General features: G+C 42.0%; 2 protein-coding genes across 2 annotated transcripts; one reads left to right on the top strand and one right to left on the bottom strand.

Annotated features, from left to right (window-relative positions):
- Positions 1–22,805: 22,805 nt before the first annotated feature.
- st6gal2b (ST6 beta-galactosamide alpha-2,6-sialyltranferase 2b) lies at positions 22,806–37,046 on the top strand (the record flags this gene model as incomplete). The annotated part of the gene is made up of 6 exons (XM_080527314.1): positions 22,806–22,894; positions 25,129–26,078; positions 28,626–28,723; positions 29,146–29,247; positions 30,375–30,549; positions 36,799–37,046. 6 exons carry the CDS (start codon positions 22,806–22,808, stop codon positions 37,044–37,046), a joined length of 1,662 nt encoding a protein of 553 aa, XP_080383440.1.
- A 2,286-nt stretch (positions 37,047–39,332) lies between these two features.
- tmtops2a (teleost multiple tissue opsin 2a) lies at positions 39,333–53,928 on the bottom strand (the record flags this gene model as incomplete). The annotated part of the gene is made up of 3 exons (XM_080527315.1): positions 39,333–39,653; positions 40,604–40,929; positions 53,559–53,928. 3 exons carry the CDS (start codon positions 53,926–53,928, stop codon positions 39,333–39,335), a joined length of 1,017 nt encoding a protein of 338 aa, XP_080383441.1.
- Positions 53,929–69,723: the final 15,795 nt, after the last annotated feature.

Below are 69,723 nucleotides of genomic sequence, written 5' to 3' on the forward strand. Positions count from 1 at the left end.
GTATTTCAAGATCTTGGTTGAAAAGGCTTCCTCTAGGCTATGGTCAAAGCACACACACACACACACACACACACACACACACACACACACACACACACACACACACACACACACACACACAACCCTGCTGTCCACCCCTCTATGGAACCTCTGACAATAGTAATATTACGTGTCATGGAGCAGATTCCCGTATCCACCTCCCCCTCTGTTCCCACAGCCTTCTCCTGAGCCTAACCAGTCCCTTTGTGATCTACATGGACGGTTCCCCATGAACTTCCACAGTGATTATCCAGAACACTGTTTACAAAGCACTAGCTTATGTGTTTTTGCCGCTGGTAATACTTGCACTGTAGCATCAGATGTTGTTGTAGAGTAATGGATAATAAGACATTTGAAAATATAAGTTGTATCATCATTATCAAAGATATAGATCCTGATGATACTGTACACATTTCACTCAGCTCTGCACATTTCAGTCAGCTCCGCATATTTCAGCTAGGCACAAGTTTTTTCTGTTACGGATCACTGAAATGCAAATACTGTAGATTTCATCTATTTGCATTTCAGTGTTTCGGCCTAACTATCCCACGGCTATCGATTCACCACCTAAAATGTGCTGAGATCTCTCTCTCTTTCCTGTCACACACCCCTGTTTTCCTCTGCTCTAGCTGCAGCTGCAGCCTCTCATCCTCTGGATCTCTCCTTATTAACATATTAACAGATCTTTAACTGACTGTGGAGGAGAGACTACTACAGAACATGAAGAGGACATCAATGTAAAATCTATACTGATTCTATACTCACATTCGGCATATTATGTCATGGCAAACATGCATATGTATAGCTCATCTCAAACTCAAGCTGTTAGCTCAATGGACCAGAAAGATGGTGATCTATGAATTCCTGTGAAACTAATTTCCTGTTTCTTTCTATGTCTCTCTGCATCTCCCCCTCTCCTTCTTCCTCTTTCTCCCCATCTCCCTCTACCCCCCACCCCCCCAAACACACACACACACACACACACACACACACACACACACACACACACACACACACACACACACACACACACCCATCTCTCTTAAAGCCACAGAAACTCACAGACAGAGTCCCTGCTTCAGACTGTACATCAATGGATGGAGGCCATTTATAACTTCACTGATGGTGAAGTTATAAATGGCAGAGCCTGCTAGAGCCCTGTGGGGCAGCTTCACCACTTACACTCAGTGGCCCCTAAACCTAAACTATAGAAGTATCTACATATGTGAAAACAACAATTTTCTTTTTCTCTAGAAAGAGTCCTAAGGAAATTACTATGATGAATACCCAATGATGGTATTCAGATGTAATTTCAAAACTACAGCCACAAACACACTTGCACTTGCTGGAAACATTTTCTGAAAATACCTCTCCATCGTCAACATCATCAATATTGAAAAAAGTGTCTATAATGTATGCATTCTGGAAATAATCATTTAAATATCTATATCATTGATATTTGTGTGCTCATGCTAACAGTAGGCTATATGCTTGCTTAAGCCTGTATATAACCACTCATTTGAGTCCTACCATAATCAACACCATTTGTAATGCAGAACAGCTCTGTGGTAGAGTACATGCAGAGTTACATAAATGCTCTCCACAGCCTACCCCACCCTCACCCCCTCCCTCTGAGGAGCTTCTGGGAATCTCTCTTCCTACTTCCTGGACAGGAGGTCCCTACGCAGCGGTCCAATCTGATAACTTCACTCATGTTGACCTTGACATAGTGAGGTTTTACAGGAAATACAAGCGTTGGCAACCCAGATCAACTAGGATGCAATCTGTGGGATGGGGAAATGGAGCATCACCGTGGGAAAATGTTAGAGATGTTCATAATTAGACAGTCATACGACAACAATAATTATACAACTTTGCTAATAATAACAATGTGATGGTTGACAGCTGTGATATATTTGCCATATACCCATGGTAAATGCCTCTTTACCGTTCCAAGTTATCACTGCACTCATTGACAATAATCATCACCCTTTCCATTCCCTATATCCATATGGGCAATACTAGACAAGATTCACTTTCCCTTTTCCCCTTTTTGATACATCACATGTGGTGGATAAGCAGTTCATTGGACCCCAACATTTCCAATTCTAGAGCAATACTGTACTCAAACGTTATGAACAACATTAACTTAAAGTTAAAAACCCACCTCTTCGTCAATGATGTTCCCTAAGTCTACTCCCTATTTGTTGTAAATTGTATCCCTTGAGATGTTCGTTTAAGTCGTCTATGTCTGTTTGCTTTCTGTGTTCCTTGTCCTTGTCCTTGTCTTTATCTGTTTCTTTACCCGGGCTGCGCCCCGGGCCGATGTAAAAGTTGGATGGGGGGCGCATTATAAATAAAATTAACATTAACATTAACATTAACATTAACTACTGTAGTTTATTTTTGACAAGTGGTGCATTTGCGTAATTGATCTATTATTTGTTGAGATCTGAGAGATGTCTGCAGTGGTGCCTTGAGTATAAGGATGAAATGACAAGTGAATGACGTCACTAGTCAGGTGGTCAAGACATTTTGCTGACCCTAGTTATGTGATCCCACATTGGCTGAAAATTGAGACCATTACGGTCTAAGGTTTAAAACATGGCAGAAGGTATCGTTAGTAATATCTTGGTGCTTAGGGATGGCCATTACCACTTAAAAATAAATTGTCCAGCTCCTACAATACCCATTATTGTGAGGAGCCCATTGCAGATCCACTCTTGCAGTCTTTCAAAGAGAGTGTTTTCAACAGTAAGTATCCAGTCAGCCAGTACGTGTAGCTGTAGCCTAGGCTGATTGAATGTCTCAGGTTTGCTGGCTCCTGTAATTTTAATGACGCTCATCCTGTGTGTTCCAGATGTTCAGTCACTCTGGCTGAGTCAGTTTGTTATGGTACCTCCACTGTCACTGTGGAGCTGTTGTGTTGTGGGACCAGCTGTCACTGTCGGCTTTGGTCTCTGAACAAGGGACTGACTACCTGCAATCTGTTACCCATTATAGAGCCTAACAGAATTTCTACTGGGCTATCAAACTCCTTAGCAAATTCTGTAATTTCTTTGGTTTTCTTTGTTTTGAAACTACTGTGTAACTGTGCCCTTTGAAGAAAGAGGTGTGTGTGAGTGTGTGAGTGTGTGCATGTGTATGTGTGTGCATGTGTGAATGAATGTTTGTGTGTTTATTCATAAAGACCATTCCAAATGAGCAGACTGAAGGAGACCTGTATACAGAAGTTACATGTATGCTGTGTGTCAGTGTGGACAGAATGTGAAAAATATATCCTCCTTCGGCCAGGAGATGACGCAGTTCGTCTACTAAAACCCTGGCTTCTTCTCTTGAGCTGAGGCTATGTATACAGTTGTCCACGTAGAATGACCTCTTTATGGCCACTCGGACATCCTCCTCTGGCTGGCTATGATCAATCACATGCTTCTGCAATGCGAACGTCGCACAGCAGGGACTGCAGGCTGTTCCAAAGGGGAGGACTTGCCACTCATACACGCTTGCCGGGCTGTCTCTGAAGCGCAGCAGCACAGCCAGAAGTGAGGGGCCTAAGGCAGGGGCTGGAAGTAGGAGCTCGTTGAGGTTGTGGCCTTGGTATGGAAAGGAGCAATTATACACGACCCGGTTCTTTCCATTGTGTTGGACTATATGGTGTGGTATATACCATGCCTCTTCTGTCTTCTCCACCTGATGTGGCTCCAATTTCACAGCGTAGCCTGCTTCTTCTAGTTTGTGAATCTCTGCCGGGTAGGTAGCGGCTGGTTCCGGATCCTTAGCCAACCATTTCTCAATTCCCCTCAGCTGCGGCAGCACAACTTCCGGTGAGGCATGTAGCTGTGGCATGGGTTTGACTCGAAGTAGGGGTGTGGCGTGGCGCTCAATGCCATTGACGTTCACTCTCACCGTCTGCTCTTGAAGGAGGTGCACGGCCTCCTGGTCTTGCCGCAATCTCACAGCCAACTTCTCACTACGATATGGCAGCACATCCATCTGCCGCAACTTCTCCACGGGAGCGGACGGGTCTGTCGGGGATGATGTGGATGTGAAGAGACACTGCCACAGTCACGATCAAGCTTGATGTCTTGAGCTGGGCCTTGCAGAGTCCATCCCAGCCGTGTTTTCACAGCAGCTGGTCCACCAGGCGGGCCCAATCTAACAGGCTCTATGGGGGTGATGAGGTGTGTGTAGTCAGAGCCGATCAGCAACACTGGATGAACTCTATTCAGTGGCTGGAGAGGCAACCAGGCTAGATGTTTGTACTTCTGCTGTAGTGCACCGACAGGATGGGTGTGCTCTGCCAGACCCAGCTGCTCGGCGGAGAATGCACTCTGGATCTTGTACCTCTTCTTTGGCTCAGCAACGTGGGATATGGTGAAAGATACGGCCGCCCCGTGAAGCACCTGCAGCTCCTGTCTGACTGTGCGGAGGACCAAATCTTCTGGCTTGCCTTTCAGGCCTAACTTCTTTGCTGCGGCATGGAGAAGGATGGTCCTTTCTGATCCGTCGTCTAAGATAGCATATGCTTCCAATGACCTGTTTCCATTTCTTATGATGACCTTACTGATCTTCAGGAGCACTTAACAGTTGGATACTGGGCGGTCGACATACAGGACTTGGCTAGGTGTGTTCACGAGACAGATATCCATTGCTGGCACTTCATCCTCTGCTCTCTCGTTCACTTCATGCAGTACAATCAGGTGTCTTCTGTTACAAATCTTGCATGGGGCCTTCAGTGTGCACTTAGCTGCGTGATGACCGCGGCCACAGCGCCAGCATCGGTTGTTACCTTTGATCCATGCCACCTTCTGCTCTTTGTTCAGCTGCTTGAAGTTAGTACAATTGTTCAGAAAGTGGCTGGTGTTGTCACAGTATGGACAATAGGCTTTCCCTTTCTCCACTTTGCTTTGGTGGCTGGCTGAAGGCTCCGATGCAGGAGCTGTGGGGGGACTTGTCGCTGCAGTCTCATTGGTACCCAGGAGAATGGTGGTGGTCTTGCTGTATTGCTTTGAGTCCCTCTGGTTCTCCCTCCTCCGGTTGGATGACTCGTCCCTCTCGTAGCTGACACACTGAACGATTTCTTCCTGCACTTCGAGTTCATACTCTAGCCACTCAGCAAAGTCAATGAGCGTGGGGATGGTTACTCTCAGGGGGTGGATGAACCTCTTGAAGCTGGCAGTGAGGTCATGAGGTAGCTTACCCAGCAATCTGTGGACGTGGGAACCACAATGCAGCTCTACAAGGCCTCTCTCCCCCAGCTGTTCTAACATGCCCACCAGTGAGCGTACACGGAGGGCAAACAGGCGAAAGGCTTTCGCATCTCCACTGCGGACATCTGGACCATCCATCACCTCTGCGATGCGTTGCACAGCCAGCTTGTGAGGCTGCCCATACATCTTGGTGAGGGCTAACATGGTGTCTGTGTAAGGCTGTCTGGAGTAACTATAAGAATCTGCCACGAGCAAGGCCTCCTCACATCTCAGGTGGTCTGTGAGGATCTGGAACTTGTACCGCTCCGTGGCATCATCCGGGAGGATATTCTCCAATGCAATCCTCATCCTTGAGAACTCTCTTGGATCTGGCGACGTCAGTTGTGGAATCGATGGCTTGGGTCCTCTATATGTACGCTCTCTGGGGGGGGGTGGTTCTGCATAGTAAGGATGATGCAGGGTGTACCCTCTCTCTGTTCCATCTGGATACCCACCCCATGGGTCACGTGGTGTGTAGCCTGACCGTGACTGTGTCCTCTGGCCATACTGGTCTGCACAGGGGTAGCTTGTGTGAGGAGAGGCAGAATAGTATGGTGTGTGAGAGGGGTCTTCTTCCACCTGGTGTGAAACTCTAAGGTGGGAGAGATCCTCTGCTAGCTCTTCAACATGGTTAGGAGGGGGGAGGTACTCCTCTCCATGGCCAGCAGGATACCCAGTTGGTTGCATCCGGGCTGGTGTTGGGTGCCACCTCTCTTGCCGATCATATGGGCTTGGTGGCAGGCGGGAACGTGGAGGTATCTGTGGGGTTGCAGACCTGGATGGGGCTCTCATATTTGACACCAGGCTCTGGCACTGTTGATGGAGCTCTTTGTTCTGTTGCTTCATTTCTTTCAGTGCAGTAACAAGTCCCAATACCTGTCTAGTCTGGTCCCACTCCTTTGTCAGCTGGTCCCACTGCTTTGACATTTCTCTCTGGTCTGGTGCACCGCCATGGCTGATCGGCGATGCGGCCCTGGAGTGGAGGGGCCCTGCCTCTGTAGTATGGAGCCGCCTCTGGGACCCTGGTCCGCTTAGGTCGTAGTCCGACAGGTGGGAGGGAACTATTCCCCGTCTTCTGGGTCGGGTGACCATCTCATCTGGCTTGGGGTGTTTTATCTTTCACAGCAATTTGCCTATCCGGCTCGAAGGACCATTGAAAAATATAGATAGACTTGACTGGTGGATAGTTCAAATCACTGTGGGTAGTCCGGTTAGAACTATGATGTTCTTATATGCATGGAGATAATAACCAGGCCAGGTTACTTTTAAAGGCTTTAATGAAAACCGTGAACTTGTGGTTTTTATCATGGACGCACAACTCACAATTCGTAACAATCTTAACTGAATAACATTAACTGAACTCTAATGTGTTAACTGTCTGCCCTCCAGGAAAACATTGGTCAGCCTGTAGATAGAAAGATTTGAAGACATAGAAGATAAGGATTGCAGATAAGTAAGCCACTGCTCTGACAGAATACATCAAGAGGATGGGCCAGGAAATATATAGAAACAGTTTGCAGACAAATTTTCTGTAACAAGCTGTACAGCAATGTTTCATTGTGTTTGTAATAGCAAGCCATTACATGTTTACAGTGAAATCAGGCCAGCTTTTCTAAAGACCATAAATTATCCAACACAGGTCTGCAATAGAAAATAAAGTGCAGCTCCGACTCACAGAGACAGCAGGCAGAGAATGATTTATATATTTGACTGAATTACAATTCAAGTTGGGGAGAGGTGTGTTTGTGTGTGTGTGTGTGTGTGTGTGTGTGTGTGTGTGTGTGTGTGTGTGTGTGTGTGTGTGTGTGTGGGTGTGTTACTAAAATTCACTCTTTACACAATGTTGTCAACCGAATTTAATCATTGGACCAATTTATAGCCATCCCAATCCTTAAGCTTTCATATGACAGGTGAAAAGGGAAAACCAGTGTACCTTTTTATTCTCTGGAGCTCTTTCCCGAAATTGCTTGCTGACAGAAAACAATATGTCACTGACAAGGGCTCGCTCAGAGAGATGCCGACAATTCTAAGAGCAGAGGGGCATTAACATAATAGTGGGTCTTAAAATAAATCTCGGAAGTAGCACAGAAGTAGCACACGGCTCCCACCCACCAACCACTCTAATGGGGCTAGAGAGCTTTCAGAGACAGATAGCAGGATAGCGCTGAGTACCACATGAAGCCCAGTTCCGACCCATTTGAAAGAACGGCCACCTAAGGGGATGGATAAAGACAGGGCACAGGTAATCGGGCAGAGTGGCCAGTAATTTGCTGCCTCCTCTCAGCAACAAAAGGATGCTTACATTAGAGAATTCTCCTCACATTTGTGGCTAATGTTACAGACGGGCAAGGGAAAGAGAAAGAAAAGAGGAGAGAGGGGAAAAAGAAAGGAGACAGAATATTCTGTTAGGGATACTGATATGGATTGGTTCAGGAGGCAGAGGGATAATGAGCTCATTACAAAAAAAAACTCCCAAGTTCTTGATTGAGGCCACAGGTAAAACAGCAGGCTGAATTTTGTAGGGGCGTTTGTTCTGGACACAGATTAAGCCTAGTCCAGGATGAAATCACACTTTCAATAGATAATCTTGAATGAAAGATTTATCCTATAACATTGAAATACTATACATTATACTGTGATTTAGTGTAATAATCATTGAATTGTCACATCATAGAATAATTCATGTCAGGTGTGTGATGGAGTCAATGCACTGGTCATGCAAATATGAGAGAATTGAGATCCGTCCTTGTAAAATCTCTCATTCGACATTTTCAACATTTTGAGATACGAGATCAGGATTTGAACGAGACCTTAGGTTTGAACAGCGCTACTACGGTTTGTGATGGGTTGATGAGATGAACATCTAGTATACAGGCAAGGAAGGGTGACACAGACACAAATGTTTGGGCTCACTGCAGGTTGCTTTATATGAAAATCTGGTCCAGAGGGTGTCAAATACAATTCACTACTTTCTTTGATCATTTTAGACTTTTAACCTTCAAATGGCAAATAGTGTAGTCCGATCAATTAAATGATTACTCCTCTGCAATGAGAATTTGAATGGGCTCCATTTGATGTCCAATCTTTTTCAACCAATGACTCAGAGATTCATATCCGTTGCAGTCTGACACAACATACCTTGTGTGGATACATGTCACTAAGTCACCATCCCTTCATGCCAGGTCATTGTATCAACCTGTGCTTTGCTCAGCTGTCTGGATGAAAAACAAATAAAAAATCTGGGTTGCCAAATAGATTCTTATTTTCTTTCAAAGTGACATTGAACAGTGAACCAGCTGACACTGAGCCTAAGCCATCTTATTATCTCTCTCTTGGGTGGATTTTGATTGGATGTGGTGAAATTCTTGGCATACACATTTGCACAGTGGAAAATCAGTCACGTTCCCCTCTCTTTCTTTACAAAGCTCCCTGATCCTTTGTAATGAGGTATTTTTTGCATGCAGCTGAGTCATATTAGGATACAAAGAGGAAGAGAAGAATAGCATCTGCATAGTTTTTCCCTGCAACACATCTTTTTATCTCTTTACCACTGCCATCCTTGTCAGGTGAACATTATGGATTGCATTTGACCTTTTTAACACAATGTTAAAGTGCTTTACATAGTATGGGGATAGCTTACCTCACCAATCACACATGTACAGTAGCACTCACTGGAAGATACTAAATGCTGAATATACTTCACTGTGTATGCCATTCAGCAGAAGTTTTGTCCAAAGCAACTTACAGTAGCCTTAAATAATGGTATACATTTCTGTGAATATGGTCCCAGTGGCAACTGAACCTCCCTACTGTTGTAAGCACCACACTCTTACTACAGATCTTGGTTGTATTTGAACACCTTTACGTGAAAGATTGAAATCACACTTCCAACTTCCAACATAAGAAAGATTCAATCAATATCATTGTAGAGCACTCCTCAACCCCCATTTCATCATGAAAGTCCATTCCACACTGAGTAGATCATTTGCTGCTGTTATTCTCCTCAAGCTTCATTCAATATGAATGCATCCACATCTCCTTCTGTCTCTTGCCCTCACATATTTATGAGACACAATATAACAATTTAATGAGTCTTGTGCTAAAGGGAGGAGAGTAAAGAACATGTGCATTCCAACTAACTAACTAAAAGCTTTATATGCAATATCATTTATGACACCATTTATGAAAAGGTAAAAACGTTTTCCGTTTTTTTGCCTACTACAAATGTTTGTGTTGAAGTGCCCACTCGATATAACAAACACCGTTTTAGGAGCAGATTGTGTATCTGTGTACTGTATCGCCGTAGGCTACTTGGTAAGTGATAGCTTGTCCCGACTCCGCCTCCTGATCCTCGGCCGTAAATTAGCGACACCACCTGCAGGCAATTACGACCAAGAACGGCTCCTTCTTAAAGCCCTGGACCTACTACCAGTCAACGCCAGATCGTAGCCATTCATGGTTGGTTCTAGTGCTCATTCCCTCGCATCAGCTTGTTACCTGGCTGTTACCTGTTACCCGTTGAAGGTTTCCCTGCCTGCCGACCTCCCCCCTGCCTGACTACCTACCTACCTGCCTGCCTGCCTGCCTGACCCCCTGACCCCCTGACCCCCTGCCTGTCAGCCGACTCCTCCTCCTGTCTGATCCTCTGCCTGCCTGCCAACCAATCCTCCTGCCTGACCCCCTGCCTGTCTGCTGATTACTCTACCTGCCTGACCCCTGTCTGCCTGACGATCCGCCTGCCCATCCCCATGAGCCTTGTAACCAAAATAAACCCTTTATTATTGAACTCTTACCTGCGTTTGGGTCCCACCTCCGGTCGTGACAGCTTGTAAACAAACGTACATTCAAAAGCAAGAACTGTGTGATCATCTAATCATGTGTAGTTATGTGTTTTTAGCATGTTGATGTTCTATCAGCATTCTGACAACAGTGTGTTGAATCAATGTGGAAAATGAATTGGGCATAGTCATCAACATAGGCACCATTTCTTTAACAATCGAAAAGACAGTGAAAGGCTAGCATTTAGTTAATTTCACATTAGATTCACGTTGCATGGTGCTTTCTTTCCTTGAAGTTGTCTCAACTTGTTCACTAATTAGGGGATGTTAAGTCCTTTTTGGCATGTTTTGCTCAAGGGTGAATGGTGCCCTTGAGTGAGAGTGAGCAGGACATTTAAATACTTTGAAACAATGTATTCCTCTGAAAGACGATGGACACGCACACACACGCAGGAAAGTGAGGAGAAGAAGTCTTATGCAACAATGTAACTTACTCCAAATGAATCTTGGATCAAAGTTTCACATTGTGAATAGAGAGGGAAAGATAAAACCAGGTGTTCTAATCAGTATTCCATCAGGACACTCGTTGAAAACAAAAGAGGCTTTTTCAGTGAATGAAAAGAACTGGATATTTCAGTAGAGAGCACATAGCCTTTAAGCGTTAGTGTTGCTAATTACAGTTTTTCTCATTTGTTTAAACACACTGACATCCACTCTGACGTCATATGTTGAAACAGGCTGGTTTCACAGGCTGAAACAGAAGCTGACTGGCCAAAATGACAAATCCTTTTTGCAAAATGCTCTAACCCTCATAAAACATAAAAAAATGCAACAAAAGCAAAACAATTCCATCAAACAATACAACTTGTGGTCAAATTAAGATATTCTTTCAAACAATCATTACACAATGGACAACAAAATACAAAATACATCAGTATGAACCGGTTCAACCTTAATTTGCGCTATGCCTATGCCATTTGTTGATATAGTATGTGCCATATCCAAAGATGATTTTACTAAAGATAACAAACCCTGCTGCACTCTGCATCGGTACTTTACTTTATTTAGAGATATTTTCTAAGAAAGGTTTCTTCATTCATTTTAGGCTTGTGTGCAGGTCTTTCCATGCATCATCAACATCCCATTGGATGTTTTCCCTTGCAATACACTGAGGGAAAAACCTCCTTGCATGGCGTATCCATCCCTGGCAGTCCTCTGCACCCATTGCCATGCAACCAGCATTCATTGTCTCTAGGAGGGACATCTGGTCATATGGCCGGTAATCATATACCTTCCATCTCCAAGCAGAGAATAAGAATTCCTCAATGGGGTTCAGAAAAGGAGAGTATGCAGGGTGGAATTGCATCATCTTACAAGGCTGTGCTGCAAACCTATAATTCACAAGGCGAGAGCGTTGGAAGGAAACATTATCCCAAATGATGACATGCAGAGTCAAGCCAGGCCTCAACAACCCTCTCTCTTCAGGTGGAACCAGTCTTTCATTGAGTGCATCAAGAAATGTGATGAGGCGTTCTGTATTGTATGGGCCAATAGTTCATCATTGGAGATGGCAGCACACATGGTGATATTGGCCCCCCTGACCTGGCACTGTAACAGTGGACCTCTGCCCAATGATGTGCCTCCTGTCTCCTAACATTAGAGAGGCTGAGCCGGCTTCATCCACATTAATAAATATGTGATGTGCCCCTTCAGCTTCAAGCTCTATTATTCTCTAAGAAAAAAGCTAATTCATAAAGCTAATTATTCCAGTTGCATGTAACTGTATGATATGACAAGGCATTACAATAACATGCTTCATGATCCTTCATGATGTCAGATTCTCTGTAATGGAACTCTGTACAGCTGTTTCATTCCGACATGATTTCGTGTAAGGACTCGATCAATAGTAGCCAAACTCACACTGATATGTACGTATATGTTTAGTATTTTGAAATTCTCCCTGATCTGCAATTACTGCTGCCTGGATTTCACGCAGTCTGATCGCATTGTTTGCCACAGCCCTCTACAATGGCAGCCTCCTGTTCAGCACGAAGGTGTTTCCTCTGCCAGCAGTGTGTGCTAGTCTGTGGATAAAGAAAATATTACAAAGTTACATTATGACAGTCACATAAATGGCATTGATGAAACAAATGCCTTACTGTAGACACAGTTTGTTCTGCCAACAGGGCAAAACAGTAACGCTGAAATACACAGTGGTATACAGTAACATTGTGACTTACCTATTCTCATTCCGAAAACGTCTGACAATAGATGCCATAGTGCTCCAGCCTCTCTATAGGACAAGCTGATTGATGACATGATCAATAATTGTTGCTGAATTTCATTTGAAACTTGAGCTCTATTTTCTTCTCTTGCTGCGGCTCCTCCACCACGCATGCAAACTCCTCTTCCTCGGGCCCCTCTGCCTTGGCCTTACTCTCCTTATGTGCCTTTGGCCTCTTTGATCCATGCTTGCAAATAGCAACACAGAGATGGCATCTATAGATGGGTAAGTACTGACTGCTGATTGAAGAGTTGTGAAAAGGAGTTTCACACAAGTGCATTAGAGATTCATTGCCATTATGGAATTAATTTCTAATAGATGTTTTCCTTTTGTTTAACATAGTTAGTACTTCAAAACTGTTAACACATTTGCAAAAGAAGACTTCTGCCATGTTAAGAAGGTGATGAGGAAGATCAAGTGGATCCCAGTTTCATTAAGCGTGTCTTAAGCAATCGAGAAAAACTGTAAGGCTAGGTTCATTCAGATTCCAGGCAAGGAAACTATCACATTGGGCCAGTGTAATACAAACACACTCATTCACGCATACACATGAGGACGCACACACACACACACACACACACACACACACACACACACACACACACTTCCATCATTACCAAAGTTGTCATGGAAACAACCTAGTTCCGGCTGGCACCAGGCTTGTGTGCTGGCATTTTCAGGGTTTGAACTAAACAAAGCATTGGGGCTCTGCCCAGGGACTGTAGAGCATGAAATGCCCCATACTGTAGCTTCCCTGAGGAGCAGTAACAGCTACATTAGTTTGAAGGCTGGGTATCAACAACATACCCTGTCAAGAAGTCTGACAGGTGCATAAATAGCCATTTAAGTGTGGTGAGCCACTAGAAAGTGGAGTAGAGCAGACTTAGTACTGTATGTTCTATCCATAATGAAATGCATATTAGACTATGCATTGTAGGGATAGTAGTAATATCATGCCACTGCAGATGCTTGTACTGAACCATACAGGTAAACACCAGGGTAAACAGAAGGCTGTACTACAGTACACTTTTAAAAAGAAGTTCGACATGGAACCAAAAAGGGGTTTTCAGCTCACCCTGTGGGAGAATCCTTTGAAGAACCCTTTTTGAATACACGTGTATATTGACTACTATTCTATTTTGAGAATATCATCCCCCGAAGGCCCATTCCATCTTCATACAGTACTCAGCTTCTGATAACAATATTATCTGCAGGGCCAAGCAGAGAACAAGGGATTTGAAGAGAGAATGACAGGCAGTTCACCGGTTTGAACTGGTTCTACAGTACCTGCACACGTTGCCAAACCGTAACAGAGGACTGTTTTGGGAGTATTGCAAGCGCCTTTGATCTCAAGAGATTACCAGCAGGTGGATGTGTTTTGGCAATAAGGTGAATAGATCCTACCCCAAACATTTACATTATATTCAGACTAAGGGCATTATTAATCCTGTAGCATTTGTCTTTCTTGTTCATGCACCTTGATCACTGCTGTGATAGGGTGGGTGGCACAGGGTTTTTCTCCATTTGTTTCTATGGGAGCGATAGTACACCTCTTTGGCATTGGGCATTAGAGCCTGGTGGGAAGGTTCAGAGTGGTGCCCTTACATGGTATTTATATTACATGCAGCACTGTTCAGCTTGGTTGGAGCAGCTGACAGTTACTGACTCAATATTTAGGCTTGAGGGTACCCCTTGGACAGGACATTGATGACAATGATGAACATAGACACTTTGGCTCCCTTCTGCAAAACATATTTGGTCATCTGATTGAAAATAATTGCAATTTTAGACCAATGTAGGTCTACTTCTCTTTGAAAGGTTTTTCCAACAAATCCTTCATGGCATTCAACTTCACACACATTTGTCCAAAGATTTGTCCAAGATTGATACAAAATAAATAAATAAAGGTTGTATGGATATCCACAGTATACGTTTTGAATTAGATAGATATGTTGTTGACACATAAAACAGATTGTGGTCATTGTGTGCATTTTGAAGATTATTTAAATTGTGTAAATAGACCTACATTTATTGCTGATTCAAATGCCACAGCATGCCAAACATGCTAAACTACTGCCATACAATCACCTAAGCCCCGCCCCCCACATGCTCTCACTCCAAAATTGAGCTAGAAGCTGAGAAAGCACCGTGGCGAGCTGCGCTGAATTTAATTGCATTTGATCAGTTCTTTTGCCTTTCTTTCTTGTAGTCAGTGCATCTCGGAGGTACATCTTTGGACATGTTGGCCAGATTTTCTCCGCAACGCTGGTTCGAATAGATCAGGTAAGCGATTCAGTTATCATTGCCCCAGACCACTATTCAGAGATGTTATGAAATTCCATTGCTATTTTAAACATGAGACGAGAAGCATGCTACTGATAGAGATGCATATGATGCACATCATTATGCAATTGGCAGGAGTATGGTTGGAATCTTTGCACAGGTGGGATTTTATCCGCTTATATTTAGAACTGATGTTTACTGTGTACCCCAACCATGATGCATGGATCCATCCATCTGAAAGAGACAAAAGCATGCATAGCAAAGTTGCCCATGTTCAATTACATTTCATAGGTAGCCTAATGGTAGTGGCATTTATTCAGTTTGGTTGTAACAGAACGACCAATAAATGCATTTCACTAAATCATATAATTCACAGATTTAGAAATGTTTAGTCTTGTCTGTTTTATCTTCATTCTGAATGCCATTATTAATAGTAGCCTATCAGTGTACATGGGGTTTCTGTGACAGTAATCTTGCAGGGATTGCCCAATATTTGTACAGATTGAGGAGAAAGAATTTAAGAGGACTGCCTGAAGGACTGCTTTTAGAGGACTGCCTGAAGACTATACAGTACATTTACATCATGCACCAATAACTCATAGTCAACACACTGTGTGCAAGAGTTAATTAACTACTAATTATTTTCGCATTGGCATTTATGCCAATATAAACTGAAATAAATAAGCAATTGATAAACTAAAAAGCTACTGTAAAACATGCAACTTTTTATTACCTCTCTTCCCTCACTGAATACTGAACATTTTGTATATGTTTTGGTAATCCTGTTATGTTAAAGACCAGAATACACTTTGTAATGGTGAAAAACAGTGAGGTGGTGAGTTATTTCTCTATTGCTTCACATCCTTAGCCAGAACCTTTCACAAGTGATCATTTTGTTGGTGGTGGGCATTCCAAACAAATAACTAAAACCAAAAAAGAAGCAGAATTCAGTGTTTTTTCTTATCACGCAGCCGATTAGTTAGGAAGCCAAGTAACCCTATGTATCAGGGTGAATTTAGTATTCATTGATTTTTGACGTACAGTATTCACATCAGCTGTAAAAGAGCTTCAGCCAAGAACATCAGAGAGGTGACAGAAGTGATCATTGGCACAGCCTAGCCTATACCTGGAATTTGCATTGCCACATTGATTGATTATAAAACAAAAATGTTTTAGCCCATGCATGCTGAATATAATTCTGTGTTGGTGTTCATTGTTGTGCATTTGCCTCATGGATGTACAGGAAAATGTGTCATAGAAGCTCTTGCGGAGGCAGGTCACTGTCATTTTTGGTACGGAATCCATTGTCCTTCTATACATGCCCCAAACTAACACCCCCTGCACCATGTTTCACAGATGAGGAGGTGGTGTGCTGTACATTTTCAGCAGACCCTTTTTTCTCCAACTTTCCTCTTGCAGTCACTCTGGTACATCTTATCTGTCTGTTTTCCAGACCTCTGCTGGCTTTTTAGGTACTTTTTAGCAAACTGTAACATAACCATCCTTTTTGAGGAAAATTAGTGGTTTGCACCTTGCAGTGAAGCGGTAGTCTCTGACACAGCCTACCTCTAGGAGAATGTTTCTGAACTGTGAACCAATATGTAAACAAACACCATCAAATAAAAACTGTCAATCTCTACCTTTTAACTTTCTGGAGTGTAGAGCCAAAAGAATTGCCCTTTAAACCTCACTGTCATAATAGGTAGATAAATGCCAGTGCACAACCTTCACACCAGATTTTAGAAAGCGCCTTGTTTGGTCTAAAACAGTGCTCTTACCTGAATGTTCTTTATCATGATATCTGATTCCTTGATCCTTTCTTGAATTTAAATCCTAAGCCTAACCCTTTAACTTTTATTTAGTTGGTCTCATTAAGATATAATCTATTTTTTTTTCACGAAAGGCCTTGTCACCCAATACGAGTTACTGCTCTTAATAATAATAATAATAATAATAATAATAATAATAATAATAATAATAATAATAATAATGTTTTTATTTGCCATGCACTCAATAAATTGTTGGAATTTTGTATTTTTTGTCTAGGCACAGGGTCAGCCATTGTCTGCGCCCCTGGAGCAAATAGCAATTTCCTTGCTCACGGGCACATGCAGCTCCCTCCTGAGGTGGGGATCGAACCAGCGACCTTCCGTTTGCTAGCCGGCTTCTTTAACCACTAGGCGTATATATTATTATTCTCAGTAAATGCAGCTAACATGGCGACAGTAGTATCTGGTGCAGGAGATCGTGATATAATCTATGCGTGGTATATCAATTTGTTATGTTGTAGTCTGTATACACATGACAGAGGAATATCAAATAAAGTTGATTTGATCAAGTCATCATCTTAAACTGTAACTACCCACAGTGTTTTCACAGTTTCTCATAATGCTTAGACTTTTTTTTAGACCTTTTTGTCCCATGTGTCGACCCTTTTCCCTGATGTGTACACTTGGGCACACTCACACATGGATTTCAAAGCATAGGATTGATGTGTGTATGGTCTTTTAAATTCTTCTTTACATCTTATAGTTTAAAATCCACATAGGGGAGAGTGAGTGCACAAGTGGGAGGCAGGGTGAGAGACAGATGCAGGGGAAGCTAACAGACCCTGGCAGTCGCAGCACTTTTACTTCCCTCAGGCTTCTTTAATGCCAGTCTCGGGGCATGCGGCCACACACACTCAAGGGTCCCTACCTTCAGATGTGAGCTGACAATTGCAAATAACTCTAACCCCAGACATGTTTGTGCAGCAACCCTTCAAAGTCCCTCTGACACCTCACCTCCAGACTTGTAAACATCTGTCATGGTGTCTGTCGGGTTGCCCTATATCCCCTGTGTTGTTCACCTGGAGAGACACGTGACAGGTGTGAATGGATGTCTCCGCTCATCTACACTCATATTTGCCCAGAGTGCTATACCACAGAGTTTAACCTGTATTTGACCACATCAGTTGAGGTTAAGAATAACTTATTTTCCAAGAGCTTCCAAGAGCCTCTGAATGATCAAATGCCAGTCACAGTACAAACAACACACCCAAGACAAAATGGTACCTACAAGCGGAATTATTTGATCAAATGTCTATATGAAAAGCAATAGAAGGTCTTCTATTTGGGGTCTATGTTATATCAGGGTCTTAAACAGTGATGCATGTCCTCTAATTTAATAGTGTGTGAGATGCAGTTGGGGGAACACCATATCTCATTAGTCTTCACTGACAATGTGGTGGAGGTTACTGTAACTCATCTCATTTATTTCGATCAGATTCACTTACAGGACTTGACACAAGATCTCAGAACACGCTGTTTCTCTCTCCAGAATATAAGTAATTAGAGCTTGTGTCTGGAAATGCAAACTGGGAACAGGGAACAGAACTGCTTTGTTGGTTCAAATGTTGCTAAGGGCCAATTCCACGGTAACAGAATGATCCTGGGTTTTGATTTTTTACTTTCAAACCTATACTAAACAAAAACACTTAATAGACACCTTTAACAAACTATACAACTATGCACAAGGACTACTTCTAACAATTCTAACAGAAAGAAAACTGAAAAAATTACTTTAAGAACTGCGCATCTTCAGTCAGTGAAGTGGATTTACATTTGGTAACAGAATGACAGTAACAGAATGGCTAAAATGGCAGAAATGCATGATGGATTTGAATGATGTTTTGTACATGACGATGTAGTTAAATTAGACACTCTTACAATGGAAATATACAATAGACACTCATTAAGTTAATAATGTATTAGTTTATATATTCGTAATGTATTAGTTTATATATTTGTATATACTATACACACAGATACTTTATATAATCAACTTAAAAGGGAAATTGCTAAAAACTCACAAAACACAAGAAACAGAAATCAGCCATTGAAACTCTTCATTTAATGTGATTTAAATCAATGTCATTTGTCATTCTTAAAGGAGTCATATTATGCTCTTTTCCCACAAGTTAATGTAGTCTCTGGGGTCATTGAAATAACATTCTAGCATGCCTCTCCACCACTCTGTTTTTTGACGAGCTGTTTTCTTGCAAATGAGCTGTTTCTCTCCACGCCCTCTACTAGGCCTCAGCCAATATACATTGTTGTGCATTTCCCTTGACAAGTCATCTTTAGGTCGCTATTGCAAAACAATTAGGTAGTTTTTGCCTGCTGGAGGGAAAGCCGATAGCGATGATGTCAGCGCTACATACATACACAGTAGGCTATATCAAACACTCCCCTGGAATATCAACCATTTAGACAAAAACACGTTTGATATTCATTTAGCCCTCCCGTTTTTTATTTATTGACGTGTACATTCAACTGTTTACTAGAACTCTGCCAATACATTGTTGCACATTTCCCTTGACAAGTCAACTTTAGAATGGCTGCTATTGAGAAACAATTCTCTGGTAAGTAGGCATAATTATTTCTCATACAGTTTGCCTTAGAGATGGATGGCCTTTGCAATGGATACATTCTTTATTGTCTGCAACCAGTGTGGAAAGGATCCTAAGAATTTGTCTTAGGGACACCACACCATGTATCAGTGCACTCTTTAATACAATTTGAATGTCCTTTTGTAGGAATGTGAAACACATATCATTCTCAATAGAGGTTACTTGCTGTAGGCCTACATATTTGTGTGATTTGCTGGCTTTGCTTTCCCTACTGTACTGTAACAACAATTCTCAATTTATTGGAGCATGAGGTGAGGATGTTGATGCAGTGCTTGGTGAGGATGCTGATGCAGTGGTTTGCAACTACTACTACTACTACTACTACTACTACTGTATGATTTACCCCAGTTTTATGCCTGTCTCTGTGGAAGAACCCTTTTGTGGACCATGCAGAACCCTCTGTGAAAAGGTTTCTACATGGGGAGGCTGTGGCTCAGCAGGTAGAGCCGGCGTCTAATGATCGCAAGGTTGACGGGTCGGCAGTTCGATTTTCTGGCTGGCCACATGTTGAGGTGTCCTTGAGCAAGGCGCTGAACCCCTAATTGCTCCAGGGGCGCCGTCTATGCCTAGAGCATAAAATACCAAATTCCAACAATCGACTGACAAATTGATTGCATCGCTATTATTATTATTATTATTATTATTATTATTATTATTATGGAACCCAAACAGGTTTCTTCAAGGGTTCTCCCACAGGGACAGCCAAAGAACCCTTTTATGATTCTTAACTTACAGAAGCCAAATCGTTTCCTAAAAACTAAATATAAGTGATATTATTAATTAACCAGGGTCTATACTCTATACATTATGGAGGTTTGATGTTATAAATAAACATAATAACGCCTTTTAAATACTTTCTCTGGTAGCCTTTGCTCTTTGGAAGATGGGTGAGAGATTCATTTCTCACTTCATTTCCCAAAATATAGACTCTTATCTTGCATTTGACAACCAATTTGATATGCTCTGATGAATTTCACATTTTGGTCCTTTAGCACGGAACTGCCTGTAGATGCTTAAAGACGGTACACACAATGAGATTATTTCCAACAGATCTGTCACCACTAACTCAAGATAAAATGTATAAAAAAGCTTGCATACCTGAAAGGCTATATTACTTAATTACTTCATGGGAAAACATTGCTACATTAAATTCTGGGCCTGTTACAGGCTGTATCATTGATAATTACTCATAAGTAAGGACTTATTATGGTAGGGTCCTATACTTTTTCCTGGCCAGGCCCTGTGGAACCAGTGCCAGGTCGTAGTCATTCTAGAACCATAAATAACTTGTTTTCCCCCCTAGTCAGAAAAACTCCTGGCCTTAGACATTACAACTCAATGGTGGACCTGAAGGCTGAGGTTTGTGGTCAGGAGGCCGAGACCTCTGTTGGGATGAGATGGCGTCCAGACAGGGTTAGAAGGACCTGTGCCTGCCCTGTACACTATGTGACTCACTTGTCCCTTATCTAGAAATGACTCAGAAAAAAAACACAATTACTCAGACAAACACAATGAAAAAATAAGTGCTTGTTGGTCCCCTATGTTCCAGTCTATTATTGTTCCTTCACAAACGTTGCTATAGTGTGTGAGACTGATCGATGGGCTGTGTCGGTGGAAATGATTTCGCTTTCTTTCTGATTTACTGCACATTTGGATGTGAGAGCTAGTGGCTGCCACAGAAATGTGACAGCTTCTGCAGATTGCCAGCAAGTCTACTCATCCCAAACATTCAGCTAAGAGCTTTTGTTCTCGCTCTTTTGACTGCCGCCTCCCCCTGTAGTACTTGTGACACACTGCAAGTGATGTGTGAGCCATAACAATGTGTCTCTATGCTTTTTCCACATTTACTGTTCAGCACACTGTTTTCATGATTCTACACCTTCTACAAGGAAATGGGTTATCTGCAGCCATGTGGGTGTTGAAACTTGACATGTGACATGATCTGAAAGGAAGGGAAGGCTGGTGCGTATGATTTATCTTTCCTGTAAATTACCCTCATAACCAATTGGATCTGACAGGCTCTCATTGGTGTTTCAGTTAGGAAGCCCTAGCTTCCTTGCCTCCCACACAAAGAGCTTTAGTCATTTCTGAGATTAATTTTGCATTTTGTGTTTGTGGCAATAACAATACAGGGCTGACTTCTGAATAGCCACTCAGCATATACGGGGTATAACAGAAGTGACGACGCTTAGCGGGATACGTCAGTGAAGATGGAGCATAGCATTTTGTCTGCAGAAAGACGACAGGGATATCATTCTCTCCACGGAGGACCTCCGGCTGTCTCTCTGGAATGACTTCTGCAGTCCTGCTGTGTGTGTATCTGTGTGTGTATCTGTGTGTGTATCTGTGTGCGTGAGAGAGTTGTGTGCGTGCCAGAAGCTGAGACCTTTTGCCAACACCTGACTGTGGCCTATATTGTGAGACCAGCTGGTGTGTTAAGAAGGGCAGCGGTTCCCAAACAGGCTGGAGATGTCTGACGATCTATCTACAGCATAATACCAGCTCTGTCTCTGATGGAGTAGTAGGAATATATCTTTCTCTCAGTCTCTTGATGAATCATATCAGAGGCATAGGCAATCTTCTGCAGCTGTGATTACTGTAGCTATTATACATCTTAGGGGGCGGTTGTGACGCAGGAGGTAGAGCCGCCGTCTAATGATCGCAAGGTCAGCAGATCGGTGGTTCGAGCCCCGGCTGGCCACATGTCGAAGTGTCCTTGGGCAAGACACTGAACCCCAAATTGCTCCCAGTGAGCGGGCCGGCGCCTTGCATGGTAGCTTGCCGCTATTGGTGTGTGAATGGGTGAATGAGAGGCCGTTGTAAAGTGCTTTGGAATAAGGCGCTATATAAATGCAGCCCATTTACATCTTCTACTTCTAAACTTAATGCTGTTCTTCTCACCTACATGTCAAAGTTACCATTGGGATCAGGAAGAATCATCTGAGAAAGGCATTGGGTGTTACAGAGAACGCATGGTATCTATTGAGTTAATGTGCATGCGCATGTGTTTGGGCAACCAAATGGTAGAGCCATGATAGTAGCCTGCTTTAACCTACACGTGGAAAAGCATGTAGAGGGTCATAGCTCTGCCCTATATTATTAGAGACTAATGTGTCACCTTTGACATCTGTTCTTATTAGGGGATGATTTCATGGAATAAAGGGCCTGCATTTTAGGCCTGCTTGCTCTACAGGACTGTATAGTGGGTATTTCAGTGTCATTGCAGAGTTAGTTCAATGCAAAAACAATGTAGGAATGTGACAGCAGTTGGTGAAAGCAGGAAGTCGGCAACCAATCGGCCAGTCTGCAACTGACTCACCGAATCCATTGCGTTGCAATGTTTTGGCTTGACTAGCGAGTGTGTCATTGATTTTCAACAACTTTAATTTATAAAAAGAATTCTGAATACAAATCTGGACTTTGACATTTTGATTGGTTGCCGACTTGTTCCCGCTTTCACCAGCTGCTGTCACATATGGCTTTGCTCGTGTAAGAATTTATTTCCACAAAAAGACTGGATTTTTTGGAAATGGTCTAGCATTATTCAATCATACAAAGAGACTTTGCTCTTAGAATGACTAAGCCAAACAAATGTAATTATTTCCTTTCAACTTTCTTTTCTCCAGTTATTCCTTTCAGTGTTTCTTTGTTGCTTTTCTGTTATGTAGCGAGTCCTGGTGCAGATAAAGATTATTATTTCTGTTTAACCTTCCGTGTCATTCATGCCAGCCCGCTGCACCGGCTGGCTGGAGGAGATGAAAGGGTCTTTGAAGATGTGCTTTGTGTGGTTAAAAGCCCTGAGTGCGGCTCGGTAGGCTCTAGAGCTGCGCTGCCAAAGAGTCAGCCTCCTACTTTATCTGCAGCACGTTGCAGCCCCATTGTTGAAGGCCCCCCCTCGCCCAACCTTATGATTACCAGCTCAGGGCAAGGGCATGCCAACACTTAACCAGGGCTGTAGTTTGACCCCCACCGTTATCACTTAGCCTATTCTCTCTCTCTCGCTCTATCTCTCAAACTCATTATTTTGTCTTTCTCTGAAACATCGTTTTTTTTCTTTTTCTAATTATGCCAAGTCTTGCCAAGTCTTGTTTTAACCTAGTTTGTCCTCATTTCATTTAGAATTCAGGTTAGTTGATGACAACACTCTTTTAATATGTTAGGTGAAGGAAGATATTACTTTGCCTATAGAGGAAGGCCTAACACTTATTTTACAATGTCTGTTTGAGGCTTTCAGGTACCACAATATTTTGTGCTCTTTACCTTCTCTTCCGCTGTATTTAGTGAAGTGTTCAACAAAGTACCAACACAACTTCAGGGGCCAATTCCAAGGCAATTTGAAAGAAATGCCAGCAATTAGCGAATGCTGTGTGAAACCTGCAGGTAGCCCTTTTGTGCTTCAGCTGTTGGCGTGCCACAGCCTGCTCCTGTTTACCGGCTAATACAATGAGTGCCACTGTTCCTGTTCATTTAATTATCCTTTCAATATTCCCTCCCATGGACAGGGTCGGTGTATGAATTGGCTGAACTAAAGCAGGTTTGGATAGTTTGATAAGTCAAATGTGCTGCCCACACACTTCCACACAATAAAGGAATTCAAAAATGACATATTTTTCTAGGGGGAGAAAACGATTTCTCTGGATGAAAAATGGGCACACCAATTATGTAGTTCAGACGTATCCCAAGCAATGTACGTCACCAGTGTGGTTTTTGAAAGAACTCCCACTGTGGATAATTATGGTGATTTTCCTGCTGTGTGAACAAGACAATCTGGCTGTTCTATTTTCAGTCTGGTACATTGGACTGGCAGTGGTACAGTACAGCTCCCCAACAGCTGACTGTTGTGTTCGTCCTCTGCCTTTTGAGAATATAAAAGATATTTGACTTAAAAGGGTTGTTCACTTGGTTGTTTCACATAGGGTAGTGTACATGTGCTGTGGTCGATTGATCCAGACCAGAGGGATATGGGCAGGACCAAAATGTGAAATTTGTTAGAGCATATCAAGTTGGGTGTCAAATGACAGCTAAGAGTCTATATGAAGTGAGAATTATATTTCTCATCCATCTTCCGTCATAAGAATAGGGAAAAGCAAAGGCTTTGATTTCTGGTGAAACGGAAAAGCAGAAAACATATGCAAGAACATGTCTTTAAAGGTGTTTCAATCCTCATTAATGTTCAAGTATAGACCCCGGTCAGCTAATATCAACACACAGATGTGTTATGTACAGCAGTTGTTACAAACCTGCATGAACATCCTCACCAAGCACCGCATCTCATGCGGCAGAAAATGGAGCCTTCATTGTTATTAAGAACAGTGGGGAAAGCAAAGCCCGAAATCACACACACACATAGTAGTGCAAGTAACTTCCATGAGTTATGACATGTTGCACACAACAAAACAACTACAAAAATGACATCAAAGGATGCATCTTCATCATTAAACAGCACGCTGACACATATGGTGTGATATCCCTAAAACGGATTCTTAGGATCCTTCCCACACTGGTTGTCAGACAATAAAGAATGTTTCCATTTTCCAGAGGCTATGTCCAAAGGCAAACTAGGAGCAGATTGGGTGTCTCTGTGTGTATCTCTACATGATATAGGCCTTACTTGTATTTTATTTCTCAAAATCAATATTTAGTGTGTCGTCTATTTTCGATGTCTTGTGTTTTTTTTGTAGTAAAAGAATGGTTAGGAGACGTCTGATGAATACACAATCTGAGAGTCCAGTTTACGTTCTACCCAGATACAAACATTACAATTACCATTACATTACCATACACTTTATTATTACAGCCATCAATCAATAACCGGTCTGAATACTCAGGCAACGGCCAATAACAATTGCTGGCTTATTAATTGATTCATCCCTAAAGATGTCTGTTATTGGAATTTCAAAGCAGAAAGAGAGTTTAGGTATGAAGGAAGAATTGGCATGTGGGAGTTAACGGCATCCTGTGCTAAACATATTCTCTTGTCCCAACCTCTCTTAGGTCTAATCCTGAGCACTGCCAGGTTGGCCCCAGGGGGGCGCTCTAGGACAGGAGGAGCACCATGACCCCCCCCACCATGAAGCAGTGGCGGCAGTTGGTGCTGGCTGGGATGCTGGCCTGGCTCCTTCTCTTCCTGGCCCTGCTCTCCCACTTCCTGGACCCTCGCGCCATGGTGCCCCGCTCCCGCGCCACCTCTTCTCTTACCCACCCCGAGACCCGCCGCCTGGCCTCCATCCAGGGCAGCCAGCGTGAAATCAGGGCCTCCCCACCAGAGGCTTCCTTATCCTCCTCCTCCTCGTTGCCCCCCCCAGCCAACCTAGACCACAGCTGGGGAGACCAGACCGAGGGAGGGCCCACTCGTCACAGCCGGGACGAGACCCAGGAGGGTGACCTCCATGTGGACCCCCAAGCACTGGGAGTCTGGTCCACCTTCAGAGACGGCGTTGATAGCGGGATTGGGATCGTCCGAGACCTGACTCAGAACCGTGACTCGGGGGTCTGGAGCGAAGTAAGCAAGGAGGAAGACTGGGAAGAGAGGAGGAGGAGAAGGAAGAGGAGGACAAGAAAATGGAGAAGGCGGAGGGGTAAAAGATGGAGCATGGCGAGAGCTGAGAGGGCCGAGGAGGAGCCGGTTGACGACTACTACTTCTCCAGGTCCAAGGCTGTGGTCCAGCGGCTGTGGAGGGGAAATGCTTCGGCGGGAATGCTGAGTCCCCGGCTGCAGAAGGCCATGAAAGACTACCTAAGTGCCAACAAGCACCAAGTGGCCTACAGAGGGCGCCGCAGGAGCAAACAGAGTGGCCTTGAGGTGCTGTGTGAGCTGAAAAGGCAGGCCAGAGTGAGTACGCTGGATGGGACTGAACCTCCCTTCGCCGGGATGGGCTGGGCCAAGATGGTGCCCCCCCGGCCTCTGGAGGAGCTTCATGGGTCCCAGTTCAAGACCTGTGCTGTGGTTACCTCGGCTGGAGCCATCCTCAACTCCTCCCTAGGAAGAGAGATTGGTGAGTGCAAGGAATCAGTAATATCCTAATGCACAATGATTGTAAATGATTGTTGATGCTCTTTGGGTGAAAAGCTTTTTTCAGTGTTTCAAAGACTATTCAGCTGGTACCATTTTGAAATGGCATTTTTTAAATGATCTATCAATTATCAATTCCTTTTAAATTAACCCTTGAAGCGAGAAAAGTGAGAACACAATTGATTAATGAATGAATTAATTAATTAATTAATGAATGAATGAATGGTCTTTATTGTCATTGCTATAGTACAGGTACCAAACAACGAAATTTGGGAGGGGTGGCTCCCCTGGTGCTAGGAAAGAAAAAAAACTAAAAAAAAAAAAACTAAAAAGAAAACTAAAAAAACAAGAAGGGAAAGGAGCTGGTTTACATAAATAAAGGCTATGTACACTATCCACTATACTATACTGTACAGATAAAACGACTAGGGTTGTCATATTGCACATAGTGTTATTGCACATTCATTTAAAGTGTCGCAGTTTGCAGGCTTGAAATGTACACATTTGTGCCTCAGCACTACACCTGATTTTTCAATCCAGCAGCTGCCATCAATCCCTCCAGACTGTCCAGGGCCCAGAACCTAGGTCTTTGCTGTGTTCAGGGCCTGGATGGCCCTGGGGTAGAAGCTGAGCTTCAGTCTGTTTGTCCTTGCGGCCATTGTCCTGTACCGCCTTTTCGAGGGCAGCCGGGCAAAGTGTTCGTACCCAGGGTGGGATGGGTCTCTGGAGATCTTGGAGGCCTTCCTGAGGCAGCGTGTGTTGTACAGCTCTTCCAGAGAGCTGGTTATCTAGGACAAGAATTGCACTTATTTACAGTTGCACTGAAAGTTGTAAAAAAAATAACAATGCCTGTTCAAAAACTGGTGCCTGAAAAATACACATTCCCCCAATGTGACTATTACAGAAAGGAGTTACAGGGCCGCCATTGGTATTATTGTACATTATTGGCCCATGATAAGATTGAAGACATTTCTTTGCGGAAGTGGAAAGTGGAAAGAGTTAGAAAGGATTTTGCTGCTCTCCAGTGGTTGAGTTTTGCAAGCAGTGGATGAGAGCCAGGACACGCACAGGCCCATCTGTAAAGGCATTACATGTAGGAAAAGGATATGGTATAGTAGTAGCTCTTTCTTGCCTACTGATGGGCGATAGTAGGTGGATTTTACATGCAATTACTTATGTTAAATGTTGCTTTACCATGTATTTATCCAATCCTTTCCGATCTACATGTGCCTACTGGATAATGTTTTAAATAATAATTAAATTCTTATTTTAATAAGTACATTTGTTTTATTCCTACAGAAACTTTATTCAATTCTGAGTAAACTATTACTAACTATATTCAAAAGTATTTGCAAATGGTCTACAGGTGCATTTTCGAAAATATATATATTTTTTCTTCTTTCTTTTTTTCTTAAACAATGTATTTATTGATTTTATGTTTACATAGGTACATCGGAAAGTTGGTCAAAATCTTACATTGTACAACTTTTTTAACCCCCCCAATTCCCCTTTCCCCAGAACATCTCTTCCCAGAACGTCAGAGCATCCCGTTCCCCCCTCTCAACACAAAGGGCAACTACAGACAAATCATTTAGATATCTCTCCCCCGCTACATAATAAATAAATAAGTGAAATAATAAATTACACAGGTGGAAACCCAGAAAATTAAGAAGAAAAAAGAAAAGGGTTAGAAAAATGTTATTCTCCTCTCTGTTCCTATCCTCCCTCAGCACTTAGGCTTAAGCATTTCTCCTATCCTCAACTTCTTGTAACGCTCCAGACATATCCACATTTTCCAAAAAGGTAGACAGCAGGTATATCTCCCGGAGCCATTGACCCATAAGTGGCCTAATGGATAATTAGGGTTGATTTTGATAAACAATCCTTTAGTTTACCATAGCCTAAAAACATGGTATCATGTGAGGTCTGCATCTACTGGGCTTCCTCATGGGCGCAGCAGAACAAGCCCCTTACCAACACTATTGCTGAGTTGGAACATGTTGGTATTATTTCCTACATCAGATAATGCTTCTGACAATATTGACATGTTTACCAAAGGAATTACCTAGCATGTCTGTGATTATTAGATATATAATTTCGAAAGGTTATATCATTTTATAGTTTTTTTTACCTAGTATAGACTGATATTGATATATTTGATAAAGTGGTAGGCTAATTACCTAATAGTTACACAATTACACTTTGGTCTCTAAGTAGCCTAGCTGGTAGTTACCATGTAGCCTAGTTACTACTACTAAATACCAGATGCCAGCTGAAACAGGGCTGTCAGATAAAGGGTTAAATATCATTTACATTTTTCAACCCATTGTTGACATTTTTTTATTTTTTTATCCTTAATTATTGTGTGTGTCAGGGACTGTGCTGCCTTTCCAGATTGTTATAGTAATGGACATTTTAATTTGATTGGATTTGGAAGTTGCAGTTCTGATGCCTATACTGCATGAAGTTTCTGTGGTACTATTGGGTAATCGGATGCACATAACTCATGTCAATTATTTGCTGGCCTCAGATTCCCATGAGGCTGTTCTACGCTTCAATGCGGCCCCCACTCAGGGCTATGAGAACGATGTGGGCAACAAGACAACCATCCGCATCATCAACTCGCAAGTGAGCCCCTACCCCCACCCAGTAACTGGTCTTACTCTTCTTTCCTTCCTGACCACTACTTTAAAAGGTTGTGGTTGGTGTAAACAATGGTGGAGACCTGTCAGTGATCATTGAATAAAGAAAATGAGGTATGGTAGGTCTTTTTTCGACATTATTGAGAAACCGCTTGCCACATGTATGCAATTTCAAACACTGGTTTGGTAGGAATTCTTCTACCAAGACTGTATGCAACCATTGAAGAGCTGCCCTATGAAAAAGGATTGAGTAAAGCTGGAGAAAGCCCAGTCAGATAATTCATATCATAGTAGTCACATAGTAGCTTGAAAACGTACTATTAATATGTAGAGTACAACCTAATGTAAAATGCTTTGCCTCAGGGTCGGAAAGCTATCAGTGATTGCTTGTAACATCCTGCTCTGCAGATCCTGGCCAGGCCCAAACATCGCTTCAACACCAACTCGTTGTACAAGGACGTGACTCTGGTGGCGTGGGACCCGGCGCCGTACTCCATTGACCTGCCCAGGGTAGGTTGCTCTTGCTGTCTGTCAATCAATCCCCTCAAAAGCCCCACAATGTACTGGGATTGTGACATGCAAGTGCTTTTTTATTCACCAATAACTGCACGCACGCATGCATGCACGCACACACCCACACACACATGCAGACACACACACACACACACACACACACACACACACACACACACACACACACACACTGGAATTACCAGCATCAAAAAGTATGGGGAAAAAAACATTGGCATTTACAAAATCTTCAATAGTGCATCTGCTCCATGCAATAGCGATGATAATCTAAGTAGTACAAGTACAAGTCCTCTCATTCAATGAAAGCCATCTGCTCAGGGCGGGGGAATCTAATTTGGCATTTTTTAAAAATCTTAGTAAATGTCTTTGCCAAAGCAAAACATCTTGATGTCAAACTTCAATGTCAAAAGTACCTTAATCAGAATCAGAATTATTTTTATTGCCAAGACTTAGTATATTCGCACATACAGGAAATTGACTTGGTGTGGTTGGTGCATAAGACATAAAGACACAGACAGCAATATAATAAAAAAAACAACAACAATGTAATAAACAACACTATATAAGCAAAAACAAATAAAGAAAGAAAGAAAGAAAGAAAAAAAGGCAATGACAGAAATGGCCAGTAGAGCAATAAGACTGTAAATTAGAGTATCTAAAACTAATATAGATTACATTGTCAGTTGTGTATGTGTGTGTGTGATGGGGGGGGGGGTCAATGAGAGGCCAGGGGCTTGTTTGTGAGGCCCACTGCCACAGGGAAGAAACTGTTCAGGTGGCGCACGGTTTTGGTCTTGATAGACCGGAACCTTTTCCAGATGGGAGACTCTGGACGAGGTGGTGACCGGGGTGGAAGGGATCAAAGGGTTAGTTAATCAGGCTACCTCATTCCTATGCAAATCATAGACCCTATAAAAATATGTTTTAAGAGTGCCATTGCACAGGGTCTGAGTACTTATGTATGATTGGATACTGTAAATATGAGCAAGATGGCAACCAGTCGACTGGTCATTACCATATGACCGTCAGATCTACAGAAGCATTTAAGACTTCCTGACCAGATCTGTGACTTGGGATTAACTTGTACACTCCTTTCCTCCCCCCAGTGGTATCGGAGCCCGGACTACGACCTCTTTACCCCCTACATCGAGCGTCGGAGGCTCCAGCCAAGCCAGCCCTTCTATATCCTACACCCCAAGTTCATCTGGCAGCTGTGGGATGTGATACAGGGGAACACCCAGGAGAGCATCCAGCCCAACCCCCCCTCCTCTGGGTTTATAGGTACACAGAGCTGCCTCCAAGCCATCCATCCATCTGTCTGTCTGTCTGTCTGTCTGTCTGGCTATCAAACTGACACTGGGCTATACTTTCACTTACACTTTTTATTTATTTATTGGATTTATTTTATCTTTATTTAACCAGATAAAATCAGTTGAGAACAAATTCTAATTTTCAACGATGATCTGGCCAAGAGGCCCCAGCAAGAATAAAACCAAACATATAAACAGAAATACTCTGGGTCAAAAGAAAAGTAAATTAACCTATGTGTGAAAAGAGAGGGGGGCGGGGTGTGTGTCTGTGTATGCACGTGTGTGTGTGTGTGTGTGGGGGGGGGGGGGGCGCACGCAATCAGCAGGAACTACAGTCAACTATGACCTGCTGAAGTTTATTTTTGAAAATGGTAAGTGCTGTGAGTTTGAGTGTGTTCTGTAAGGTGGTCCAATTGTTTGCTACCGCAAAACTGAAGGAGTTGCGGCCGAAAACAGTGCAGGCTTTTGGGATGGTGAGTCTGATGAAATCCCTAGACCTTGAGTGGTAACTGTTGTGAGAGAAGTGCAGGAGAGATGAGAGGTAGAGAGGTGTTTTCCCAGGATTGTTTTATAGATTAATTGAAGCCAGGGAAGAAGCCACCTGGTATGGAGAGAGGGCCAGTCCACCAGTTTATAGAGATCGCAGTGGTGAGTAGTGAAGGGTGCACCAGTGGCAAAGCGAAAGGCTGAGTGGTGGAGTGTGTCAAGTTTCCTGAGGGCACTCTTTGATGCCATTTTCTAGATTGTGTCACCGTAGTCCAGCATAGGAAGTATGGTCATTTTTAAATTTTATTTTTATTTTTTTTAACCTTTATTTAACCAGGCAAACATGTAAGAACAAATTCTTATTGACAAATGCAGCCTGACCAAAAAGCAATGGCTCTTTGGGGAAGGGGGGGGGGGGGGTGGGAAGCTAGAAATAAAACAAGGTTAAGTAATACAATAAACAATAAAACAATAAAACACTGGCAAATACGGATGCATTAAAATACTAACAGTCAGAGAGAAGGGAGAGAGACGGAGGAGGTAGGGGTGAGGAAGAGCGGAGGTGAGGGATAGCGGTAGTGGAGCAGGGGTACTTAAAATGAGGCGGTTATGGGATGGGTGAGAGACGGTGATCAACAGGTGCATTGATCGACTATGGTTTGATGCAGGATTTGTTTGAAAGCAGTGAGTGAGGTGAGGGCGGTGAGTTTGAGGGTGTTTTGTAAGGTGTTCCAGTCGTGTGCTGCAGCGAACCGGAAAGCGCTGCGACCGACAACGGTACGGGCTTTGGGGATGGTGAGTCGGACAAGATCACTGGATCTTAGAACGATGACGGGGCGGTGAGAGAGGTGCAGAAGGGATGAGAGGTAGAAAGGTGTTTTACAAAGTATGGTTCTGTAGATAAGATGAAGCCAGTGACAGAGCCGTCTACTGTGAAGAGATGTCCAGTCTACAAGGGTGTACAGATCACAGTGGTGAGTTGTGAAAGGCGCACCAGTGGCAAAACGAATGGCGGAGTGATGGAGTGTGTCGAGTTTCCTGAGGGCAGACTGAGATGCCATCCTATAGATGGTATCGCCATAGTCGAATATGGGCAGGATGGTCATCTTGACAAGGGTATGTTTGGCTGCACGGGTGAAGGAAGCCTTGTTCTGGTATAAAAAGCTTAGGCAAGCTTTGACTTTTGTCTGCAGGTGCTTTATGTGGGTGGTGAAGGAAAGGGATGAGTCCAGCCAAAGGCCAAGGTATTTGTAACAAGAGACAAACTCCAGCTCGGCACCGTCAACACAGAAGATCTTAGGGGGGCTGCTGACACGAGGTCTCCGGTCGAAAAGAATGCACTTTGTTTTTTTGGTGTTGAGGAGAAGATGGAGGCGATGAAAAGACTGCTCAATGGAGGTGAGGCTGAGTTGTAGAGTGGAAGCCGCAGAGTGGAGTGAAGGGCCTGCACAATACAAGATGGTGTCGTCAGCATAAAGATGGATCTGGGATTTGCCAGCATCTTTTGCTATATCATTGATGTAGATTGAGAACAACGTTGGTCCCAAGATGGAGCCTTGAGGCACCCCTTTAGAGATGGTGAGATGGTCTGACAAGATATTTTCAGTCTTCACTTGCTGAACTCGGTCAGTTAGATAGCTGGCAAACCAGTTGCAAGAGTTTGTCGAGAGACCAATGTTGGAGAGCCTCTGTAGAAGGATGGAATGGATGACAGAATCAAAGGCCTTAGCTAGGTCGATAAAGGCAGCGATGCAGACCTGCTTGGAGTCCAAGGAAGTGACAATGTCATCCATAACTTTCAAGGTAGCTGTGATGCACCCGTGGCCAGGCCGGAACCCAGACTGCATGTTGGACAGGATGTTGTTTGAGGCCATGAAGTGGCTGAGCTGTTTGAGAGCCAGCTTCTCCAGGACCTTGGCCAGGCACGGCAAGATGGAGATGGGCCTGGAGCAGTTGGGGTCGGAGCTAGAGCCACCTTTAAAGAGGGGAAAGACCAGCGCAGATTTCCAGTCAGGAGGAAAGACAGACAGCTCAAAAGACATGTTGAATAGCCTTGTGATGGGAGCGGAAATGACAGGTGCAGCAGCTTTCAAAAACATGGGTTCGAGCCCATCAAGGCCAGCAGACTTGTTTGAGTCTAGCTTGGTTAGCTCCTCTAAAACCTCTGAGGTCAAGACAGGTTTAAAGGAGAAAGCGTCACAGCTGGAAGGAGGAGGAGAATGTGATGAAGCAGCAATGGGGGGAGTAGCTGAGAATACATGGGCCGAGTTGACAAAGTGATGATTAAAAAGCGAAGCCATGTGAGACTTGTCAGTGACAACAGTGTCACCAAAGGTCATTGCACTAGGAAGATGTCCATCTTCACAAGGGTGTGTTTAGCGGAATGCGTGAAGGATGCCTTGTTGCGAAACAGGAAGCCCAACCTAGCTTTGACTTTGGCCTGAAGGTTATTAATGTGAGTTGTGAAAGAAAGAGATGACTCCAGCCAGAGGCCTAGGTATTTATAGGACATGACAAACTCCAATTCAGAGCCGTCGGTGCAGGAGATCTTGGGGGGTCTGGGGACATTGTTTTCCCGGTTGAACTGAATACATTTAGTTTTTTGGAGTTAAGGATTTAGTTTGCCTGCAAAGGTATGGACCCTAAAGTACAAACTCCAAGCTAAATCGGCTCCAAGCTACCTACTGTACCGCCTGGGGAACTCTGGGTAAATGGCTCAGAGAAATATACTCACCAGCATTCAGTTATGCATCACTCAAAGTGGAGTTTATTTTAGGTCAGTCAATTTATTTATTTCATTGTTTGTGTTACAGTTGGAGTGAGGCAGTGGCATTGCTGCTGTGCATCTTTTTGTGTGGCTAAAAACAAGCAAGTGCTCATAGGAGCAGCCACCAGGGGGTAGTAGGGGGCAGGGCTGCTGTGAGGTGGTATACAACATAAATCACTTGGAGCACGGTGTCTCAACTTCAGTACCTGGGGACTTACAGCAGAGCATATTGTTTTCTAGTCCAGCACGAACACACCCGACTCAACTAGCCAAGCCAGGGCTCGAAGAGATGTTGAGAAGATCAGGTGTGTAAGAGCGAGGCTAAAACAATCCAATACTATTGATCACCAGGGTCAGAGTTACTGTAAGAAACCTTTAGAAGCAGGTGACAACATGCAAAGACAGCTATAACACTATTGCAGCAGCAACATGGGTACCTTGTGGCTTTCATTATACTGCCCTTACAGCTCCAAGATGGAGTACAAGTGCATACATACTTTCAATGTCTCTACATTTTCTTTAACTGAATTGAACCAGAATTGAAAAACACTGCCGGCAAAATCATTTGTAATGTTTAGAAATATTTCAAATTCATTGATGACCTGCAGCTCATTGCACTTTATTGGAAACGTCTTGTAACAGCTATGTGTAGTCAATGTGAAACTGCATCAGTCTGCACACAACTCATACTGTTGGCATGTTCAGCACATATTACATATAGAAAAGTTGTCGAACATACACATTTTCTTTCAGGAACCCCACACTGTATCGTATCACTGCAAGACTGGATAGGGAGATATGTACACCTTTACTGAGTAACAGTGTAGACACGCTGGAGCGTGAGTAGAACTTTGGGTGTGACTCCATGTGACATAATTGTATAGTCTTTGGGTGACTCCTTATGATCCTAGATTTTCTATTGAAGGTGTGATTCAATCCACAACTAGACTTAATCTGTGCCTGAGAAACTGCCCAGTATTTGGCTGATGGCAGGTCATTGCCAGTTTTGGAGTGACACCATATGACATGCTGTATCATTGTATAGAGTTTGTTGGTGACACCTTGCAAAGCAATACTGTGTGTGGTACTTTATGACAGATTCACTGTGCATAGAGTTATTGGGTGACCCAGTATAATAGATCCAGGAAGGGTCCATCCTGTCAAGAGTTGGGTTGGTGCTCTTGTTGTTGGTGCTCATGGTGGTTGACACCTGTGGAGAGCTGAGCAGTGCCACCCTTGGTGTTGGCGTACCCCCGTCGGTTGAGCTTGAGCCTGGTGGTCTTGGATTGCAGGGAGGACTGGCCATTATCCATGGCTTGCTGCTTGCAGTGGAAGAGGATGAGGAAGCACTTATAAAACTAGACAGGGAGAAAGAGAGCAAGTGAGCGAGTGTGCGTGTACATGTTATCCATGGACCGTGATTAACCGGCCATCTTCAGGGACTGATTCCCTTTACTAAATCACTCGATCCATAGCCCCTATACCCCCTACCCACTTTGTTGAATAACATGTAATGGACACATTATAGATTATGAAACTGCTTTTACCCATCCAAACTTACACAAGTGTCATGGAGGTAGGGTCAATGAGTCAGTATGAGATTGAGGATATGTTCCAGAATCTGGCCTAGTAGTTAGTACTACTAACTGCTCCCAGCAGTCCCTTGCAGCGGGTGTTCAAACCCTGCATCTGTCACTTTCTGAGCTGCTTCCCTGACTCCTCATCACATCACCTCTGACATCCTGACTGTCCAAATAAAGTGCAAAAAAAATACACCACAATTAGAGACTGCTTATTTAGTTCTGGATTTGGAAGCTGTCAAGTACCCAATATTTTAGAGGGGGCACCAAGCAGGTGAGGAAGGCTAAAAAGGGGTTAAAACATGTTTGAAATTAATGACACCTCGCCACACGTCAAACTAATCACATACCTTGCTTGGGCAGACCTCCAAAAAAATCAGAATTCATTTTTTCCTTCAGGTTTTCTTCAAAGTTGCAAGCTAGTATAGGCAACAACTCAACTGCAAAATAGTCCTACCCGGTTGATGATGATACACATTGGTTCTTTAAGAACTTTTATGCATTATGAGTTTAACTGACACACTATTTTTGCCCAACAAGCTCTTGATATTCCCAATATTTTTCTAAATAATTATTATAAAACATGGGCAAACATGAGAAGTTATTCATTTAACATGGGAAATATTTGAAACAGGATAATGCATTCCTGAGCAGTTTTGTTCTTCTACATTTGCTCAATTTATATTATATTATGCAAAAACTATGCAAATCAGAGACCCTATAAAAAAGATATTGATTCCAAAATTACATTAACTATTATCCTTGCATTAAGATGGACTCAATTCAATTTGAATGATTTGTTGATGACATTTTTGCTTTTTAGCTCATTTTAACAGTGTCATTGACATTTTCAAAAATGTCTAAAAACTTGTTTTCACTTTGTCATTATGCAAATCTCTGTTGCCTGACAGAAATGAAGAAAGAAACCTTAGGAGTTTGACTCCTAAAAGCTGCACTCAGTGTCCTCTTTCAATGACCACTTATAATATTGAAACTATCTGTATGAATATCATTGCTTTGGTGGTCTCCATCTACAAATTGAATGGGTACTATTTATAAAACACTCATTAAAGGTGCAATCCTTTATTTGCCTTCACTTGTTTTGGTATTAAGTTGAGAGATGGGGCTGGTCAAAATCATCTCCACTGGTCTCCTCTGACCTGGCACTGGCAGGGATGCAAACTGGTGATGGCCTAAAAACAAAGACCTATTTTGAGGTAAAAACGGCTAAAAGGTGACAAGTTTGCACCCCTGACTGGTCTCTGACCTGGCTCTGGTCTCCTCTGACCTGGCTCTGGTCTCCTCTGACCTGCCTCTGGTCTCCTCTGACCTGGCTCTGGTCTCCTCTGACCTGGCTCTGGGTGCCCTGTGGTTGCTGTCATTGCAGGCATCCTTGTGATGATGGAGCTATGCCAGGAGGTCCACGTCTATGAATACATCCCGTCACTGAGGCAGACGGACCTGTGCCACTACCACGAACGCTACTACGATGCTGCCTGCACCCTGGGCGCCTACCACCCCCTGCTCTATGAGAAGATGCTGGTCCAGCGCATGAACATGGCCTCGGAGCAGGACCTCAGGCGGAAAGGCAAAGTCACCCTGCCGGGGTTCAGTGCTATACACTGTGGACCCTGAACTTTGACCTGGGCCGCAATGGCCAATAATAGGAGAGCAAGGTTACTAGCCTTATCAAACTTACACAAGAGGGTCAGAGGGCTGGGTTAACACGTCACACGCTGCTGTTAACATAGCCTTAAGAACAGTCAGACTGAAAGAGTGTCTATAGTACAATGGCAGCTGTGGCCATCAGGCCAGGGAACTATTTTGTAATGGTGCAAATTGTTGAAATGTTTTCACAAGCTGTTAAACAGACTTCAAAAGTACCGAGTGAATAGGTGTTTCCAATTAAAGGGTAACCCTGTGAAGTTATTCAGATTAATTTGTCTTAGTTTTTGCTTAGCCTGAAAAAGAAAAACCTGCTACTGATTAGGATAGCAATAGTCAACATTGTTAGAGGGTGCGTTCAAGGCATGTGGATGTTGTGCTGTAGTTGTGTACTGAAGTAGTTCTTTGGGGATGAATTCCTCGAGGAACGTCATCTTTTTGTAAATATTGTTTACGATAAACTTGTGGTTAGCTCGGAAGGGTCTGGGTATGAAGACATTTAGAAAATGTCAGTTGATAATTTACAGTCATTGATCATTTATCAATTATTGATTGAAAAGTGCATTTTCATAAATATTAAAGACCCTGTACAGTACAAATCGAGCAAAATTATATTTTTGCTTTCCACAAATAAAGAGGAAGTTGGAGCTGGGCATGAGCCATATTTTAATATTCATGTGGCGATCGACAAGAGGGTTTGACAGATGATTGTGTTAACAATAAACAAAAGTGGTTTTACAGAATATTTGTACAGAGGGAGAGTGTATGCATTTCAGCTGTTAAAAGTGTGAATTAGCCAGAAACCGGTCTTTTAAATCTTAATTAAGACTTGGTTTCAATTTCTTTGGTTTATACTAACAGGCAACCTTATTTTGTCTACCAGGGATGATGGTATACAGTGAGTCAGATATCATGCCTTCAGTCATTGACCACTCACTTTTAGACAATTTCCACACAAACTTGAGTAGGAACTCTTTATTGCAATGTAAAACGGCTTAAAACTCAGAAGTGTTCCTTTTTAGTTCTGATGGTGACCACATGAGAACATTTGCATAATGTTGTCTCTGACTAGTTTTTCAGTTTTTTACAGCATTATACCTGTAGATAAACTGTCCTACTGTATTGAATATACGGATACTTAAATGAGCTGCACATAGATATGAGATATGGCTCCCCTGTGGCCACCACTCAAAATTTCAATTACAAGAGATGGTGTTGAGATACTAGCCTTTCAGCCCTTACTAGCCTTGCAGATTTTTCAAGGCCACAGTGAAAATGTCATGTGCAGTTAATTTAAGATTCAATAGTTAATAATGGTTAATAGTTCATAATAAAGAGGAATAATAGGCTGAATGATTGTGTCTGAGCTGACAAAGGATAAGATAAGTGGTTATGAATGTTAAACGTCTTTGTGGATATACATATTTGTATTAATTGTTATCGTGTCATTTTGGATGAAAGTCAAGGCCTATTAGGTTGTGCAAGAATGTTTTCATATTAAGCAAAGAATTGGGAAATGTCAGAGTGCACATTCTTTAATTAACACTTGATATTGAACAGTCTCATTCTTCTAAGTGATTTGTATGGAGTAACGCTCTGTTCTATGTACTCAATATGTATTTATAGAACTGCTCCTCTACCACCAAACGTTTATTTTCCTGACCTTGACTACAGCCACACACTGTGTAAATAGAATGCAGATTGGGTTTGTTTTGGCTATGGGAATCTGCTCAATTGTAACACACTGCAGCTACAGTATGAATCGTTTTGGAGGCACTATATGAAATAGACATGATATTGTGCCAAATATTTTCTGTGTAATGTTATTGCTGCTACACGTCTCATGGATATTGTAAACCACTAAAAGTGGCACAGCAGAGGCTACACAACTTGAAAATATACATGATAAATGTGACATCTGTGGTTTGTGATTAATTTGTCTGTACATTAAGAATGGAATGCATAAAAAGACAGCAATAGAAATGTCGTTTCACTTTTTAAGAATTTTCAAAGCAAATGGCCTGTAGATGATCTCAACCAAGTGTTGACTAGTAAAAAAGCAAAAAAATAAAATAAGCTGTGCAATAAAGATTCATCACACTCGTGGGATCTTTTAAGACATTTCTCTTTTGTTGTTACAAATCATTATCTATAGACTGAATCAGTTTGTACTGAACATAGTTAATTTGTATAACATTTTGTAATTTGTCATTTTCCCCAATGTTTTATACCTCAACTGTTGTGAATAAAAATGTCCTAGATTTGTGTTGAACTCTTATAATAACATTTGTAGTCATTTATCACACATCTGCATGACAATCCCAAGAGCAAGGCTCTGCTTACCTGCTTGTTCATGAGGATGTAGATTAAAGGGTTGAAGACGGTGCTGCTCTTGGCCAAGATGGCGGGCACCACACTGGCCACTGGGGTGATGATGCCTGGTGGTCCGAAGGTTGCCATCATGGCCACCACGCCGTAGGGCATCCAGCACACCAGGTAGCACACCACCGTGGTCATCACCATGAAGAGGATGTGGAACTCTCTCTGCCTGGCTGCAGTCTTGCGAAACTTCCCCACCTATGGCAAGGAGCCGGTCCCATATCAGATCAGTGATTGGTTGCCTCCACAAAAGGAGGGTATTTATTCCCTGTCCTATCTGCACTATAAACCTGCATTAATGCCATGTAATAACAATGGCATGATATTCAGCTACACATTTAATAATAGTCTAAACAATTAAAATGTCCAGAGTGATGATAAACAGCAACCTTTTGCCAAATATTGGTAAGAATGTAGAAATATTGAATAGCATATTGATGTAGTCTAAAAATAAAGAATGTGTTACATGTGATTTCCTGAGCAAAACAAAGTAGCACTTGAGATTAAACCATAAGCACTGCTGCACTGGTGTATCCAAATAAATAAATAAACTAGGTGTGCTAGGGCTGAGCTGTTACAAGAGCCTGCACACTGTGCTCCAGTGTAATGCTGAAATTCTCTGTGCCAATTGGAATTACCAATGTTATGCTGTTGATGTAGACTGTAGGCAAGCACTGACATATGAACATACTAATACAATATATATGATTTACATAATCTAATTTGTCCCTCTTAGTTCACCTGACTGTCACACTTCTATGAAAGATCATACAATAAAGTGTTGGATCTGTGATTCTATTGAAGCCCGCCAATATAGAAAAGGGGGCAGACATGAGCAGAATGCCTGAAAGCTCTTCTGCATGAGCCTTCAGCAGAGGAGAAGATCTCGTTGCTTTCTGAGGTCACGGATGCAAGAAGGACGGAGGAATCAAGGAGAGGACATGACAAACCACTCTTTGGGTTTGTTTATGTAACCACTGATTGAATACACTAATACTAGCATTTTCTAACAAAACACCAATGGAAGTCAATGAACTCGATATTAGCATGTTTTACATGTCTGAACCACCATCTCTGAAAATACAATGACTCAATGACTTTGGTTTAAATTAATTTGAGATGTATCATCCCCCACTGGGGCAGCGCACCTGTTTGACGGCGTATAGCAGCCTCCCGTAACAGTACACCATGAGGAGGACCGGCAGCCCCAGGCAGAAGATGAACAGGCAGATGATGTAGGAGTGCGACTTGGTCGTCTGGGAGGTCCACATGACCGAGCAGCCGGTCCCGGCCCCCTCCAGCCCATAACTACTCCAGCCCAGCAGGGGGGGCACTGTCCAGAAGAGGGAGTAAAACCAGGTGCCACCCACGGCCAGCAGCGGCTTGCAGTAGTTAGAGACCCCCTTGTTGTACACGGTCAAGGTGCTGTAGCGGTCATACGAGAGCACGGCCAGCGAGATCAGTGATACAATTCCTGATTGATGGACAGAGGAAGAGAGAGAAATATTGTCCTTAATATGTAACATTACTTCAAGTCGGTCCTTCAATCCTAGTGTTGAAGACCAAAATGGTTTGCAGGCATTTTGGATTAGGAAGATTAGTATTGGGCTGAAACAAAAGCATGTACACCATATGGATCACTCACACTAAGATAAAATAACACTGATATGGCAGTTATTTGTTTTGGGAAAACTAAACCACCAATCATGGTGTGCTGAACTTCAAAAAGAGATTTATCGAGTTGAACAAAATGGACTATTATTGATATTTCAACCAAAGAATCAATACCCTAAACATAGCTAAGAGGAAACTTCATAATATCCCAAAGATAGAGAGATTAATAATCGACACATGGAGAGGGCAAGGTCAGGACAGGAGTGAGGGGAAAATGAATAAATGCAAGTGTATCTCTGCGTAGCCTCAAGCTATAAAGAAGGGAGACTTAATACTCAAGTAATGGTATCAATTCAAACGACCCCCCTCCCCCCTTTTGCAGCCTTGATAAACTAAAAAGGGTCAATTTCAGTTACATTTCAAGTCTTTGGTCCAAGTGGGTCCTATCTTATCTACTGTAGCAGGAATCTTATGGGAACTGAGGGGAACAAGCAAGCTGGGTACTGCACACAACGTATGGTCGTACTGTGTCCACTAATGAATGACCAGGTGAATATTACAGAATACTCGTATCTCTCAAGATTAGAGAGTTAATAACATTCAGTCTGGAAAAAAATCACACAGACCCCCTTGGATCAAAGGAGTTTTGTGTTCAAACGTAACTGAAACCTACTTTTTTTTTATTTGCCAGGGCTGTGATATCCATTTTCAATGCTATAGGTTTTGGGTCATCTTAAAACAGCTGTGCACTAGGGGGGAGTTTCATTTGTTATGTAGTTTAGGATAACATACTCCACAAGCTTATGCCTGAGGTGTGCTTCTTCAATGGCAACACTGTAATCAAATCAAACACAGTTACAATATCTGTCTTTTATCAAAAAGAAAACAGTGTTTAAATTAATTACACCAATTTAAATTAATACAGGTGGTTGCACACCAGATCGTCTTGAAGAGTAGTCCCCCATTGAGGAAATATACATAGACATTAATGATACAAAGGACTATAATCTAATGGAAGGGACTGAGTGGACTGGAAGTTGAGTCTCAGGCACTTGCACACACTTGGATTCTGTCAACAGACAGCTGTCGTAAATAAAACACAGCTGTGAGCTGACAGCAGTAATCTGTCATACTAGAGCTACATGAACCCCCCCACCACACATGTGACTCCATGTTTACCATTAATCTTTGTGGGAAAATCACTTCTATGACGGGCCATGAATTAAAATGCATCGAACCATGAGTTAAAAGGAGTATGGTAGCTTAACTCGTCTGTTTCCATCGTCTCAATCCTCCTCCACATCTTTTGATGCAGGAACGCTGCCCTAAACTATTCCTTTAGGGTAGCGGTGCTCCAATCACACCCATGGAAGATTTGATCTTTTAAGGATTGATCAGCTTTGAAATGGAAAAATATAAGTCCTATCAGAAAGCATTGCTTGCATAATGTATTTTCCTTTATTTTTTATTTTTTATTTTTTTTAAATGTATCCCTACCACCCCCTCCCCTGATTGGAGGACATGAAAAAAAGACTAACTTCTACTTAGAGCTTTTTATTGTACATGTAATATTTTAAAAATGTCATGTTACTTATAAGTACATTGGTTAATTAATCATGAATTACATTTTTTGTTCCAACCTTTGGTCTTGAAAATAAGGCAACTATAACACTATAATATTGAGTTCCGTGGAAATTAGTAATTGAGTGTAGGTTACTGTGTAGTACGGTGTAGCATAGGCTACTGTAATATTGAGTATTGTAATATGAGATGCCAGTGCTCACAGCAGTGGACATTCATTTAGCTTCATTAACAAATTTAGATTTTTTTTCTGGCCCAAATGAGGTTGCATTTGGTCCAATACGACCCGTGACCAAAACAAGTTTGCCACCCCTGCTTTAGGGTAATGGTCACTGATGGTTCTGCTTAGCTCCAGGCTTTTGTTCTAGTACAGCACAAACACACCTGATTCAACTAGTCAGAAAGACCGAGGTCAATTTAATAAGTTGAATAGTAAGCCTGTACTGTCTCCGGGTCAGAGTTAGACAGTGAACACAATCCTAGAGGTATGTCATCACATAACGGCCTTGTGTATATGTCACTGGTTTAACAGAAGGTTTGAGTAAAGTGTATAGAACATCCAGAAACCCAGTTTACACAGGGTTGATGGAATAGATAGCTTAACATTTGCAATCTATTTAATTTGGTATGTGAGAACATTTAATGTTATCTGAAAAATGATATTTCCCTGTGGTTTCATAGGTACTCAAAACATTTAGTATGCATTATGCATAAATAGTTCCTAAATGGTATTGAGAGATTCTCCAAGATTTTAATTATCCTGATGAATTTGTTTTCATTAGTATGCTTGTGTTGGCGGTGATTAGAAATGTGGGAGTTGATTTGGTGAAAATCAGACAAAGGGAGTTAACGAGGTGAAGCACACCATGGTCCGATCGAATTAGCTTATTATCAGAAAGTTAATTAACTGATAACCAAATTATTCACATCCAGTCCCCTGCCTAAAATAATGGGACAGTGACGCATTTGTTGCTTCTTTTAGGTCTATACTCCGAAATTATTTGAAATCAAACAATTACTATGAGGTTAAAATAGAGATTGTCAGCTTTAATTTAAGGGTATGTTTGTACATGGTTTCACCATTCAGAAATTACAACACTTTTTATACGTAGTCCCTTTATGGTTTCTTCTATGAAATTAAAACATCATGATATTGTAATGTCAGTCTGAGTGTTCCCTTTAATGTTATATAATAGGAGCATGTCATTTTAAGGATGTTAAGGATTTAATTAACTATTATCTATGTTTCAGACATACAGTAAAAATACATTTTAATATGATTTCAAGTGAGAAGCAGAAGCCTTTGCAGAAAGTGCTGGCTGGTAATTTGACATTAGCGTATAATGGAAATGTTAGTGCTGGTGGCTTTGGCGGTTGCTTAAAGGGCCCCTGCACCCTGGCCAGATATTTCAAATGTGTTTAGGTGAGGAAGCAATCTTTCAATATCAGTACACTAATTCACAGAGGTGTGAGAAAGAGGTAGAGAATTTGCAAATGTACAGACATTTAGCTCAGAGGTATTGTTATATGTCATTGGAGTAAGGGCATTAATTATAGGGGTATTGAATCTGCTCAGTGCTGATCCCACATTTCGTTGAGTCAAACAGTGGCAGTCAAAGAATCCGACTTTTCTGTCGTAGGCTGGAGGGAGGTGAGGGCGCTGCAGGCAAAGAGGACAGTGATTGGTTCTTCCCTCCGGATGACCCTTGGGAAGTGGATCTGTCAGTGCAGAGTTATTTAAGCCTGTTTTTCTCAGAGAGAAAGACCATGTCCATTTTTCATGCTGAGGTTGCCATATTGAATTCCATTTGCAAATCTTTGGAGAGCATAATTGTATAGTATATGCAGTACATGCATATTTTATATAGTAATCTTGCATAACTTTGAAATGATGCATTCAGTATTCCCCTATTAATTTGTTTCCCCATGTTTTTCTCAAGTAATTTGTCCTCTGCTTTCTATTAAGTGTTTCATCATCCTTTGGGTCTTTCTTACAGAGTGATTCAATTTCTCAGATGTAACAGCATAAATTATTATGATAATCCATCTCGATAACTGACTAACCATAAACCAGTGAACCAATAGCAATATCTTTCAAAGCTAATGAACGCACAGGAGCTTACATAATTCACACAGACTCAATGTATGTGAAGGACATTATCTGTGGGTATTACATTCTTAACATAAAATTCAATTAGGTCTGGGGTCACAGGGGACATACAGTATATCTCAAAAGTGAGTACGCCCTTTAGATTTTTGCAAATATTCTGTCATATCCTTTCAGGGGATAACACTATCTTAATGAAACTTTGATATAACTTAAAGTAGTCAGTGTGCTGCTTGAATAACAGTATAGATTTATTGTCCATTGAAAATTACTCAGTACACAGCTGTTAATGTCTAAACAGCTGGCAACAAAAGTGAGTACACCCCATAGTGAACATAGTAAATTGTGCCCAAAGTGTCAATATTTTGTGTGACCACCATTGTTATCTAGCACGGCTTTAACCCTCCTGGGCATGGAATTCACCAGAGCTGCACAGGTTGCTTCTGGAATCATCTTCCACTCCTCCATGACGACATCACGGAGCCCACGGATGTTGGACACCTTGCACTCCTCCACCTTCCTCTTGAGGATGCCCCACATGTGCTCAATTGGGTTTAGGTCAGGAGACATACTTGGCCAGTCCATCACCTTAACCTTCAGCTTCTTCAGCAAGGCCGTTGTCATCTTGGAGGTGTGTTTAGGGTCATTATCATGTTGGGAAACTGCTCTAAAAAACGGCCCAGTTTCCGAAGAGAGGGGATCATGCTCTGCTGCAGGATGTCACAGTATATATTGGAATTCATGTGTCCCTCAATGAAATGCAGCTCCCCAGTGCCGGCAGCACTCATGCAGCCCCAGACCATGATGCTGCCACCACCATGCTTGACTGTAGGCAAAACACATTTGTCTTTGTACTCCTCACCAGGGTGCCGCCACACACGCCGGACACCATCTGACCCAAACAGGTTTATTTTGGTCTCATCAGACCACAGGACATGGTTCCAGTAACTCATGTTCTTGGATTCATTGTCTTCAGCAAACTGTTTGCGGGCTTTCTTATGCATCGGTTTCAGAAGAGGCTTCTGTCTGGGGCGACGGCCATACAAACCGATTTGATGCAGTGTGCGGCGTATGGTCTGGGCACTGACAGGCTGACATCCCACTTCTGCAACCTCTGCAGCAATGCTGGAAGCACTCGCACCGCACGTCTATTTTTGGAAACCAACCTCTGGATATGACGCTGAGCACGTGGACTCAACTTCTTTGGTCGACCCTGGCGAGGCCTGTTCCGAGTGGAACCTGTCCTGGAAAACCGCTGTATGATCTTAGCCACTGTGCTGCAACTCATTTTCAGGGTGTTGGCAATCTTCTTATAGCCAAGGCCATCTTTGTGAAGCGCAATAATCCTTTTTTTCAGCCGCTCAGAGAGTTCCTTGCCATGAGGTGCCATGTTGTCCAGCATTCAGAGAGAATTGTGCCCAAAACACCAAATTGAACAGCCCTGCTTATCATTTACACCTGAATCCTTGTAACACTAACGAGTCACATGACACCAGGGCGGGAAAACAACATCATTGGGCACAATTAGGACATGTTCACTATGGGGTGTACTCACTTTTGTTGCCAGTTGTTTAGACATTAACAGCTGTGTACTGAGTAATTTTCAAAGGACAATAAATCTATACTGTTATTCAAGCAGCACACTGACTACTTTAAGTTATATCAAAGTTTCAGTAGGATAATGAGATAATATCTCACTTTTGAGATATACTGTATGTACAGATAACACCACAAACAGCCTAAATCACAGAAACTCTCACAGGAATGAGTAGCAAGGAAATGGAAACACAATTCTGTGCTATTCGGGTGGTCGGATTGCAGAATTGCATGGCAGGTTTTGAGTAGGAGTTTTATTCATCTGAACTATGTGCTCTGGGTTTCCTGGACTGTGGAAAAGGGTGTTAATGCGGTTGTACACAGAGCACACAAAGGTAGGATAACAATTAATTTGGTGAAAACATCAGCCTGCAGAGAGAAAAACTGTGGTGGTTCAATAGAAACAGCTTGTGAAAAGCAACACACATACGTTGTTCTGCTCTGACTAGCAGAAGCAGTGGAGGCTGGTGACTTCCAGAATTGAGGAGGCCAGTTTTTTTCCGCTTGCTCGCTTCACTCGCGATGGAATGTTCCCTGTTCTTCTTATCTGTCTTTGTGCTGGCCAAAGGCGTACTATTTGGAGTGTAAGCTACAATCAGAAAGTTCTGATTGATGGAATTCATTGTGCAGAGCTTAGCCTATGTGCCTGCCTGAAGAAATGACATTGCTGTAAGTCTATGAGCCTGCCTGATAATTAAGTTGAGAAATGACATTTGGATGTAATATAAATGCCCAATGAACATGTGTAAAAGGCAGGAATTTGATAATTATGTGGTTAAAAAACTATTTTGTTTAGCCTACATTTTTCATTCTTCTTCTTCTACAGCTTCAACATGTAATCATCAATGTAATCAAGTTTAGCATATAAAAAAGATAAGTAACAGTTTCTTTATCAAATGTAGTTTTATTCTATATATTTAATATAAATATATATATATTTTAAATGTTGTGAGGACAGTACTGGTTCCAGCTGGCTTCATCTGCTGAGAAACACAGACATGCAATGGAGTGTTATTACTACTGAGAACTAGTGGTGTAACACTGGTATTACTACTGAGAACTAGTGGTGTAATCTTAAGCAAAAGTATTTGGCCAAATGAGCTATTATTTTCAGGGATAATAGCCATGGGTGTTCTAGACGTGTCCTGCAAAGGACAAGTCGTAGCCACTATGGCGAGTGTTTCTTTGACTGAAGTGACTGGCGAATTCTCAAAATGGCTTCATGTGATTGGACGAACAAAAATGTCAATCTTTCAGCCCTGGACTCAATGCATGGTGAGGCCAGGCCTCCTTTGCCCACCCATTTTCAGTGATTTGGCCAATCACATATTGCCATGAAAAAAATTGCATTACATTGACTTCTATGAGAAACCACTTTCCTGGGGAGGCCTGGCCTCACTCAATACAAACGGATAGGGATTCTGGCCTGTAGGTGCTTTACAATTGCAATATTGGGTTTTAGCCATGGGAAAATTCAGATTTATGAACAAAACGGAAATAATATTAATATTTAAAAAAATGAAATATGTTTTTTGTTAAATACATAAATAAAATAAATAAATATAATTATTGCTTTTTTAAATCTCTCTCTCTTCTCTCAAATTATTGGGGAGGCCAGGCCTCCTCCACCTCTATGGAGGAGCCTCCACTGAGCAGAAGGTAATCAGAGGTGTTATCCTCCCAGCAGCTTGACTCCAACTGAAGCACTGGGCTAACAGGTTTTAAGAAGCTCAGCTGAGCAGGTCATAATGGGCAAACAGAACCAGCTGAAACTCATATGGTCTAACAATGTGACTAAAATCCATCTTGTGATCTTGAGAAAAACGAAACCTGTAATGGCTGGACCATGCTTTACCGTGAGTTTGCAATCTCATGCTTCATCCCAAATCCATGTTCAACTGATTTCTGTTTGAGAGTTAGTACATCCAAGCAGCCCTCCTCCTAGGACAGCATGTTGTAATCAAATCAAATCAAATCAAATCAAGTTTTATTTATATAGCGCATTTCTCACAAAAATGTGACCCAATGCGCTTTACAGAGAGCAAAGAAGATAAACAACAACTAAGATGGACATTTAAAATCACATGATGACAGAACACGCAAGCAGACAAGGGCAAAAAACCTGTACACTGTGCATCCAGGAAAATTCCCTTGCAGCCCTCTACTCATAGAGCAGCTACCTTAAGTTTGCCTACCAGCACACAGCAGCGGCCCCAAAACCCCCCCAACTCAGGGGATCCACAGCCGCCCCACACACCCCAGCCGCCCCACCACCAGCACACCTGACCGAACCAACCAAGCACAAACCATAATTGCCCCCTGCACTTGACTAGCCGAACCAGGTGCGCCGGTGGCGGAACAGACCAAACACACGGACCGGCTGGGGGCCCCCGAGGAGAGGTCCGAGGAGAGGCCCGAGAACCACCGGCGCACAGCAAGCAAGCAAGGGCGAAAAACCTGTATACCGTGTATCCAGGAAAAATTCCCCTGCAGCCCTCTACTCATAGAGCGACTACCTCCAGTTTGCTTATCAGCGTACACACTGTCCCCAAGTCAATAAAGTCATTTCCTTGGTTGACTCCCAGCTGAATTCATCCGTCTCATGCCGGCCGCTGGCCATCGTCCTGCTAGCCCTTCCTCGTCGTCGGAACTGTCAGACAATTCATGGTCCAGAGCGGGGCACAGATCCTGGTAATCTTCATAAGCTGTTTCATCAAGTTCATTACTGCATTCAAGATTACTCTCAAGACAGAGATTTGGCCCTGCGCCGCTCGAGTGAGGCCTGGAAATAAGCTCCATTCCAGATAAAGAGACGTCACCTGGAGCGACTGTGGATGGTCTAAAGCATACCAGTAAAAGGTTGTTGTTTGGATCTGTTTAAATGCTCCGGAACATCCCCTTCCGCAGTTGGTGAAAAAAGGACCCAATGCAACATCTGGCTACAAGGAGCATTACAACTTTGCACGGTAACCCTTTAACCACCCAGGCAGATTTGGATGCCAAGGACATGTGTTAATTATTCAATAGCGGGAAGGGGAATGTTGGCTAAATTATTCAACATCTGATTATGCAAGGTGTCCACTTTGCTCACATTCACGTCCTGACTTTGATTCCTGAGCACATGACTGACCACTACTGTGTGTGTGTGTGTGTGTGTGTGCGTGTGGGATAGAAGTCATGCTTACCTACTGAAAGGGTAAGACCAGCACTCTACTGAGGGCAGTGGCCTTAGCGCCATGGTGTGAGACTAGAGAGGGAGAAACATCTTCCCAATTTAAAGCCCTCTGCACGCCGTCCTGCCGAGTCCCTTGAGGTCACCTTGATGGACCAACGGTGTGCAGAGTGGGTGATGGCAGCTTTCTGCCAGGGGAAGGGAGGAGATCAGGGGCTGAGTAGGGTGAGAAAGATGTCTGCCTCTGTGGCTCAGTTGGTAGAACATGGCAATAGCATGGTAAGGTTGGGGGTTTGATTCCAGCTGGACCATACATACTTAAAATCTATCCACTAACAGTACTGTAAGTTGCTTTGGATACAAGCATCTGCTAAATGCCATATATAGTATACATTTCTGGAGACTTCCTATTATAACCATTTGGTCCGTTACTACAGAGTCTGAAAAACAGCTTTGTGGTTTTCAGTACCTCAAGTACAATACCCTTTGACATTAACACAATGCTTTTACATCAACATCATTATACTGTACAATGCAAGAGAGGCTGAGGTGTTATCATAATTGCAGTGATACAATACACGTTCACTACGGAGTCATGTATTGACTTCTCTCATTTACCTCTAGTGACAATATTGTATGTGCCAATCATTGGGGTATTTTAACAAACACGATAGATATTATCTTATGACTTATGTCCAGATGTCTCAGTAAAGTAGAGCATGGTGCTTGCAATATAGTATTAGGATGCCTTTCACTAACTGTTGACATTTTCATTTAATTTACATGACAACTGATATCCATAATTTGGACAGTAATGATTGACCTTAGTCTGTGCTTCTAACAAGGTTGTTTGGGAAACAAACATTGATTTCACTTGTCCTCCTGCATGAACAATCTTACAATCTGGTTTTCAAAATCATCATGTGACTTGGGGCGATGTCTCTCAGTCTCACGCACACACGCACGCACACACGCACACGCACACGCACACACACACACACACACACACACACACACACACACACACACACACACACACACACACACATACAGGGTTTTTCCTGGCTCAAAATAAGGCTTAGGTGGTAGAAGCAGAGATTAAGCACACGCACACGAAAACTATTTTTGTGCACCTGCAAACCTGGTGCTTCTTCTTAAAATCGTTGTGCTGACATTATTAAGATATAAATAAAAACGATTACTCTATTCTAATTTTTTGCTAGCCAGGCTATTTAATGGGTAAAATGGGAACCCAAATGGGGAACAACTGGGACCCTTAGGGGACATGGGTGAGGGAAAACATTGATAGGAGATAAATGTTTTCCCTCATAGTAACTCGGGATTTAATGCGTTATCTCAAAAAAATAAAAGTCGTTTTTTTGTTGGTGGTATGAGATATATATATTTATTTATTTTTTATTTTATTTTTTACCTTACTGTTACCAGCCCAGTCGTGTGCATGAGTGAAGAGTAGGCCATGTTTCATGCCAAAGATATTGGGTGATGACAATCAGTAAAAGTGTCAAGATCAGCTCAGGATTACAGCATAAAAGTGTTATAAGGCCGTGAACTGTGTTCGTTGCTGTGGAGGAAATAAAGCTCCTGTTTGTGAATTTCACCTCAACGTCTCGCTAGCATCTTTCATCAGCAAAGCGGTCTGGACTGCTATGGCTAGTTAAGAGCTACGAGCTTGGCTAAATTAGTCTTAAGTCACAGTGAGTTCCCATCTACGGTTCTGGGCCAATGAGCTGGAAAGGTAACATTATCTGTGTCCTATAAGGGGCTCTGCACAAATGAATTAGACAAATGTGAAAGAAATTAACTAACGTTCAGCCAAAATGTCCATGGCCCAATCCCATTTCAAATTTTTAGCCCTACCCCTCGTTTTGGAGTGCCACTTGCTTTTCGGCTTGCCCCTTTTTTGGCACGTCTCACTATTGTATGATCGCTCGGCTCACCCGCTTATGCCGTCAACGCCATCTTGCTCTCCATCTTCCATGGGTATTGCGTGTATAATGGCCCAATTCCATTTCACCCCTTGCCCCTACCACTTAGCCCTGCCGCTCAGTTTTGCGTGTCCACGGGTAGGGTGTCCCGATTGTTGTTGGGATGTAGGGGTAGGGCAAAGTGGTAGGGCTACATGGCCCTCCAAACAGCGTTTTTTTCAGAGGCACACTCCAAACGGAGCGTTATGCAAAATCTCCCAGAATTTCTTCTCTGTAAGATAATGGAATTTTCTGCAAGCAACAAAAGAAAACCACAAATGTAATTATTTTCTTTATTAATAAGGATTAAAAAATTACGATAACCATCGTATTATTTTAGTTTAATGTCATTTCAAAGTATTATATACTTTTGCTTTATAACAAACATAACAAAAAAATTGCTAGTATGCTGATGTCTCTAACTAGCTAGCTAACGTTAAAACATTGTTTTAAGCCTACAGAGCACCGCTATTCTGTCATGAACTGGAGTGGTAATGAAGCCTTCTTTTTTATTTGATGACTTGTTTGATAGCATGAATGTATAAGTTGTGAACGAATCGCAAATGTCCATGCTTTTCTATGATAGCCTACTACTGATGACATATCAGGGTCTTGAAGGGTTGTTCCATTTTATAGGGGAATATTTCAACCACTACCCCTTGTAACTCTGTTATGAGGGGCAAGCCGAAAAGCGAGTGGGAAATGGGAAATGGGATTGGGCCAACATAACGATTGTCTATAGGAGCACTGGGATGACCGAATTCTTAACCGTTTTTACATGTTTTTTCTTGTACAATTTGTCCTAGAAGTTTAGGTGGTGCGAAAAAAGCCTTAACCCCCTGTAAGACCCAGGTATAGAAAACAATTCTGGGCCAATTTTTTTTCTTTTCATATCATTTTCTCTGATATCTTTAAATGTATCTCTTATCCTTTAACACCCTATAGAGAGACCAATCTGACTTACAGTTGATTTTAAGTTTGGCCAAATTTTACACCTACAGAAAAATCCATCATGGCAGACTTTATGGGTTCTTGAGGCAAATATGTTCCCCATGAGGAAAGGTTTTTGGTCAGGGACTTTTTGAGCTATTTGACCAAAGCAAGGAAAAGAAGAGGAAGAAGAACCACCAATAACAATACTGTTCCTACTACTACTACGTAGTAGGAACACTAATGAGCAGCACCTATTACTTCACATAATGCACTAACAAGGTTTTCCAGGACACAGCTTTGACACCTGCTATAGTGCTTTAGTTGTGGTGGTCTACACTGTACTTCACTGTACTCACCATTCGACATGTTGCTTAGGATTCAACAATTCTCCCAAAAAGCCTAATTCATACTCTACACTACAGAAGAATATGTAGGTAGGTACTGCATGTGCTGGAAAACATTGTTAGTGTATACAGCATGTGAGATTTGTGCTGTTAAATTACTAAAATGTGATCATCCATCACTACTCTATCTTGCCAGACAACCTCATTAAAAAATGCAATGCGATGAGCCTATCCCGCATACTGCCTTCACCTATTCAACACAACCAATAACCAAGTATGCACAGGTGCACCCACTGGATTATAGTAGGCTACTGGAGACAGAGACTACCTGTACCTGTGCAACCACACTACCACATTGTACAGTGAGCCAACAAAAGCAATATAATGTTTACACTTTATTATGGTACAGAGCCCGGGAGGTGACATTAGACTCGACATTAGATTAGTGTGTGTATGTGTGTGTTAAAATCCACTTTAATCCAGTAAAACTATGCATGTATTTTTATAGAAATGCACTGCTATTGAGATTTAAAAATATATTGGGTAAATACATTCGATTTAAATGTCACTTAAATGTTACTATTGTATTGTGCGTGACAATACAACCTGTGACAATAAACTAGGGATCATGTTAGGGATCCTCTCACAATCATATGCACGCACGCACACTGATTAGGGCTATTGACTGGAGTGAGATATCAACAGGCTACTTTGGTTATGTAACATTGTGCGGAATTATTGTATTACATTGTTTAATAATGCTAGACTTACCAAAGCAAGAGTTGATGAAGCCGTACCACATGCACCCGTGCCTCCCGTACAACCAGTGTCCCCGAATACTGGATGCGAAACTGAGAGTGGTTCCAAAGATGCACACAAGCATGTCGCTCACGCTGATATTGAGTAAAAGCATGTTCACAGGGGTCCGCAGAGTTTTGAATTTACAAAACAGTATTAATACTACGAGATTAAAGAGGAAACCAAAAGTCATTATACATCCTAAGAAGACGGACATCACATTGAATCCCGTCCGGGAAAGTCTCTCCGCCGGGGAGTCATCCCATCCTTGATCCAAGTAGGTCAATAGATCCTCACCGCTTTCATTAGAACTGAAGTTGAAGTTAGCCACCTCGGGAAACATCTTTTACGTCGGTCCACATCCAGTGTCATTAGCTTAATTAGTGCTCAGGCGTTTGTGAACTCACATAACTTGATCCTATGTTTGCTCTCACAACTGCGAATACGAACGTGGAAGATCTTGAGGGGAACAACTTTGAAATCAGTATCTTCTCCACGCAATTTTTTTACATTGACTGTCTTTTTCATTAAGTAAATTATAACAACCCAGCCTTCATTGAACTACAATGTAGCACAACGTGCGATGCAACAGTGACATCCGAGTTGTATCGGTGTCCGTACGGTGCACTGGGCATAGCCTACTATTGAAGTATCCATGTATCGAAGTATCCTTATTCCGGTTTAAGCAAAAAATACAGCGCATATTGGTAGTCATCTCTCAGTCTCTGGGTTTACCTTTTGGATAGGCTACCGGTGAATAATAATTATACAATTATAACTATTGTGATTAACAATGATAATCATAGGGTAATATCGCTGAAATCGGAAGAAAAAAAAAAGTTCTATAAAGTAGGCTAATATACAACTCATAGGATAAAGTGTCAACTCCAGGTTAATACTTGCGTGATATAAAGCTGTAGTCTAGTCTAGTGTAGTCTAGTCTAGTCACACATATTTATGCTTTTTCAAGGAGCTTTTCGTTGGTTTTGCAAATACCTGGATGAGCATAGAGCATGGAGTGGAGTCCCGCTCTTCCAGTTCCATGCTCAGAGCTGCCTGGACTGAGCAAGCTTTTATAGGCGACTAGAGCGTAAAATGATGCAACATCATGATTACCTTGGAAAGACACATCGTTATGTGGACCGTATTTTCTAGAATGTCCCACTCCCTACCCCTGCCTAATCAAACATATTTATATCATAGCCCACTAATAAGCATCTCAACAGCCTAGGAAACCATTGAGGACTGGATTTTTGCTATCCTTTATGTTCGCTGGAGGGCAGGAGGAGGTATGATAGATTCTCAGTTGGCCTTATAAAGGAGAGGTAGCTAACAGATCCAACATCCTTCAGCTGTTTACCAAAAAAAATGGTAGGGAGTCTGCTTTGCTGTTTGAATCCCAAATTGTCTCTTTAACGACACCTGAAATATTTCCCATCCCTGGAATGAAATGTTGGAGCATTCATTTGCAGCACATTGCATAATGATGAGACTGATTTAGAACTTAAAATGGGACAACTTGCACATTACTTGTTTTGCAATATCCCTACATGATATGTCATTTAATTAAAACCAGAAAAATATCTTTTAGCAGACACCTTATTCCAAAGCCTTACAATCAATACATTTGACTAAGAAAGTGAGTCATCAATCCACCAGTCGTAGCAGGAAAAGTAATCAAGTTCAGGCCAGCGGCCATTGGCAGTAGTCTAGGATAATTAATGAATCTCAATATTAACTCGAAGAGCTGCCACTATTGACATGCATCGATGAAAGGCTGTGGTCGGGGGTAGTTTCTGTACTTCCACATGCGATGTGCTGAAACTAATGATCAATAATAGATTAGTAGCTTCAATGCCATGACGTCACCAATGCATATGCAGGCATCTGCAACCTGAACATTCAAGTTCAAGTTCAAGTCTGTTTTTGGGACGTTTTGACAAAAGTGATTTTAGTGTTTTTGCTTGCTAATGATAATGTTTGCTAATACCTTCCTCTGACAACTTACCCATACCATAACCACTCAAAGTTAATGCAACCTAACCCTGTGCTACTTTTCCTTAATCCCAATGCGAATTCCATAGACTGCAGGTGAAAACCTTATCAAGTCTAAAAACATTTTAAAGGAGCACCCCACCAATGATTTGATTGATGGTTTGAGCGTATTGATTTCTCCTGGGGGGTATTCCATCAACGTCGCTAAAGGAAAATCCAGGCTTATTCTGATCAGTCTCGTGAGAGTTATCAAAAATAAGCTTGGATTTTCCTTTAGCAACATTGATGGAATACCCCCTTGTAAAAATGTAAGGAGTCCTCTCATCCTGCTACTTCCCTTTCTGGTCACCATTGTCCTCCTCTTTTAGTTAATTGACACCCCCTGTGCATAGTTATTTTGCCAGCATATAAGCCTGTCTCTCTGTGTTCAGTCTTGAGCTTTCACTGTTACATATACCTGTATTACATGAGTAAATACAAGTAAAGTACCTACATTTTGGATTGTTGCAAATCTTGATTCCTACATCCTTCCTGCACTCGGATCTACATCATACTACCACGTTACAAAAAATGAACACAGAGGATAGGGATACATATCTACACAGAGAATAAATAGGGGTTTGTTGTACAAAAGTTATTGACTTGTCTTTGATCTTGTTTGTGGAGGATATGATGGCTTTCATTACGTTTTGTTTGTAAGCTCCTACTGTACATATTTGCCTCTAACATATATCACTAGAAAGATGAGCAATGGAACACAGACTTGTGTTATTCTCCATAGACTGTCACACGTTAACCTGTTTTTGTCAAGCGTGTTGTAAAAGCTTAGTGAATGTGTAGCTTTGTGTTAAGGAAACTCCTGTATGTTTGATTGAGCTGGGGTTTACGTTGTGAGTGGATGAGAGTGGGCTGCTCCCCCCAGCTGTGAGTGGATGAGAGTGGGCTGCTCCCCCCAGCTGAACATTATTTTCACAGGTAAACTACAACATCAAATGTTATACTTCGGCCAGCACACACTCAATTTAACCACTTAGTTATTAACCACCAGTTATTGCCTAATACTGCCTAACTGCCACATATGTAAAGGTTCTATATATGATTGTGTTGCTAAGATAGTTTTAGGAAATGTGTTTGTGCTTCGTTGAAATGTTCACATGAGCAAGGTATGGTGGCTTTGTACTATCCAGGATATCCTTCCTCCATCCAGGATATATATAACAAACAGTGTGTCAGCAAAGCCATCATCAAAGATGATCATCAAAGATCCCAGCCACCCCAACCACAGTCTGTTTGAACCGATGCTGTCCAAAAGGTGAATCCTCTTCCTGAGCCTCAGGGATAGAGCTCAGAGGCTAACCAACACTACTTCCCCCAGGCGACCAGGCTCATGAACAAGCCTACTGTAGACTTGACTATCATCCCCAAGCACACCACATGTATACGGACTACCTAAACCGTAAGCTCACAGCCACTTTACTACATGAACTAGCAATTTTATTTACTATGTGTGCTGCTAATTGTATCCTGTCTTATTTGTCACTTATGTCTTGTACTATTGTCACTTTTTACCTTGAATTATGCCTATTGCCTTATTGCATACCTGTCAACCCTCCCGTTTTCCCCGGGATTCTCCCGTATTTTACCTTTCTTTCCCGCTGTGTTCCCGTTTAAATATTTTCCCATAAATCTCCCGTATTTTTAACCTATAATATAATATAATTTAACACTTAATTGTTAGCATGAGCACAATCGCTATATCCATGTCGGAGTTGACTTGTTTCCTCTCGTTTCTTGGGCTGCGTTCGTAATTTTGCTCGGAGAGCGCCGGAACGCACACTAGGTGCAACGTCATAAAGGGACCAAGTAATTTGATTGGACAAGAGGCATTCCATGAGTGGTGATCAGATTTTCAGAGCGTATTTACGAACAGCCTCGGTTATCTCCGTTTTGAAATGATCGCTGGTAGCATTGCGCCGCTCTTTTCCCATTGACATCATGGTGTCAAGTAATGTATAAATAAATGTGCTGAATTGATATGCCCTTTTGTGTTTTCATGTATATACCGGTATATGCAGGGATGTTCAAAGTATTTTACTTTCAACCAGGTATCTGATTCTGATCACCTGTAGTCACTTACTTAATCATAGGAACTAGTTAACCAAATTCTTGTTGCACTGAAGCAGGTGGTTGATTGACTGTGTCCCCTTGTCTAAATGTAAGAGGTATCCTATGGTTGTCTAGTGGTGATGTTAGGACTGACTGTGTGTCCCCTTGTCTAAATGTAAGAGGTATCCTATGGTTGTCTATTGGTGATGTTAGGACTGACTGTGTGTACCCTTGTCTAAATGTAAGGGGTCTCCTATGGTTGTCTAGTGGTGATGTTAGGACTGACTGTGTGTACCCTTGTCTAAATGTAAGGGGTCTCCTATGGTTGTCTAGTGGTGATGTTAGGACTGACTGTGCGTACCCTTGTCTAAATGTAAGGGGTCTCCTATGGTTGTCTAGTGGTGATGTTAGGATTGACTGTGTCTACCCTTGTCTAAATGGAAGGGGTGTGGTTTGTGGACGGTGGGGGGGGAGGACGGCCCGGGGGCGTGCGGGGGATATCCCTTATTTTTCCTTATTTTGGGGGAAATATCCCTTATTTTCAAATCCCAATTGTGACAGGTATGATCTGGATATGCCACACCTGTCAGGTGGATGGATTATCTCTGCAAAGGAGAAGTGCTCACTAACACAGATTTAAACAAATTTGTGAACACAATTTGAGAGAAATAGGCCTTTTGTGTACATAGAAAAAGTCTTAGGCCTGTGATTTCAACTCGTGAAAGATTTACTGAACAGAAGTTTGTCTACTGTCAAAACAGGTATGCTTTGACAGTAGATTGCTGTTGAGGCCTTGCCTACCTCACTCTCTGTGCTCTGCACTCTGGCTGCCGTTATGGCCACCACGTCTTCCAGCTCAGAGAGATCTGATTCTGTGTTGATTCCAAATTGGTTCTTGGCACTCTGCTCCAGGTGTCTCAACTTCTTCTCCAGGTCAAATGAGTTTCCTGCTGCCATGTACACCTGTGCAAGGACAGAGGAGAATCACACAACAATATATCAATATATTACCAGCTCCTAAGCTATAGCTGTTAATATTTGGTACTGGGGGAAACAAACGGCCCTGGGGCGTGCGGGGGATATCCCTTATTTTCGGGAAAATATCCCTTATTTTCAAATCCCAATGTTGACAGGTATGCCTTATTGTCTGCTAATTGTCTGGATCCTGCTAATTGTATCCTTTCTTATTTGTCACTTATGTCCTGTACTTGTCGCTTTTTTTTACTGCCTTACTGTCTTGTGCTGCAATGTCAGGAACCAAAGCCTTTTCCTCTCTTACAATAGTGTCATGTGACAAAACAATAAAAACTTGAAACTATTGTTACTGCATGCATGTTTTGCTAGGAGACCATTGCTTTCCTCACTACTGTATTTGATACAGTATGTTATGTGTAAGTTGTAAGTCTTAAAAACAGCACCATTCTCCAACTTCCAAATGCACCGTTATCATCATCATCATCATCATCATGTTTTCCTGGTGATCTGAAGCAGCCTTTTACAGTAAAAGTTGGTTCTCAAGGAGAAGTAGTTTGTCTTGTGTCCTTGTCTCAGCATTTGAAGGCACCAGATCCTGTTAGCCATGGATTTATTCTCACCCTGTCCCTATCTCTTATGTCTAGTCATGCTCCTGTAATCATGAGGGTACTTACTGATGAATTCCATCGTTGAAGGCCTGTAACTTATAACGCATTGATTAACCTTGTTATGTTTGTTGTGTGTGGTTCTGACATTAATCTAAGGAAGAGAAATGCATAGGGATTGGTGAACCTTGGAGCACACCAGTGTAAGAGAATGGTCACACAACGTTGAAATAAACAGATACAGTGCTAAAAGGAGTGTGAGTCTAGATTAGAAGACTGAACATTTAGACAGACAGACGGACAGAAAGGTAGATTTACACGAAGCATCATCAACTAACTTTTAGTTGTAGTTTCTGAATACAGGGCTGCTTACAACCTGTAAGGACTCAAAATTAGGCAAAGTTACTTGACCATAGACTGTAATAATGTCCAATAACTGTTGCTATGATGTAGTATACATTTCTTGTTGTATCAACATACTTTTTGTTGTAACAGTTTGTTGTATTAACATACTGTAGTTTCAACTTCATGTTGCATCAAAATGGATAGTTACACAGTTTATGTCAAATTTGAACCACAAATCAATTACAGGTTCTCAAGACTTGGTTTATTTCAAGTACAGTAACTAATGTTTGTTGCCAATTAAATCAAATATCAACATATTATGTTAATTTCAATCAGCAGCAAACCATAGTGTAAGCCAGTATATACCTCTTGCTTGGGCAACACCAGAAGATCTTCCATCTTCTGTAAATTAAACACAAAGCAGCTATTCTATTTACATTATGAATAACTCACTATTCTCTTCTGCTTATATTAAAGTCCTAAACCCCCTCTGCTGTACAATAATACCAACCATTTCAGCCGGTTTGAGGGAAGAAATTGTGATGGAGCTTCAATTTGTTGAGATCAATACCAAGTGGCCACAGACCACTGCAGGCATCTCACAGCTAGTCTGTGTACAGTATGTATTATTAACGTTTTCTCAGCTGTGCAGTGAGGCGCTTATCATCTGATATAGTATATCAACACCCGAGGCTCATCTCGCAATTTAGCTAGTTTGCTAGACATCTCTTCTTTTTCAAATGCTGACGGCATGCCCTGAATTACCAGCACTGCATTTAATATAGTCTGTTCCATGTTATTCATGCTTTTTGAGACCTATTGTATGTGCTAATTAATTCTCATGGACCTGTGTGGCCTTGCCCAATAGAATAGAGGAGTATATATTGGAGCATTGACTGAATAATTGGAGTAGACTAGGATATGGGCAGCACATAGGATGCTGAAATCAATGTCAATGTCCTTTTCTTTATTTCCTCATAACTTCACCCTGACCCTGTCCAATGTTACAATACTTAATGCAGTGGTTCTGTAATGGGAAAAAGAACCTGTTAAGAAAATCAATAAATGAACAAAGTGTGGTGTTCCTGTTTTTTGTGCCATTTGGATTCACTAGTACTCAAAACGTATTTGTTTTGATAGTTTCCCTCTCTTGTACTGCATGCAGTAGGCACCTGTCTACAGTTCATCTCATGGGGATAGTACCTCATTTTCCAGGTCAATGCTAGAATGATTTGAAGATCCATGCATGTATAACGATGGTAAATAAAGTGTTATGTTATTATGTTATAGGTAACATTGAAAACAGTGACAGTATCCTTTCCTGTAACAACACACATGATTAGTGATACTCAGAGATGGATTAGAATGTAAGTAATCTTGTATCAAATCAACTATAATTTTACCACTGTCATTTCTTAGTAGTGGATGAGGCAATGGCATACAGTACTGTATATGGCATTGTGAGGATGTGTTAGCGGGTCTGTTCTGGGCTAATCTGTTGGGCACTGATACACGTTTACACTTTCACTACATAGAATGGAATTCTGCATAGAATTATTTTCGTTTTTTCCCCTGGCTTGCTTTTTGGGGGTCTAAGGTTGGGTTTGTTTTTATTATTTGTTTATATTTTATAATGTTTATTATAATTATCTGGCCACGGTGATCCATGTGCTAATGGCAGATAAAGTCGTTGCAATTCTGGTTTCCTTTTTGAAATGTCTGGGGAAGGTCACCATGGAGATCGATGTACCTAACAGTTCACAGAAAGAGCATCGACACAGGGATGAAAACAATTTGCCGTCATGGGTTGAGCTCTGGGACAGGACCACATGTTGGTTGAACTCTTTTGTTGGTAGAAAAACAAAAGTTTGTGGGTTTGCAAAATGTTACCTCTTGTTGTACCATGTAATATACTATATTTTTAAATGTGTTTAGATGGCCAGGATGCCACAATATTATAATTTAGACTCATATATGATGGCATCTCATCTGAAAATTATATTTTGATTCCACAATATTGTTACTGTGACAACTCGACAATATTCAGTTCACCCCATGTCCAATAATTAACCTATATAACTTAGTGTGATAGATAATGTTTACACTGATGTTAGCAACCATAGAACCAATGACAATGCCTGGGGGGTGGTTTGTGTTACTACTGTTGATGACACTGTAGGTTCACAAAAGGGACTATATGAGGTATCATGGTGTCATGATGATGTCATTTCACAGTTGCTGAATTGCAAGTAGATGGTCTTGTTGCTAGTTAATATGGAGAGAAGTGAGATCATCAGATTGTATTTGTTTGTTGATGCTGGAGGCAAAGCTGGAGGTGAAGAAATTGTATACCAGAGCTATTCATAAGGCTTTTCTCCTTGTGAAACTTGCTTATGTCAAACAACTGGTTGTCATAATGCCTCTGGAATTGTAATTTTTTACCTGTAGCCTACAGCATTTTCACACCTCTGAGCGTAGAAGATACAGTATACTCTATAGATGATGTGCAGATTGTCAGTTCTGTGCAACAACTATCGAGTGCTTCATTTCACCCCATTAACTTCCTTTTACAGCTAAAATCTCACCATTGCACACATGAGTGTGATGGGAAACCCTGAGGTGCTTTGCATTCCAAGTAATATCTAGCCAGTGTGACCCGCAGTGTGGTTTGGTTCACTCTCGGGTTGAATAGTTATTGGACCACATTCCATTGTGCAGATTCTTATCAAACACTTTATGAGAAGTTCCAATAAAACAATGGCCTTAAGAGCCTTAAGCCTAACCTTAATAGCCTGAATGACTGATATGTTTGGTGCTTATCATGAACACTGATAAGAGAGTGCAATTAAATCGTTTATCATACTGTCAACACAATTCTGTCTCTTGTTACGGAGTCAACGGAATTCCTTTCTGTGTACTGTATGTATGGGTCCACACCCCCAGTTATCCAGTAGAAACATACGTTACAGTATATTCATTTACTCTTTGCACTTCAGTGTCTCTACAGTTAAAACATTAAATTACCAATTTGCATTGGGTCCTGGTCGACCTTGTTACTGCCGAGATACAGAGTTTGACACAAGCCCAACGTCATCACAAACAGAACTGACAGAAATTTGAGGACACTCCTGATGATCCCACACGACTTGGAACCAGATGTTTGGATCCAGTCAAGCTCTCTGCTGATGACCTATTCTGGTTACGATTGTCATTCCCATTAGACCCATATTTAAGCCCCATTACCCCATTAAGCATAAACTTGATGCAAAAATAACATCACACACTCTTGCTTCATCAATGCTACATAGGTGTTCCAAAAATGGCTTGGCCTATAGAATGCTCTGCCAGCAAGAGTCTTTAAGAAGAGCAATGCCGTTTTGTAAACACCACTGCAATACCTGATAATTAGAATATTCTTAATGTATATGAACATAGTAGACAACTGTGCTCCACACCAAGCCCTAATTTTCTGTGTGACAGTCATGATCTGGTTTCAATGTTCAACTTCAACCAATCATCTGGTTTGACTTGAGATGGATGTTTGAAGGCTGAGGTGGAGAACATGCTGAGCCTGTGTTCTCAGCATTGTAACAAAGAGACATGGCAGAGTGCTTGGCAGAAAGCAGCAAATAGCAGGCAACAAGGGGGAGGGGAGAACATGTGACGATCAATCAGTCGCCGGGGAAGCATGTCCCCCTGTCACTGAGCTACACTACACAGTAGCTGAGTGCCTCAGAGTAAAACAAACAAACCTGTGGAATCTGTGTCCACCTGAACCGTTGATGGCTGAAGGTGGAGGAAAGTCGCCTTTCAATTTGTGGTGTTAACAGCACCGTTTTAAAGTAAAACAAGATTGTCTTGTCAGTGCTAGTTAGTCCTTAAACATTCACTCTAGTCCTGTCTCATTTTAACTACAGCCATGACATCAGTTCATTTTGTATGCTGAGTAGAACATTCAAATTCACCCCTATTTGCCAGCAGTATACTTTGCAGGCCTCTGAAGATTCTTTCTATCAAAATATGTTAATAAATGTTGTGTCCATGGTTCTTTGAACAATTATTTTCTGTGTTTTTTTTTAACACTCCTGTGTACAAATGAAAAGTATTTTTCATTTTTCAAAAGTATACATTTTCTGAAATTGTTTTATTTGTATTGTATTCAGTATTCACTAGTATTATATAACCCTGCCATCACTTAAGTCAAAGTATTATTTACTGTAGTTGCATTTCTAATGTAGTCTTGTTTATTATAATAATTATTATATTATTTTAGCGTTAGGTAGTGCTTTGTGGAAACATGCAGATTTAACACTACAGTAAGATGCAGATGAGTATGTTATGGTGGCCTTCTAGGATGAAATATGAGGACATAAAATTGAATGGTGTCGCTTAATGTTTTTATTAATAGCAATGACAAATCCTCCCATTGTACTGTCTCTGCTCTGCACCAGAGGCTGTCATTGTCACTGTCAGCTACATAAAACAACACAGCAATGGGAAGGCTGACAGGCTCATCTTACTTTTAGTTTCTCACTTCAGTTCCTTTAATGTTTGACAGACTCAAACTGAGACCCACAAATCATTCCTCAAAGATAAAATGGCATTCAAATCTTCCAATAAAATACATTTTACCTTTGTTTGTCACAATGATTTCCTTACAGATGAAGAATCTTCTTGTCGGTAAAATGATGGAATGGATCAATCTATTGAGGATTCGTGATCTTAAATGCGTTGTGTCATCTCAGGATAGATTAAGTGTGCAGCATACACGATTTGACAAGGAATAGAACTATTCAACACGGGTCGGAATCTGTACTATAAGATTTATTAAGACAACAGCCAACTAGCTTCGTCAGCAGAGTACCAGCATTCGACATTTGACATCATTGTGAAATACAGACAGGTTTAAATACTTTTCATGTTATCAGATGTTACGTTTGTGAATGAGCTCACCATCCCTGGCGCCTAACACCCCCCAAGGTCTTAAGATAACAACCCCGAATCTGTCTATTGTGGCGTCATTGCTAACCATGAAGATCAGGCTGACCTGGAAGAATCTGAATGTGTGTGTGTAAGTGTGTGGGTATGTGTTATGTGTGTGTCTGAGTGTCATGAGAATAGAGTGTATGTGTGTGTATATGTGTGTGTGAGTGACATAAGGATATATGTTTCTAGACAATCCCATCAAGATCTTACACAGAGTTAAGGATTTTGTATTACCATGACATGGAAAAGAAAAGAAAAAGCTTTCTCTCTTGCCCTGTAGGTGTATATTGGGACACCCTTCAAAATAGCCCTTCACCTCCGCACCTCGCACTGCCTCCCAGGTCCTTGCACAGGAGCCTGAGACCTAAACGGTGAGTAGCCTGTCTACTGGGAGAGATACATTCTCCAAGAAACTAATACTATTACAATGTCTAACACATGTGCTTCTCGGCTACACAGATAGTGTGGAAGCGGTTCAAAACTGACAGGACCAGAAATTGGAGACAGACATGCTTCAGATTTACCTGATAAAGCAGGCAATATCCAATAACCTCTAATCCACAAACCTGAAAGAGAGAAAACTGCTACCATACAACATACTTATAAATGTATGTAGAAGTATGCACAGTTATTTAATATAGAATGAAGACACTGCATTTATCTGAGAGACTTATGTCAATTCACAGTATTGAGTAACTTGTTGAAGAAATGTTTGCATTTGAGCTAATTTGCGTCTTCTGTTTTTCTTTTAAAATAAATGATAGATTACATTTATTTCACTTTGAAAGTGTCAAGTAGGCTGTGTAGATCAGATGGAACAAAATCACTGTATGTGCCTTGCAACCAACAATACTGTACATGATGAGTCTAGGTGCAGAAATAAAACAAACATATAGCCTAGAATGTACTGTAATTGGCATTTTTCTCCTCTGTCCTCACACAAAGCACTTGCTTGATGTCAAACAAAGAACTGCCACCTTTGTTTGTGACCTCCGCTCTCTAGTTCTATAGTGCCTGGTCACAGGGTGTGGCGGCTGGTCACAGTGAATTCCCCAAGGAGATGTTGGACAGGAGAAGAGATTTCACATCCCTGAAGAGATATTTCTGTCCAGCTCAGCTCTGTCTGTCAACATGTCAAATGAGGACAGGTTCCAGCCATCTTCATTGATAGTTACACATTCTGACAACACCTTTGCCTGGAAACATATTTGTGGACATGGCAGTCTATGGTAAATGGGCTGCACTTATATAGTGCCTTATTCCTAAGCGCTTTACAACGTCTGTATTGGCTAACTACTTGCAACTATAAAGCCAATACTTGGCGCACCATCAGAACAAAGATCTTACGCATCATGCATGCTGGCAAAGAAGTTTCACTGTCCACAAGGATTCTCACGTTTTGTTGGTTTATTCCAAGTAGATCAGGCAAACAAATCCATATCCATGCAGCTGACTGAGATGTTACTACGAGATGTTTAGATGGTAAAAACCGTATGTCCACCAGGTGCACTTCCTAACCCCATTAGCAGCCTACCTAAATAACCTAGGAGCGAGGTCTACCTGTGTGAAGTCCCCCTAGTGACCAAAATAATAAACAACATATGGAAACAATAACTCCTGAAACTTATAAGCAAATACAATAATCAAATACAATAATAAGCTACAACTAACAATTATACTAAACTAATATCAAAACAGTGAAATGGCTTCTACAACGGCCTCTCATTCACACACACATTCACACACCAATGATGGCAAGCTACCATGCAAGGCGCTGGCCCGTTCACTGGGAGCAATTTGGGGTTCAGTGTCTTGTCCAAGGACACCTCGACACATGGCCTGCCGAGTTGCTGACTTTGTGATGATTAGACACCGGCTATTGGATTTTTAAGTCAGCAAAGGTGTTGGTTTGATGTGTTGTTGCTTTTGGGATCAGCGAGGGTAAAAGCAATGAGACAACAAAAGATGCATGATATACAGCCCATAAGTCTTGAACAAAAATCATCATTTGAAATATGACATTTTAACATACAGTATGCCTGTTCCAACACATTGAGACAAACAGCTGCACTCCTCAGTCTCTCTAACATTTGTGTTTGTAAATCTTATCTTTGCAGATGTTACGACCACTTTTGAATTCTGTGCAAACATTTAACATGGCCAACCCCTAAGTTTCTAAACACAAATGTAAGGAGCTCACTGTAGGCCACAGGTTGAGAGGTGCATATTAGAGCTCTTGTAGACAGTTCTTAGGGTGCAACTAGGCTGCTATAACAAATCTCTGAAGTGGTGTTTCATTACAATCATAAATAATCACAACATTTGTCCTAGCACTTGATGGAAACTAATTATGTCGTCCTTCACTATGAAAAGCCTTTGCAGAATTATGAAGTCTTTGTCTTGCAACAGAGAGCAGTGGACTGAATATTTATGAGTCTAAAAGTAAATTTATAAACCTACAGTAGCTGAGCCTTGCAGCCTAGTCAATAGGTGCATCTCTGCTGAGAGTTAAATAATACAGTGGGGTATGTACAGTATGTAAGTGTGTGTGTGTGTGTGTGTGTGTGTGTGTGTGTGTGTGTGTGTGTGTGTGTGTGTGTGTGTGTGTGTGTTGCGGGGGGATTGTTCATCAGAGTGACAGCTCTGTGAAAGAAGCTGTTCTGGAGCCTGGTACAGAACTTGAGGATCTTGTGCTTCTTGAGTCTCTTAGATAACATGATATAAGTCAGTGCTCAAATTAAGTTAGGACTGGGTTCGCCCACCTGTCATATTATTTCTATTTTCAGCATTTTCTATGGCATTTTGTCTCTATATATTTTTTGTGAGCACAGGTCACGTTGAAACATTCCTACCAAAGATGCAGACGATACCCCGAAGCCTACAGCTTACTGTTTAATAACCTTGTGTGTCTTTGACCTGCCATTGTAAATCTAAGATAGCCATACATTCTATAGGCCTAAGCACAATGCACTAGGCCTACCTGTTTCTGTCATACTATAGCCATGGCATGGAAATGCAAATGATCTTCTCCCCAGACAGCATACGTAGATCGGATTGACGTCGTCACAACATCTAGTCTACATCTTGTGAAAATTAAGTAGAGTAAAAGCTACCAGGTTTATAAATACCCAAGTAAAGTGAAGATACTCAAAAAGACTACTTAAGTACAGTAATGAAGTACTTTGAACTACTTTGTTACTTTTCACCAACTGAACCAATTATAATTCTTCCAGAGAAGATATTTGAGTAACTCAATTCTATTGAAACGGATTGGTTGTGGGGGTCTTGCATGCATTGTACATTGTTTGTTAATACAAACCTTTAATTCAACATACAGCAGTGATAAATTCACCTCAGTCAGGGGGACCATGGTGAAATCTGGGTCCAGTGGCAAACTGAATGCTGATACGATGGTATTGCCTCCACTAATAAGTTTGCTCCCAGAACCAGGTTCTCATGGGTTCCCCTCCATTTACACCATAATACATTGCTGCTCAAATTTGACATCTTTCACTAACCTTGAATAGTGTTTATTTTTCCATTACCTTTCCTTTACTACAAATTATGCTGGCCATGACATGTTCAATGAGACACATTATTCAAAAGTTAATAGCGCAATGATGAGCCGATATTAAAGCAAGGTCCTGTTTGAAGGTGAGCCACTACTTTGCAAGTCAAGTAAGGTATGATATGGTCAGAAATACTACTACTGTGTTATAATGTCCTATGGTTGAATTGGTTTCCATGTGAAATCACTTATCTCTAAAGTGTGGAAGAGCCAAAATATCATAATCACAGACTATTAGCATCAAAAGCAAATCAGAGCCTGTTGCAGAGTGCTGTCAAATGGCCCTCGGGGGCATGAATAGTGCTGTCTTAACAGCAGACAGTAAGCATAGTGACATGATCACTAGCTGTCAAGGCTTAATGTCCAGACAAAATTGGGGAAATTAACGAAGGCTTTTTAAGAGGTCTAATGAGTGGCTCTTCGTACTCAATGCCAGACATGTTCAAAGCACTTGTTATTCCTGGATAACAAGGCAATTTGTGAGAGAACAACTGGGCCAGTGCCAAGACTTGGACAATGAAGTAATAACTTAATCCATTTGGAATATGCATTATCTTGCATACAGGCCCATCTCCATCTTGCCGTGCCTGGCCAAGGTCCTGGAGAAGCTGGCTCACAAACAGCTCAGCCACTTCATGGCCTCAAACAACATCATGTCCAACATGCAGTCTGGGTTCCGGCATGGCCACGGGTGCATCACAGCTACCTTGAAAGTTCTGGATGACATTGTCACTTCCTTGGACTCCAAGCAGGTCTGCATCGCTGCCTTTATCGACCTAGCTAAGGCCTTTGATTCTGTCAACCACTCCATCCTTCTACAGAGGCTCTCCAACTTTGGTCTCTCGACAAACTCTTGCAACTCTGGTTTGCCAGCTATCTAACTGACCGAGTTCAACAGCAAGTGAAGACTGAAAATATCTTGTCAGACCATCTCACCATCTCTAAAGGGGTGCCTCAAGGCTCCATCTTGGGACCAACGTTGTTCTCAATCTACATCAATGATATAGCAAAAGATGCTGGCAAATCCCAGATCCATCTTTATGCTGACGACACCATCTTGTATTCTGCAGGCCCTTCACTCCACTCTGCAGCTTCCACTCTACAACTCAGCCTCACCTCCATTGAGCAGTCTTTTCATCGCCTCCACCTTCTCCTCAACACCAAGCGCATTCTTCTCGACCGGAGACCTGGTGCCAGCAGCCCCCCTAAGATCTTCTGTGTTGACGGTTGCGAGCTGGAGTTTGTCTCTTGTTACAAATACCTTGGCTTTTGGCTGGACTCATCCCTTTCCTTCACCACCCACATAAAGCACCTGCAGACAAAAGTCAAAGCTCGCCTAAGCTTTTTATACCGGAACAAGGCCTCTTTCACCCGTGCAGCCAAACATACCCTTGTCAAGATGACCATCCTGCCCATATTCGACTATGGCGATACCATCTATAGGATGGCATCTCAGTCTGCCCTCAGGAAACTCGACACACTCCATCACTCCGCCATTAGTTTTGCCACTGGTGCGGCTTTCACAACTCACCACTGTGACCTGTACACCCTTGTAGAC

The sequence above is a fragment of the Nansenia antarctica genome, assembly GCF_963989245.1.
Source record: "Nansenia antarctica genome assembly, chromosome: 3".
Classification (NCBI taxonomy): Eukaryota; Metazoa; Chordata; class Actinopteri; order Argentiniformes; family Microstomatidae; genus Nansenia; species Nansenia antarctica.